The sequence below is a fragment of the Triturus cristatus genome, chromosome 1_1, assembly GCF_964204655.1.
Source record: "Triturus cristatus chromosome 1_1, aTriCri1.1, whole genome shotgun sequence".
Classification (NCBI taxonomy): Eukaryota; Metazoa; Chordata; class Amphibia; order Caudata; family Salamandridae; genus Triturus; species Triturus cristatus.
Window position 1 is genome coordinate 1,133,718,021 of NC_140579.1, and position 72,089 is coordinate 1,133,790,109.

A 72,089-nucleotide genomic window follows, 5' to 3' on the forward strand; every position below is an offset into this window, starting at 1 on the left:
CCATGCCATTCCAATTTGGATCCAGCCATATGCAAATCAGTCTGGACCCTGTGCCCAATAGGAACAGTCCAGCCCGAACTTGCAGGCCAGGTCCTCCCTGGACTGGAAACAAGCATCCAAGGACCGGTTATGGAGTTTTACCTCTCTTCAGCCAGAATAGCTTGATTCCAGTGGCATGGAGAGCACGGAACTCACATCTGAGCATACCCGTCCCACTCGGGGTGACAAATGCAAAAAGAACTATTGATGGAAAGAATGCAGAACAATGTCATACATTCACCCCAGTACAGAGATCTGGGCCTAAATCCATCGTTTGTTTGCTCACCATGCCATTCCAGTTTGGACCCAGCCATATGCAAATCAGTCTTGACCCTGTGCCCAATGGGAACAGCCCAGCCTCAACTGACAGGCCAGGTCCTCCCTGGACTGGAAACAAGCATTCTAGGACCGGTTTCGGGGTTTCACCCCTCTTCAGCCAGGATAGCTTGATTCCAGTGGCATGGAGAGCACGGGACTCACGTCTGAGCATACCCGACCCACTCGGTGTGACAAATGGAAAAAGAACTGTTTATGGACAGAAGGCAGAACAATGTCATACATTCACCCCAGTACAGAGATCTGGGCCTAAATCCATAATTTGTTTTCTTACCATGCCATTCCAGTTTGAACACAGCCATATGCAAATCAGTCTTGACCCTGTGCCCAATGGGAACAGTCCAGCCCAAACTGCCAGACCCGGTCCTCCCTGGACTGGAAACAAGCATCCAAGGACGGGTTTCGGGGTTTCACCCCTCTTCAGCCAGAATAGCTTGATTCCAGTGGCATGGAGAGCACGGGACTCACGTCTGAGCATACCGTCCCACTCGGGGTGACAAATGCAAAAATAACTATTGATGGACAGAATGCAGAACAATGTCATACATTCACCCCAGTACAGAGATCTGGACCAAAATCCATCATTTGTTTGCTCACCATGCCATTTCAGTTTGGATCCAGCCATATGCAAATCAGTCTGGACCCTGTGCCCAATGGAAACAGTCCAGCCCGAATTTCTAGGCCAGGTCCTCCCTGGACTGGAAACAAGCATCCAAGGACCGGTTTCGCGGTTTCACCCCTGTTCAGCCAGAATAGCTTGATTCCAGTGGCATGGAGAGCACTGGACTCACATCTGAGTATAACCGTCCCACTCGGTGTGACGAATGGAAAAAGAACTGTTGATGGACAGAAGGCAGAACAATATCATACATTCACCCCAGTTCAGAGATCTGGGCCTAAATTCATTGTTTGTTTGCTCACCATGCGATTCCAGTTTGGAACCAGCCATATGCAAATCAGTCTTGAACCTGTGCCCAATGGGAACGGTCCAGCCCGAACTGCCAGACCTGGTCCTCCCTGGACTGGAAACAAGCATCCTAGGACCGGATTTGGGGTTTCAACCCTCTTCAGCCAGGATAGCTTGATTCCAGAGGCAAGGAGAACACGGGACTCACGTCTGAGCATACCCGTCCCACTCGGGGTGACAAATGCAAAAATAACTATTGATGGACAGAATGCAGAACAATGTCATAAATTCACCCCAGTAGAGAGATCTGGGCCTAAATCCATAGTTTGTTTGCTCACCATGCCAATCCAGTTTGGACCCAGCCATATGCAATTCAGTCTTGACCCTGTGTCCAATAGTAACAGTCCTGCCCTAACTGCCAAGCCAGGTCCTCCCTGGACTGGAAAGAAGCATCCAAGGACCGGTTTCAGGGTTGCACCCCTCTTCAGCCAGGATAGCTTGATTCCAGTGGCATGGAGAGCACGGGACTAACGTCTGAGCATAACTGTCCCACTCGGGATGACAAATGCAAAAAGAACTATTGATGGACAGAATGCAGAACAATGTCATACATTCACCCCAGTACAGAGATCTGGGCCTAAATCCATCGTTTTTTTCCTCACCATGCCATTCCAGTTTGGACCCAGCCATATGCTAATCAGTCTTGACCCTGTGCCCAATGGGAACAGTTCAGCCCGTACTGCCAGGCCAGGTCCTCCCAGGACTAGAAACAAGCATCCTAGGACCGGTTTCAGGGTTTCACCCCTGTTCAAACAGGATAGCTTGATTCCAGTGGCATGGAGAGCAGGGGACTCACGTCTGAGCATACCCGACCCACTCGATGTGACAAATGGAAAAAGAACTGTTGATGGACAGAAGGCAGAACAATGTCATACATTCACCCCAGTACAGAGATCTGGGCCTAAATTTATCGTTTGTTAGCTCACCATGCCATTCCAGTTTGGACCCAGCCATATGCAAATCAGTCTTGACCCTGTACCCAATGGGAACAGTCCAGCCCGAACTCCCAGGCCAGGTGCTCCCTGGACTGGAAACAAACATCCTAGGACCGGTTTTGGGGTTTCACCCCTCTTCAGCCAGATAACTTGATTCCAGTGGCATGGAGAGCACTGGACTCAAGTCTGAGCATACCCGTCCCACTCGGGGAGAGAAATGCAAAAAGAACTATTGATGGACAGAATGCAGAACAATGTCATGCATTCACCCCAGTACAGAGATCTGGGCCTAAATCCATTGTTTGTTTGCTTACCATGCCATTTCAGTTTGAACACAGCCATATGCAAATCAGTCTTGACCCTGTGCCCAATGGGAACAGCCCAGCCTCAACTGACAGGCCAGGTCCTCCCTGGACTGGAAACAAGCATTCTAGGACCGGTTTCGGGGTTTCACCCCTCTTCAGCCAGGATAGGTTGATTCCAGTGGCATGGAGAGCACGGGACTCACGTCTGAGCATACCCGACCCACTCGGTGTGACAAATGGAAAAAGAACTGTTTATGGACAGAAGGCAGAACAATGTCATACATTCACCCCAGTACAGAGATCTGGGCCTAAATCCATCGTTTGTTTTTCTTACCATGCCATTCCAGTTTGAACACAGCCATATGCAAATCAGTCTTGACCCTGTGCCCAATGGGAACAGTCCAGCCCAAACTGCCAGACCCGGTCCTCCCTGGACTGGAAACAAGCATCAAAGGACGGGTTTCGGGGTTTCACCCCTCTTAAGCCAGAATAGCTTGATTCCAGTGGCATGGAGAGCACGGGACTCACGTCTGAGCATACACGACCCACTCGGTGTGACAAATGGAAAAAGAACTGTTGATGGACAGAAGGCAGAACAAGGTCATACATTCACCCCAGTACAGAGATCTGGGCCTAAATTCATCGTTTGTTAGCTCACCATGCCATTCCAGTTTGGACCCAGCCATATGCAAATCAGTCTTGACCCTGTACCCAATGGGAACAGTCCAGCCCGAACTCCCAGGCCAGGTGCTCCCTGGACTGGAAACAAACATCCTAGGACCGGTTTTGGGGTTTCACCCCTCTTCAGCCAGATAACTTGATTCCAGTGGCATGGAGAGCACTGGACTCACGTCTGAGCATACCCGTCCCACTGGGGGTGACAAATGCAAAAATAACTATTGATGGACAGAATGCAGAACAATGTCATACATTCACCCCAGTACAGAGATCTGGAACTAAATCCATCATTTTTTTGCTCACCATGCCATTCCAATTTGGATCCAGCCATATGCAAATCAGTCTGGACCCTGTGCCCAATGGGAACAGTCCAGCCCGAACTTGCAGGCCAGGTCCTCCCTGGACTGGAAACAAGCATCCAAGGACCGATTATGGAGTTTTACCCCTCTTCAGCCAGAATAGCTTGATTCCAGTGGCATGGAGAGCACGGAACTCACATCTGATCATACCCGTCCCACTCGGGGTGACAAAGGCAAAAAGAACTATTGATGGAAAGAATGCAGAACAATGTCATACATTCACCCCAGTACAGAGATCTGGACCAAAATCCATCATTTGTTTGCTCACCATGCCATTCCAGTTTGGATCCAGCCATATGCAAATCAGTCTGGACCCTGTGCCCAATGGAAACAGTCCAGCCCGAATTTCTAGGCCAGGTCCTCCCTGGACTGGAAACAAGCATCCAAGGACCGGTTTCGCGGTTTCACCCCTCTTCAGCCAGAATAGCTTGATTCCAGTGGCATGGAGAGCACGGGCCTCACGTCTGAGCATACCCGTCCCACTCGGGGTGACAAATGCAAAAAGAACTATTGATGGAAAGAATGCAGAACAATGTCATACATTCACCCCAGTACAGAGATCTGGGCCTAAATCCATCGTTTCTTTGCTCACCATGCCATTCCAGTTTGGACACAGCCATATGCAAATCAGTCTTGACGCTGTGCCCAATGGGAACAGTTCAGCCCGTACTGCCAGGCCAGGTCCTCCCAGGACTAGAAACAAGCATCCTAGGACCGGTTTCAGGGTTTCACCCCTCTTCAAACAGGATAGCTTGATTCCAGTGGCATGGAGAGCACGGGACTCAAGTCGGAGCATACACGTCCCACTCGGGTTGACAAATGCAAAAAGAACTATTGATGGACAGAATGCAGAACAATGTGATACATTCACCCCAGTACAGAGATCTGGGCCTAATTCCATTGTTTGTTTGCTAACCATGCCATTCCAGTTTGGACCCAGCCATATGCAAATCAGTCTTGACCCTGTGCCCAATGGGAACAGTCCAGCCCCAACTGCCAGGCCAGGTCCTCCATGGACTGCAAACAAGCATCCTAGGACCGGACTTGGGTTTCACCCCCCTTCAGCCAGGATAGCTTGATTCCAGTGGCAAGGAGAGCACGGGACTCACGTCTGAGCATACCCGTCCCACTCGGGGTGACAAATGCAAAAAGAACTATTGATGGACAGAATGCAGAACAATGTGATACATTCACCCCAGTACAGAGATCTGGGCCTAATTCCATTGTTTGTTTGCTCACCATGCCATTCCAGTTTAGACCCAGCCATATGCAAATCAGTCTTGACCCTGTGCCCAATGGGAACAGTCCACCCCGAACTGCCAGGCCAGGTCCTCCCTGGACTGGAAACAAGCATTATAGGACCGGTTTCGGGGTTTAACCCCTCTTCAGCCAGGACAGCTTGATTCCAGTGGCATGGAGAGCACGGGACTCACGTCTGAGCACACCCGTCCAACTCGGGGTGACAAATGGAAAAAGAACTATTGATGGACAGAATGCAGAACAATGTCATACATTCACCCCAGTACAGAGATCTGGGCCTAAATCCATTCTTTGTTTGCTCACCATGCCATTCCAGTTTGGACCCAGCCATATGCAAATCAGTCTTGACCCTGTGCCCAATGGGAACAGTCCAGCCCGAACTTCCAGGCCAGGTCCTCCATGGACTGCAAACAAGCATCCTAGGACCGGACTTGGGGTTTCACCCCTCTTCAGCCAGGATAGCTTGATTCCAGTGGCAAGGAGAGCACGGGACTCACGTCTGAGCATACCCGTCCCACTCGGGATGACAAATGCAAAAATAACTATTGATGGACAGAATGCTGAACAATGTCATACATTCACCCCAGTACAGAGATCTGGGCCTAAATCCATAATTTGTTTGCCCACCATGCCAATCCAGTTTGGACCCAGCCATATGCAATTCAGTCTTGACCCTGTGTCCAATAGTAACAGTCCTGCCCTAACTGCCGAGCCAGGTCCTCCCTGGACTGGAAAGAAGCATCCAAGGACCGGTTTCAGGGTTTCACCCCTCTTCAGCCAGGATAGCTTGATTCCAGTGGCATGGAGAGCACGGGACTAACGTCTGAGCATACCTGTCCCACTCGGGATGACAAATGCAAAAAGAACTATTGATGGACAGAATGCAGAACAATGTCATACATTCACCCCAGTACAGAGATCTGGGCCTAAATCCATTGTTTTTTTCCTCACCATGCCATTCCAGTTTGGACCCAGCCATATGCAAATCAGTCTTGACCCTGTACCCAATGGGAACAGTCCAGCCCGAACTCCCAGGCCAGGTGCTCCCTGGACTGGAAACAAACATCCTAGGACCGGTTTTGGGGTTTCACCCCTCTTCAGCCAGATAACTTGATTCCAGTGGCATGGAGAGCACTGGACTCACGTCTAAGCATATCCGTCCCACTCGGGGAGAGAAATGCAAAAAGAACTATTGATGGACAGAATGCAGAACAAAGTCATGCATTCACCCCAGTACAGAGATCTGGGCCTAAATCCATCGTTTGTTTGCTTACCATGCCATTTCAGTTTGAACACAGCCATATGCAAATCAGTCTTGACCCTGTGCCCAATGGGAACATTCCAGCCCGAACTGCCAGACCCGGTCCTCCCTGGACTGGAAACAAGCATCCTAGGACCGGATTTGGGGTTTCAGCCCTCTTCAGCCAGGATAGCTTGATTCCAGAGGCAACAAGAACACGGGACTCACGCCTGAGCATACCCGTCCCACTCGGGGTGACAAATGCAAAAATAACTATTGATGGACAAAATGCAGAACAATGTCATACATTCACCCCAGTACAGAGATCTGGAACTAAATCCATCATTTTTTTGCTCACCATGCCATTCCAGTTTGGACCCAGCCATATCCAAATCAGTCTTGACCCTGTGCCCAATGGGAACAGCCCAGCCTCAACTGACAGGCCAGGTCCTCCCTGGACTGGAAACAAGCATTCTAGGACCGGTTTCGGGGTTTCACCCCTCTTCAGCCAGGATAGCTTGATTCTAGTGGCATGGAGAGCACGGGACTCACGTCTGAGCATACCCGTCCCACTCGGTGTGACAAATGGAAAAAGAACTGTTGATGGACAGAAGGCAGAACAATATCATACATTCACCCCAGTTCAGAGATCTGGGCCTAAATTCATTGTTTGTTTGCTCACCATGCCATTCCAGTTTGGACCCAGCCATATGCAAATCAGTCTTGACCCTGTGTCCAATAGTAACAGTCCTGCCCTAACTGCCAAGCCAGGTCCTCCCTGGACTGGAAAGAAGCATCCAAGGACCGGTTTCAGGGTTGCACTCCTCTTCAGCCAGGATAGCTTGATTCCAGTGGCATGGAGAGCACGGGACGAACGTCTGAGCATACCTGTCCCACTCGGGATGACAAATGCAAAAAGAACTATTGATGGACAGAATGCAGAACAATGTCATACATTCACCCCAGTACAGAGATCTGGGCCTAAATCCATCGTTTTTTTCCTCACCATGCCATTCCAGTTTGGACCCAGCCATATGCACATCAGTCTTGACGCTGTGCCCAATGGGAACAGTCCAGCCTGAACTGCCAGGCCAGGTCCTCCCTGGACTGGAAACAAGCATTCTAGGACCGGTTTCGGGGTTTCACACCTCTTCAGCCAGGATAGCTTGATTCCAGTGGCATGGAGAGCAGGGGACTCACGTCTGAGCATACCCGACCCATTCGATGTGACAAATGGAAAAAGAACTGTTGATGGACAGAAGGCAGAACAATGTCATACATTCACCCCAGTACAGAGATCTGGGCCTAAATTTATCGTTTGTTAGCTCACCATGCCATTCCAGTTTGGACCCAGCCATATGCAAATCAGTCTGGACCCTGTGCCCAATGGGAACAGTCCAGCCCGAACTTGCAGGCCAGGTCCTCCCTGGACTGGAAACAAGCATCCAAGGACCGATTATGGGGTTTTACCCCTCTTCAGCCAGAATAGCTTGATTCCAGTGGCATGGAGAGCACGGAACTCACATCTGATCATACCCGTCCCACTCGGGGTGACAAAGGCAAAAAGAACTATTGATGGAAAGAATGCAGAGCAATGTCATACATTCACCCCAGTACAGAGATCTGGACCAAAATCCATCATTTGTTTGCTCACCATGCCATTCCAGTTTGGATCCTGCCATATGCAAATCAGTCTGGACCCTGTGCCCAATGGAAACAGTCCAGCCCGAATTTCTAGGCCAGGTCCTCCCTGGACTGGAAACAAGCATCCAAGGACCGGTTTCGCGGTTTCACCCCTCTTCAGCCAGAATACCTTGATTCCAGTGGCATGGAGAGCACGGGCCTCACGTCTGAGCATACCCGTCCCACTCGGGGTGACAAATGCAAAAAGAACTATTGATGGAAAGAATGCAGAACAATGTCATACATTCACCCCAGTACAGAGATCTGGGCCTAAATCCATCGTTTGTTTGCTCACCATGCCATTCCAGTTTGGACACAGCCATATGCAAATCTGTCTTGACGCTGTGCCCAATGGGAACAGTTCAGCCCGTACTGCCAGGCCAGGTCCTCCCAGGACTAGAAACAAGCATCCTAGGACCGGTTTCAGGGTTTCACCCCTCTTCAAACAGGATAGCTTGATTCCAGTGGCATGGAGAGCACGGGACTCAAGTCGGAGCATACACGTCCCACTCGGGGTGACAAATGCAAAAAGAACTATTGATGGACAGAATGCAGAACAATGTCATACATTCACCCCAGTACAGAGATCTGGGCCTAAATCCATCGTTTTTTTCCTCACCATGCCATTCCAGTTTGGACCCAGCCATATGCAAATCAGTCTTGACCCTGTGCCCAATGGGAACATTCCAGCCCGAACTGCCAGACCCGGTCCTCCCTGGACTGGAAACAAGCATCCTAGGACCGGATTTGGGGTTTCAGCCCTCTTCAGCCAGGATAGCTTGATTCCAGAGGCAACGAGAACACGGGACTCACGCCTGAGCATACCCGTCCCACTCGGGGTGACAAATGCAAAAAGAACTATTGATGGACAGAATGCAGAACAATGTCATACATTCACCCCAGTACAGAGATCTGGAACTAAATCCATCATTTTTTTGCTCACCATGCCATTCCAGTTTGGACCCAGCCATATCCAAATCAGTCTTGACCCTGTGCCCAATGGGAACAGCCCAGCCTCAACTGACAGGCCAGGTCCTCCCTGGACTGGAAACAAGCATTCTAGGACCGGTTTCGGGGTTTCACCCCTCTTCAGCCAGGATAGCTTGATTCCAGTGGCATGGAGAGCACGGGACTCACGTCTGAGCATACCCGACCCACTCGGTGAGACAAATGGAAAAAGAACTGTTTATGGACAGAAGGCAGAACAATGTCATACATTCACCCCAGTACAGAGATCTGGGACTAAATCCATCGTTTGTTTTCTTACCATGCCATTCCAGTTTGAACACAGCCATATGCAAATCAGTCTTGACCCTGTGCCCAATGGGAACAGTCCAGCCCAAACTGCCAGACCCGGTTCTCCCTGGACTGGAAACAAGCATCCAAGGACGGGTTTCGGGGTTTCACCCCTCTTCAGCCAGAATAGCTTGATTCCAGTGGCATGGAGAGCACGGGACTCACGTCTGAGCATACCCAACCCACTCGGTGTGACAAATGGAAAAAGAACTGTTGATGGACAGAAGGCAGAACAATGTCATACATTCACCCCAGTACAGAGATCTGGGCCTAAATTCATTGTTTGTTTGTTCACCATGCCATTCCAGTTTGGACCCAGCCATATGCAAATCAGTCTTGACCCTGTACCCAATGGGAACAGTCCAGCCCGAACTCCCAGGCCAGGTGCTCCCTGGACTGGAAACAAACATCCTAGGACCGGTTTTGGGGTTTCACCCCTCTTCTGCCAGATAACTTGATTCCAGTGGCATGGAGAGCACTGGACTCACGTCTGAGCATACCCGTCCCACTCGGTGTGACAAATGGAAAAAGAACTGTTGATGGACAGAAGGCAGAACAATGTCATACATTCACCCCAGTTCAGAGATCTGGGCCTAAATTCATTGTTTGTTTGCTCACCATGCCATTCCAGTTTGGACCCAGCCATATGCAAATCAGTCTTGACCCTGTGCCCAATGGGAACAGTCCAGCCCGAACTGCCAGACCCGGTCCTCCCTGGACTGAAAACAAGCATCCTAGGACCGGATTTGGGGTTTTAACCCTCTTCAGCCAGGATAGCTTGATTCCAGAGGCAAGGAGAACACGGGACTCACGTCTGAGCATACCTGTCCCACTCGGGATGAGAAATGCAAAAAGAACTATTGATGGACAGAATGCAGAACAATGTCATACATTCACCCCAGTACAGAGATCTGGGCCTAAAACCATCGTTTTTTTCCTCACCATGCCATTCCAGTTTGGACCCAGCCATATGCAAATCAGTCTTGACCCTGTGCCCAATGGGAACAGTTCAGCCCGTACTGCCAGGCCAGGTCCTCCCAGGACTAGAAACAACCATCCTAGGACCGGTTTCAGGGTTTCACCCCTCTTCAAACAGGATAGCTTGATTCCAGTGGCATGGAGAGCACGGGACTCAAGTCGGAGCATACACGTCCCACTCGGGGTGACAAATGCAAAAATAACTATTGATGGACAGAATGCAGAACAATGTGATACATTCACCCCAGTACAGAGATCTGGGCCTAATTCCATTGTTTGTTTGCTAACCATGCCATTCCAGTTTGGACCCAGCTATATGCAAATCAGTCTTGACCCTGTGCCCAATGGGAACAGTCCAGCGCCAACTGCCAGGCCAGGTCCTCCATGGACTGCAAACAAGCATCCTAGGACCGGACTTGGGGTTTCACCCCTCTTCAGCCAGGATAGCTTGATTCCAGTGGCAAGGAGAGCACGGGACTCACGTCTGAGCATACCCGTCCCACTCGGGGTGACAAATGCAAAAATAACTATCGATGGACAGAATGCTGAACAATGTCATACATTCACCCCAGTACAGAGATCTGGGCCTAAATCCATAATTTGTTTGCTCACCATGCCATTCCAGTTTGGACCAAGCCATATGCACATCAGTCTTGACCCTGTGCCCAATGGGAACAATCCAGCCCGAACTTCCAGGCCAGATCCTCCCTGGACAGGAAACAAGCATCCAAGGACCGGTTTCGGGTTTTCACCCCTCTTCAGCCAGGATAGCTTGATTCCAGTGGCATGGAGAGCACTGGACTCACGTCTGAGCATACCCGTCCCACTCGGGGTGACAAATGCAAAAAGAACTATTGATGGACAGAATGCAGAACAATGTCATACATTCACCCCAGTCCAGAGATCTGGGCCTAAATCCATAGTTTGTTTGCTCACCATGCCATTCCAGTTTGGACCCAGCCATATGCAATTCAGTCTTGACCCTGTGTCCAATAGGAACAGTCCTGCCCTAACTGCCAGTCCAGGTCCTCCCTGGACTGGAAAGAAGCATCCAAGGACCGGTTTTGGGGTTTCACCCCTCTTCAGCCAGATAACTTGATTCCAGTGGCATGGAGAGCACTGGACTCACGTCTGAGCATACCCGTCCCACTGGGGGTGACAAATGCAAAAATAACTATTGATGGACAGAATGCAGAACAATGTCATACATTCACCCCAGTACAGAGATCTGGAACTAAATCCATCATTTTTTTGCTCACCATGCCATTCCAATTTGGATCCAGCCATATGCAAATCAGTCTGGACCCTGTGCCCAATGGGAACAGTCCAGCCCGAACTTGCAGGCCAGGTCCTCCCTGGACTGGAAACAAGCATCCAAGGACCGATTATGGAGTTTTACCCCTCTTCAGCCAGAATAGCTTGATTCCAGTGGCATGGAGAGCACGGAACTCACATCTGATCATACCCGTCCCACTCGGGGTGACAAAGGCAAAAAGAACTATTGATGGAAAGAATGCAGAACAATGTCATACATTCACCCCAGTACAGAGATCTGGACCAAAATCCATCATTTGTTTGCTCACCATGCCATTCCAGTTTGGATCCAGCCATATGCAAATCAGTCTGGACCCTGTGCCCAATGGAAACAGTCCAGCCCGAATTTCTAGGCCAGGTCCTCCCTGGACTGGAAACAAGCATCCAAGGACCGGTTTCGCGGTTTCACCCCTCTTCAGCCAGAATAGCTTGATTCCAGTGGCATGGAGAGCACGGGCCTCACGTCTGAGCATACCCGTCCCACTCGGGGTGACAAATGCAAAAAGAACTATTGATGGAAAGAATGCAGAACAATGTCATACATTCACCCCAGTACAGAGATCTGGGCCTAAATCCATCGTTTCTTTGCTCACCATGCCATTCCAGTTTGGACACAGCCATATGCAAATCAGTCTTGACGCTGTGCCCAATGGGAACAGTTCAGCCCGTACTGCCAGGCCAGGTCCTCCCAGGACTAGAAACAAGCATCCTAGGACCGGTTTCAGGGTTTCACCCCTCTTCAAACAGGATAGCTTGATTCCAGTGGCATGGAGAGCACGGGACTCAAGTCGGAGCATACACGTCCCACTCGGGGTGACAAATGCAAAAAGAACTATTGATGGACAGAATGCAGAACAATGTGATACATTCACCCCAGTACAGAGATCTGGGCCTAATTCCATTGTTTGTTTGCTAACCATGCCATTCCAGTTTGGACCCAGCCATATGCAAATCAGTCTTGACCCTGTGCCCAATGGGAACAGTCCAGCCCCAACTGCCAGGCCAGGTCCTCCATGGACTGCAAACAAGCATCCTAGGACCGGACTTGGGTTTCACCCCCCTTCAGCCAGGATAGCTTGATTCCAGTGGCAAGGAGAGCACGGGACTCACGTCTGAGCATACCCGTCCCACTCGGGGTGACAAATGCAAAAAGAACTATTGATGGACAGAATGCAGAACAATGTCATACATTCACCCCAGTACAGAGATCTGGGCCTAAATCCATCGTTTGTTTGCTCACCATGCCATTCCAGTTTAGACCCAGCCATATGCAAATCAGTCTTGACCCTGTGCCCAATGGGAACAGTCCACCCCGAACTGCCAGGCCAGGTCCTCCCTGGACTGGAAACAAGCATTATAGGACCGGTTTCGGGGTTTAACCCCTCTTCAGCCAGGACAGCTTGATTCCAGTGGCATGGAGAGCACGGGACTCACGTCTGAGCACACCCGTCCAACTCGGGGTGACAAATGGAAAAAGAACTATTGATGGACAGAATGCAGAACAATGTCATACATTCACCCCAGTACAGAGATCTGGGCCTAAATCCATTCTTTGTTTGCTCACCATGCCATTCCAGTTTGGACCCAGCCATATGCAAATCAGTCTTGACCCTGTGCCCAATGGGAACAGTCCAGCCCGAACTTCCAGGCCAGGTCCTCCATGGACTGCAAACAAGCATCCTAGGACCGGACTTGGGGTTTCACCCCTCTTCAGCCAGGATAGCTTGATTCCAGTGGCAAGGAGAGCACGGGACTCACGTCTGAGCATACCCGTCCCACTCGGGATGACAAATGCAAAAATAACTATTGATGGACAGAATGCTGAACAATGTCATACATTCACCCCAGTACAGAGATCTGGGCCTAAATCCATAATTTGTTTGCCCACCATGCCAATCCAGTTTGGACCCAGCCATATGCAATTCAGTCTTGACCCTGTGTCCAATAGTAACAGTCCTGCCCTAACTGCCGAGCCAGGTCCTTCCTGGACTGGAAAGAAGCATCCAAGGACCGGTTTCAGGGTTTCACCCCTCTTCAGCCAGGATAGCTTGATTCCAGTGGCATGGAGAGCACGGGACTAACGTCTGAGCATACCTGTCCCACTCGGGATGACAAATGCAAAAAGAACTATTGATGGACAGAATGCAGAACAATGTCATACATTCACCCCAGTACAGAGATCTGGGCCTAAATCCATTGTTTTTTTCCTCACCATGCCATTCCAGTTTGGACCCAGCCATATGCAAATCAGTCTTGACCCTGTACCCAATGGGAACAGTCCAGCCCGAACTCCCAGGCCAGGTGCTCCCTGGACTGGAAACAAACATCCTAGGACCGGTTTTGGGGTTTCACCCCTCTTCAGCCAGATAACTTGATTCCAGTGGCATGGAGAGCACTGGACTCACGTCTGAGCATATCCGTCCCACTCGGGGAGAGAAATGCAAAAAGAACTATTGATGGACAGAATGCAGAACAAAGTCATGCATTCACCCCAGTACAGAGATCTGGGCCTAAATCCATCGTTTGTTTGCTTACCATGCCATTTCAGTTTGAACACAGCCATATGCAAATCAGTCTTGACCCTGTGCCCAATGGGAACATTCCAGCCCGAACTGCCAGACCCGGTCCTCCCTGGACTGGAAACAAGCATCCTAGGACCGGATTTGGGGTTTCAGCCCTCTTCAGCCAGGATAGCTTGATTCCAGAGGCAACGAGAACACGGGACTCACGCCTGAGCATACCCGTCCCACTCGGGGTGACAAATGCAAAAATAACTATTGATGGACAAAATGCAGAACAATGTCATACATTCACCCCAGTACAGAGATCTGGAACTAAATCCATCATTTTTTTGCTCACCATGCCATTCCAGTTTAGACCCAGCCATATCCAAATCAGTCTTGACCCTGTGCCCAATGGGAACAGCCCAGCCTCAACTGACAGGCCAGGTCCTCCCTGGACTGGAAACAAGCATTCTAGGACCGGTTTCGGGGTTTCACCCCTCTTCAGCCAGGATAGCTTGATTCTAGTGGCATGGAGAGCACGGGACTCACGTCTGAGCATACCCGTCCCACTCGGTGTGACAAATGGAAAAAGAACTGTTGATGGACAGAAGGCAGAACAATATCATACATTCACCCCAGTTCAGAGATCTGGGCCTAAATTCATTGTTTGTTTGCTCACCATGCCATTCCAGTTTGGACCCAGCCATATGCAAATCAGTCTTGACCCTGTGTCCAATAGTAACAGTCCTGCCCTAACTGCCAAGCCAGGTCCTCCCTGGACTGGAAAGAAGCATCCAAGGACCGGTTTCAGGGTTGCACCCCTCTTCAGCCAGGATAGCTTGATTCCAGTGGCATGGAGAGCACGGGACGAACGTCTGAGCATACCTGTCCCACTCGGGATGACAAATGCAAAAAGAACTATTGATGGACAGAATGCAGAACAATGTCATACATTCACCCCAGTACAGAGATCTGGGCCTAAATCCATCGTTTTTTTCCTCACCATGCCATTCCAGTTTGGACCCAGCCATATGCACATCAGTCTTGACGCTGTGCCCAATGGGAACAGTCCAGCCTGAACTGCCAGGCCAGGTCCTCCCTGGACTGGAAACAAGCATTCTAGGACCGGTTTCGGGGTTTCACACCTCTTCAGCCAGGATAGCTTGATTCCAGTGGCATGGAGAGCAGGGGACTCACGTCTGAGCATACCCGACCCATTCGATGTGACAAATGGAAAAAGAACTGTTGATGGACAGAAGGCAGAACAATGTCATACATTCACCCCAGTACAGAGATCTGGGCCTAAATTTATCGTTTGTTAGCTCACCATGCCATTCCAGTTTGGACCCAGCCATATGCAAATCAGTCTTGACCCTGTACCCAATGGGAACAGTCCAGCCCGAACTCCCAGGCCAGGTGCTCCCTGGACTGGAAACAAACATCCTAAGACCGGTTTTGCGGTTTCACCCCTCTTCAGCCAGATAACTTGATTCCAGTGGCATGAAGAGCACTGGACTCAAGTCTGAGCATACCCGTCCCACTCGGGGAGAGAAATGCAAAAAGAACTATTGATGGACAGAATGCAGAACAATGTCATGCATTCACCCCAGTACAGAGATCTGGGCCTAAATCCATCGTTTGTTTGCTTACCATGCCATTTCAGTTTGAACACAGCCATATGCAAATCAGTCTTGACCCTGTGCCCAATGGGAACAGTCCAGCCCGAACTGCCGGACCCGGTCCTCCCTGGACTGGAAACAAGCATCCTAGGACCGGATTTGGGGTTTCAACCCTTTTCAGCCAGGATAGCTTGATTCCAGAGGCAACGAGAACACGGGACTCACGTCTGAGCATACCCGTCCCACTCGGGGTGACAAATGCAAAAATAACTATTGATGGACAGAATGCAGAACAATGTCATACATTCACCCCAGTACAGAGATCTGGAACTAAATCCATCATTTTTTTGCTTACCATGCCATTCCAGTTTGGACCCAGCCATATGCAAATCAGTCTTGACCCTGTGCCCAATGGGAACAGCCCAGCCTCAACTGACAGGCCAGGTCCTCCCTGGACTGGAAACAAGCATTCTAGGACCGGTTTCGGGGTTTCACCCCTCTTCAGCCAGGATAGGTTGATTCCAGTGGCATGGAGAGCACGGGACTCACGTCTGAGCATACCCGACCCACTCGGTGTGACAAATGGAAAAAGAACTGTTTATGGACAGAAGGCAGAACAATGTCATACATTCACCCCAGTACAGAGATCTGGGCCTAAATCCATCGTTTGTTTTTCTTACCATGCCATTCCAGTTTGAACACAGCCATATGCAAATCAGTCTTAACCCTGTGCCCAATGGGAACAGTCCAGCCCAAACTGCCAGACCCGGTCCTCCCTGGACTGGAAACAAGCATAAAAGGACGGGTTTCGGGGTTTCACCCCTCTTAAGCCAGAATAGCTTGATTCCAGTGGCATGGAGAGCACGGGACTCACGTCTGAGCATACCCGACCCACTCGGTGTGACAAATGGAAAAAGAACTGTTGATGGACAGAAGGCAGAACAATGTCATACATTCACCCCAGTACAGAGATCTGGAACTAAATCCATCATTTTTTTGCTCACCATGCCATTCCAATTTGGATCCAGCCATATGCAAATCAGTCTGGACCCTGTGCCCAATGGGAACAGTCCAGCCCGAACTTGCAGGCCAGGTCCTCCCTGGACTGGAAACAAGCATCCAAGGACCGATTATGGGGTTTTACCCCTCTTCAGCCAGAATAGCTTGATTCCAGTGGCATGGAGAGCACGGAACTCACATCTGATCATACCCGTCCCACTCGGGGTGACAAAGGCAAAAAGAACTATTGATGGAAAGAATGCAGAGCAATGTCATACATTCACCCCAGTACAGAGATCTGGACCAAAATCCATCATTTGTTTGCTCACCATGCCATTCCAGTTTGGATCCAGCCATATGCAAATCAGTCTGGACCCTGTGCCCAATGGAAACAGTCCAGCCCGAATTTCTAGGCCAGGTCCTCCCTGGACTGGAAACAAGCATCCAAGGACCGGTTTCGCGGTTTCACCCCTCTTCAGCCAGAATACCTTGATTCCAGTGGCATGGAGAGCACGGGCCTCACGTCTGAGCATACCCGTCCCACTCGGGGTGACAAATGCAAAAAGAACTATTGATGGAAAGAATGCAGAACAATGTCATACATTCACCCCAGTACAGAGATCTGGGCCTAAATCCATCGTTTGTTTGCTCACCATGCCATTCCAGTTTGGACACAGCCATATGCAAATCTGTCTTGACGCTGTGCCCAATGGGAACAGTTCAGCCCGTACTGCCAGGCCAGGTCCTCCCAGGACTAGAAACAAGCATCCTAGGACCGGTTTCAGGGTTTCACCCCTCTTCAAACAGGATAGCTTGATTCCAGTGGCATGGAGAGCACGGGACTCAAGTCGGAGCATACACGTCCCACTCGGGGTGACAAATGCAAAAAGAACTATTGATGGACAGAATGCAGAACAATGTCATACATTCACCCCAGTACAGAGATCTGGGCCTAAATCCATCGTTTTTTTCCTCACCATGCCATTCCAGTTTGGACCCAGCCATATGCAAATCAGTCTTGACCCTGTGCCCAATGGGAACATTCCAGCCCGAACTGCCAGACCCGGTCCTCCCTGGACTGGAAACAAGCATCCTAGGACCGGATTTGGGGTTTCAGCCCTCTTCAGCCAGGATAGCTTGATTCCAGAGGCAACGAGAACACGGGACTCACGCCTGAGCATACCCGTCCCACTCGGGGTGACAAATGCAAAAAAAACTATTGATGGACAGAATGCAGAACAATGTCATACATTCACCCCAGTACAGAGATCTGGAACTAAATCCATCATTTTTTTGCTCACCATGCCATTCCAGTTTGGACCCAGCCATATCCAAATCAGTCTTGACCCTGTGCCCAATGGGAACAGCCCAGCCTCAACTGACAGGCCAGGTACTCCCTGGACTGGAAACAAGCATTCTAGGACCGGTTTCGGGGTTTCACCCCTCTTCAGCCAGGATAGCTTGATTCCAGTGGCATGGAGAGCACGGGACTCACGTCTGAGCATACCCGACCCACTCGGTGAGACAAATGGAAAAAGAACTGTTTATGGACAGAAGGCAGAACAATGTCATACATTCACCCCAGTACAGAGATCTGGGACTAAATCCATCGTTTGTTTTCTTACCATGCCATTCCAGTTTGAACACAGCCATATGCAAATCAGTCTTGACCCTGTGCCCAATGGGAACAGTCCAGCCCAAACTGCCAGACCCGGTTCTCCCTGGACTGGAAACAAGCATCCAAGGACGGGTTTCGGGGTTTCACCCCTCTTCAGCCAGAATAGCTTGATTCCAGTGGCATGGAGAGCACGGGACTCACGTCTGAGCATACCCAACCCACTCGGTGTGACAAATGGAAAAAGAACTGTTGATGGACAGAAGGCAGAACAATGTCATACATTCACCCCAGTACAGAGATCTGGGCCTAAATTCATTGTTTGTTTGTTCACCATGCCATTCCAGTTTGGACCCAGCCATATGCAAATCAGTCTTGACCCTGTACCCAATGGGAACAGTCCAGCCCGAACTCCCAGGCCAGGTGCTCCCTGGACTGGAAACAAACATCCTAGGACCGGTTTTGGGGTTTCACCCCTCTTCTGCCAGATAACTTGATTCCAGTGGCATGGAGAGCACTGGACTCACGTCTGAGCATACCCGTCCCACTCAGTGTGACAAATGGAAAAAGAACTGTTGATGGACAGAAGGCAGAACAATGTCATACATTCACCCCAGTTCAGAGATCTGGGCCTAAATTCATTGTTTGTTTGCTCACCATGCCATTCCAGTTTGGACCCAGCCATATGCAAATCAGTCTTGACCCTGTTCCCAATGGGAACAGTCCAGCCCGAACTGCCAGACCCGGTCCTCCCTGGACTGAAAACAAGCATCCTAGGACCGGATTGGGGTTTTAACCCTCTTCAGCCAGGATAGCTTGATTCCAGAGGCAAGGAGAACACGGGACTCACGTCTGAGCATACCTGTCCCACTCGGGATGAGAAATGCAAAAAGAACTATTGATGGACAGAATGCAGAACAATGTCATACATTCACCCCAGTACAGAGATCTGGGCCTAAAACCATCGTTTTTTTCCTCACCATGCCATTCCAGTTTGGACCCAGCCATATGCAAATCAGTCTTGACCCTGTGCCCAATGGGAACAGTTCAGCCCGTACTGCCAGGCCAGGTCCTCCCAGGACTAGAAACAAGCATCCTAGGAACGGTTTCAGGGTTTCACCCCTCTTCAAACAGGATAGCTTGATTCCAGTGGCATGGAGAGCACGGGACTCAAGTCGGAGCATACACGTCCCACTCGGGGTGACAAATGCAAAAATAACTATTGATGGACAGAATGCAGAACAATGTGATACATTCACCCCAGTACAGAGATCTGGGCCTAATTCCATTGTTTGTTTGCTAACCATGCCATTCCAGTTTGGACCCAGCTATATGCAAATCAGTCTTGACCCTGTGCCCAATGGGAACAGTCCAGCCCCAACTGCCAGGCCAGGTCCTCCATGGACTGCAAACAAGCATCCTAGGACCGGACTTGGGGTTTCACCCCTCTTCAGCCAGGATAGCTTGATTCCAGTGGCAAGGAGAGCACGGGACTCACATCTGAGCATACCCGTCCCACTCGGGGTGACAAATGCAAAAATAACTATCGATGGACAGAATGCTGAACAATGTCATACATTCACCCCAGTACAGAGATCTGGGCCTAAATCCATAATTTGTTTGCTCACCATGCCATTCCAGTTTGGACCAAGCAATATGCACATCAGTCTTGACCCTGTGCCCAATGGGAACAATCCAGCCCGAACTTCCAGCCCAGATCCTCCCTGGACAGGAAACAAGCATCCAAGGACCGGTTTCGGGTTTTCACCCCTCTTCAGCCAGGATAGCTTGATTCCAGTGGCATGGAGAGCACTGGACTCACGTCTGAGCATACCCGTCCCACTCGGGGTGACAAATGCAAAAAGAACTATTGATGGACAGAATGCAGAACAATGTCATACATTCACCCCAGTCCAGAGATCTGGGCCTAAATCCATAGTTTGTTTGCTCACCATGCCATTCCAGTTTGGACCCAGCCATATGCAATTCAGTCTTGACCCTGTGTCCAATAGGAACAGTCCTGCCCTAACTGCCAGTCCAGGTCCTCCCTGGACTGGAAAGAAGCATCCAAGGACCGGTTTCGGGGTTTCACCCCTCTTCAGCCAGGATAGCTTGATTCCAGTGGCATGGAGAGCATGGGACTCACGTCTGAGGATACCTGTCCCACTCTGGGTGACAAATGCAAAAAGAACTATTGATGGACAGAATGCAGAACAATGTCATACATTCACCCCAGTACAGAGATCTGGGCCTAAATCCATCGTTTGTTTGCTCACCATGCCATTCCAGTTTAGATCCAGCCATATGCAAATCAGTCTTGACCCTGTGCCCAATGGGAACAGTCCACCCCGAACTGCCAGGCCAGGTCCTCCCTGGACTGGAAACAAGCATTATAGGACCAGTTTCGGGGTTCACCCCTCTTCAGCCAGGACAGCTTGATTCCAGTGGCATGGAGAGCACGGGACTCACGTCTGAGCACACCCGTCCAACTCGGGGTGACAAATGGAAAAAGAACTATTGATGGACAGAATGCAGAACAATGTCATACATTCACCCCAGTACAGAGATCTGGGCCTAAATCCATCGTTTGTTTGCTCACCATGCCATTCCAGTTTGGACCCAGCCATATGCAAATCAGTCTTGACCCTGTGCCCAATGGGAACAGTCCAGCCCGAACTTCCAGGCCAGGTCCTCCATGGACTGCAAACAAGCATCCTAGGACCGGACTTGGGGTTTCACCCCTGTTCAGCCAGGATAGCTTGATTCCAGTGGCAAGGAGAGCACGGGACTCACGTCTGAGCATACCCGTCCCACTCGGGGTGACAAATGCAAAAATAACTATTGATGGACAGAATGCTGAACAATGTTATACATTTACCCCAGTACAGAGATCTGGGCCTAAATCCATCATTTGTTTGCTCACCATGCCATTCCAGTTTGGACCCAGCCAAATGCACATCAGTCTTGACCCTGTGCCCAATGGGAACAATCCAGCCCGAACTTCCAGGCCAGGTCCTCCCTGGAAAGGAAACAAGCATCCAAGGACCGGTTTCAGGGTTTCACCCCTCTTCAGCCAGGATAGCTTGATTCCAGTGGCATGGAGAGCACGGGACTCACGTCTGAGCATACCCGACCCACTCGGGGTGACAAATGCAAAAAGAACTATTGATGGACAGAATGCAGAACAATGTCATACATTCACCCCAGTACAGAGATCTGGGCCTAAATCCATCGGTTGTTTGCTCACCATGCCATTCCAGTTTAGACCCAGCCATATGCAAATCAGTCTTGACCCTGTGCCCAATGGGAACAGTCCACCCCGAACTTCCAGGCCAGATCCTCCCTGCACTGGGAACAAGCATTCTAGGACCGGTTTCAGGGTTTCACCTCTCTTCAGCCATGATAGCTTGATTCCAGTGGCATGGAAAGCACGGGATTCACGTCTGACCATACCCGTCCCACTCGGGGTGATAAATGGAAATAGAACTATTGATGGAGAGAATAGAGAACAATGTCATACATTCACCCCAGTACAGAGATATGGGCCTAAATCCATCGTTTGTTTGTTCACCATGCCATTCCAGTTTGGACCCAGCCATATGCAAATCAGTCTTGACCCTGTGCCCAATGGGAACAGCCCACCCCGAACTGCCAGGCCAGGTCCTCCCTGGACTGGAAACAAGCATTATAGGACCGGTTTCGGGGTTTCACCCCTCTTTAGCCAGGACTGCTTGATTCCAGTGGCATGGAGAGCACGGGACTCAAGTCTGAGCATACCCGTCCCACTCGGGGTGACAAATGCAAAAAGAACTATTGATGGACAGAATGCAGAACAATGTCATACATTCACCCCAGTACAGAGATCTGGGCCTAAATCAATCGTTTTTTTGCTCACCATGCCATTCCAGTTTGGACCCAGCCATATGCAAATCAGTCTTGACTCTGTGCCCAATAGGAACATTCCAGCCCGAACTGCCAGGCCAGGTCCTCCCTGCACTGGAAACAAGCATTCTAGGACTGGTTTCGTGGTTTCACCCCTCTTCAGCCAGGATAGCTTGATTCCGGTGGCATGGAGAGCACGGGACTCGCGTCTGAGCATACCCGACCCACTCGGTGTGACAAATGGAAAAAAAACTGTTTAGGTACAGAAGGCAGAACAATGTCATACATTCTCCCCAATACAGAGATCTGGGCCTAAATCCATCCTTTTTTTGCTCACCATGCCTTTCCAGTTTGGACCCAGCCATACGCAAATCAGTCTTGACCCTGTGCCCAATAGGAACAGTACAGCTAGAACTGCCAGGCCAGGTCCTCGCTGGACTGGAAACAAACAGCCTAGGACCGGTTTCGGGGTTTCACCCCTCTTCAACCAGGATAGCTTGATTCCAGTGGCATGGAGAGCACGGGACTCAAGTCTGAGCATACACGTCCCACTCGGGGTGACAAATGCAAAAAGAACTATTGATGGACAGAATGCAGAACAATGTCATACATTCTCCCCAGTACAAAGATCTGGGCCTAAATCCATCATTTTTTTGCTCACCATGCCTTTCCAGTTTGGACCCAGCCATACGCAAATCAGTCTTGACCCTGTGCCCAATAGGAACAGTACAGCCCGAACTGCCAGGCCAGGTCCTCCCTGGAATGGAAACAAGCATCCTAGGACCGGTTTCGGGGTTTTACCCCTCTTCAACCAGGATAGCTTGATTCCAGTGGCTTGGAGAGCACGGGACTCACGTCTGAGCATACCCGTTCCACTCGGGGTGACAAATGCAAAAAGAACTATTGATGGACAGAATGCAGAACAATGTCATATATTCACCCCTGTACACAGATTTGGGCCTAAATCCATCGTTTGTTTGCTCACTATGCCATTCCAGTTTGGACCCAGCCATATGCAAATCAGTCTTGACCCTGTGCCCAATGGGAACAGCCCAGCCTCAACTGACAGGCCAGGTCCTCCCTGGACTGGAAACAAGCATTCTAGGACCGGTTTCGGGGTTTCACCCCTCTTCAGCCAGGATAGCTTGATTCCAGTGGCATGGAGAGCACGGGACTCACGTCTGAGCATACCCGACCCACTCGGTGTGACAAATGGAAAAATAACTGTTTATGGACAGAAGGCAGAACAATGTCATACATTCACCCCAGTACAGAGATTTGGGCCTAAATCCATTGTTTGTTTTCTTACCATGCATTCCAGTTTGAACACAGCCATATGCAAATCAGTCTTGACCCTGTACCCAATGGGAACAGTCCAGCCCGATCTCCAAGGCCAGGTGCTCCCTGGACTGGAAACAAGCATCCAAGGACGGGTTTCGGGGTTTCACCCCTCTTCAGCCAGAATAGCTTGATTCCAGTGGCATGGAGAGCACGGGCCTCACGTCTGAGCATACCCGTCCCACTCGGAGTGACAAATGCAAAAAGAACTATTGATGGACAGAATGCAGAACAATGTCATACATTCTCCCCAGTACAGAGATCTGGGCCTAAATCCATCGTTTTTTTGCTCACCATGCCTTTCCAGTTTGGACCCAGCCATACGCAAATCAGTCTTGACCCTGTGCCCAATAGGAACAGCCCACCCCGAACTGCCAGGCCAGGTCCTCCCTGGACTGGAAACAAGCATTATAGGACCGGTTTCGGGGTTTCACCCCTCTTCAGCCAGGACTGCTTGATTCCAGTGGCATGGAGAGCACGGGACTCACGTCTGAGCACACCCGTCCAACTCGGGGTGACAAATGGAAAAAGAACTATTGATGGACAGAATGCAGAACAAAGTCATACATTCACCCCAGTACAGAGATCTGGGCCTAAATCCATCGTTTGTTTGCTCACCATGCCATTCCAGTTTGGACCCAGCCATATGCAATTCAGTCTTGACCCTGTGTCCAACAGTAACAGTCCTGCCATAACTGCCAGGCCAGGTCCTCCCTGGACTGGAAACAAGCATTCTAGGACCGGCTTCGGGGTTTCACCCCTCTTCAGCCAGGATAGCTTGATTCCAGTGGCATGGAGAGCACGGGACTCACGTCTGAGCATACCCGACCCACTCGGTGTGACAAATGGAAAAAGAACTGTTTATGGACAGAATGCAGAACAATGTCATACATTCACCCCAATACAGAGATCTGGGCCTAAATCCATCGTTTGTTTGCTCACCATGCCATTCCATTTTGGACCCAGCCATATGCATATCAGTCTTGACGCTGTGCCCAATGGGAACAGTCCAGCCTGAACTGCCATGCCAGGTCCTCCCTGGACTGGAAACAAGCATTCTAGGACCGGTTTCGGGGTTTCACACCTCTTCAGCCAGGATAGCTTGATTCCAGTGGCATGGAGAGCACGGGACTCACGCCTGAGCATACCCGACCCACTCGGTGTGACAAAAGGAAAAAGAACTGTTGATGGATGGACAGAAGGCAGAACAATGTCATACATTCACCCCAGTACAGAGATCTGGGCCTAAATTCATCGTTTGTTTTCTCACCATGCCATTCCAGTTTGGACCCAGCCATATGCAAATCAGTCTTGACCCTGTACCCAATGGGAACAGTCCAGCCCGATCTCCCAGGCCAGGTGCTCCGTGGACTGGAAACAAGCATCGTAGGACCGGTTTTGGGGTTTCTCCCCTCTTCAGCCAGATAACTTGATTCTAGTGGCATGGAGAGCACTGGACTCACGTCTGAGCATACCCGTCCCACTCGGGGACAAATGCAAAAATAACTATTGATGGACAGAATCCAGAACAATGTCATCCATTCACCCCAGTACAGTGATCTGGGCCTAAATCCATAATTTGTTTGTTCACCATGCCATTCCAGTTTTGACCCAGCCATATGCACATCAGTCTTGACCCTGTGCCTAGTGGGAACAGTCCAGCCCAAACTGCGAGGCCAGGTCCTCCCTCGACTGGAAACAAGCATCCTAGGAATGGTTTCGGGGTTTCACCCCTCTTCAGCCAGAATAGCTTGATTCCAGTGGCATGGAGAGCACAGGACTCACGTCTGAGCATACCCGTCCCACTCGGGGTGACAAATGCAAAAAGAAATATTGATGGACAGAATGCAGAACAATGTCATACATTCACCCCAGTGCAGAGATCTGGGCCTAAATCCATCGTTTGTTTGCTCACCATGCCATTCCAGTTTGGACCCAGCCATATGCAAATCAGTCTTGACCCTGTGCCCAATAGTAACAGTCCTGCCCTAACTGCCAGGCCAGGTCCTCCCTGGACTGGAAAGAAGCATCCAAGGACCGGTTTCGGGGTTTCACCCCTCTTCAGCCAGGATAGCTTTATTCCAGTGGCATGGAGAGCACGGGATTCATGTTTGAGCATACCCGTCCCACTCGGGGTGACAAATGCAAGAAGAACTATTGATGGACAGAATGCAGAACAATGTCATACATTCTCCCCAGTACAGAGATCTGGGCCTAAATCCATCGTTTTTTTGCTCACCATGCCTTTCCAGTTTGGACCCAGCCATACGCAAATCAGTCTTGACCCTGTGCCCAATAGGAACAGTACAGCCCGAACTGCCAGGCCAGGTCCTCCCTGGACTGGAAACAAGCATCCTAGGACCGGATTTGGGATTTCAACCCTCTTCAGCGAGGATAGCTTGATTCCAGAGGCAACGAGAACACGGGACGCACGTCTGAGCATACCCGTCCCACTCGGGGTGACAAATGCAAAAAGAACTATTGATGGAAAGACTGCAGAACAATGTCATACATTCACCCCAGTACAGAGATCTGGGCCTAAATCCATCGTTTGTTTGCTCACTATGCCATTCAAGTTTGGACACAGCCATATGCAAATCAGTCTTGACCCTGTGCCCAGTAGGAACAGTCCAGCCCGAACTGCCAGGCCAGGTCCTCCCTCGACTGGAAACAAGCATCCTAGGACCGGTTTCGGGGTCTCACCGCTCTTCAGCCAGGATAGCTTGATTCCAGTGGCATGGAGAGCACGGGACTCACGTCTGAGCATACCCGTCCCACTCGGGGTGACAAATGCAAAAATAACTATTGATGGACAGAATGCAGAACAATGTCATATATTCACCCCAGTACAGAGATCTGGACCAAAATCCATCATTTGTTTGCTCACCATGCCATTCCAGTTTGGATCCAGCCATATGCAAATCAGTCTTGACCCTGTACCCAATGGGAAGACTCCAGCCCGAACTCCCAGGCCAGGTGCTCCCTGGACTGGAAACAAACATCCTAGGACCGGTTTTGGGGTTTCACCCCTCTTCAGCCAGATAACTTGATTCCAGTGGCATGGAGAGCACTGGACTCACGTCTGAGCATACCCGTCCCACTCGGGGAGAGAAATGCAAAAAGAACTATTGATGGACAGAATGCAGAACAATGTCATGCATTCACCCCAGTACAGAGATCTGGGCCTAAATCCATCGTTTGTTTGATTACCATGCCATTTCAGTTTGAACACAGCCATATGCAAATCAGTCTTGACCCTGTGCCCAATAGTAACAGTCCTGCCCTAACTGCCAGGCCAGGTCCTCCCTGGACTGGAAAGAAGCATCCAAGGACCGGTTTCGGGGTTTCACCCCTCTTCAGCTAGGATAGCTTTATTCCAGTGGCATGGAGAGCATGGGACTCATGTTTGAGCATACCCGTCCCACTCTGGGTGACAAATGCAAGAAGAACTGTTGATGGACAGAATGCAGAACAATGTCATACATTCTCCCCAATACAGAGATCTGGGCCTAAATCCAACGTTTTTTTGCTCACCATGCCTTTGCAGTTTGGACCCAGCCATACGCAAATCAGTCTTGACCCTGTGCCCAATAGGAACAGTACAGCTAGAACTGCCAGGCCAGGTCCTCCCTGGACTGGAAACAAGCATCCTAGGACCGGTTTCGGGGTTTTACCCCTCTTCAACCAGGATAGCTTGATACCAGTGGCATGGAGAGCACGGAACTCACATCTGAGCATACCCGTCCCACTCGGGGTGACAAAGGCAAAAAGAACTATTGATGGAAAGACTGCAGAACAATGTCATACATTCACCCCAGTACAGAGATCTGGGCCTAAATCCATCGTTTGTTTGCTCACCATGCCATTCCAGTTTGGGAACAGCCCAGCCTCAACTGACAGGCCAGGTCCTCCCTGGACTGGAAACAAGCATTCTATGACCGGCTTCGGGGTTTCACCCCTCTTCAGCCAGGATAGCTTGATTCCAGTGGCATGGAGAGCACGGGACTCACGTCTGAGCATACCCGACCCACTCGGTGTGACAAATGGAAAAAGAACTGTTTATGGACAGAATGCAGAACAATGTCATACATTCACCCCAATACAGAGATCTGGGCCTAAATCCATCGTTTGTTTGCTCACCATGCCATTCCATTTTGGACCCAGCCATATGCATATCAGTCTTGACGCTGTGCCCAATGGGAACAGTCCAGCCTGAACTGCCATGCCAGGTCCTCCCTGGACTGGAAACAAGCATTCTAGGACCGGTTTCGGGGTTTCACACATCTTCAGCCAGGATAGCTTGATTCCAGTGGCATGGAGAGCACGGGACTCACGCCTGAGCATACCCGACCCACTCGGTGTGACAAAAGGAAAAACAACTGTTGATGGATGGACAGAAGGCAGAACAATGTCATACATTCACCCCAGTACAGAGATCTGGGCCTAAATTCATCGTTTGTTTGCTCACCATGCCATTCCAGTTTGGACCCAGCCATATGCAAATCAGTCTTGACCCTGTACCCAATGGGAACAGTCCAGCCCGATCTCCCAGGCCAGGTGCTCCCTGGACTGGAAACAAACATCCTAGGACCGGTTTTGGGGTTTCACCCCTCTTCAGCCAGATAACTTGATTCTAGTGGCATGGAGAGCACTGGACTCACGTCTGAGCATACCCGTCCCACTCGGGGGACAAATGCAAAAATAACTATTGATGGACAGAATGCTGAACAATGTCATACATTCACCCCAGTACAGAGATCTGGGCCGAAATCCATCATTTGTTTGCTCACCATGCCGTTCCAGTTTTGACACAGCCATATGCACATCAGTCTTGACCCTGTGCCTAGTGGGAACAGTCCAGCCCAAACTGCGAGGCCAGGTCCTCCCTCGACTGGAAACAAGCATCCTAGGAATGGTTTCGGGGTTTCACCCCTCTTCAGCCAGGATAGCTTGATTCCAGTGTCATAGAGAGCACGGGACTCACGTCTGAGCATACCCGTCCCACTCGGGGAGACAAATGCAAAAAGAACTATTGATGGACAGCATGCAGAACAATGTCATACATTCACCCCAGTACAGAGATCTGTGCCTAAATCCATCGTTTGTTTGTTTACCATGCCATTCCAGTTTGAACACAGCCGTATGCAAATCAGTCTTGACCCTGTGCCCAATGGGAACAGTCCAGCCCGAACTGCCAGGCCCGGTCCTCCCTAGACTGGAAACAAGCATCCTAGGACCGGATTTGGGGTTTTAACACTCTTCAGCCAGGATAGCTTGATTACAGAGTCAAGGAGAACATGGGACTCACGTCTGAGCATACCCGTCCCACTCGGGGTGACAAATGCAAAAACTAACTATTGATGGACAGAATCCAGAACAATGTCATCCATTCACCCCAGTACAGTGATCTGGGCCTAAATCCATAATTTGTTTGTTCACCATGCCATTCCAGTTTTGACCCAGCCATATGCACATCAGTCTTGACCCTGTGCCTAGTGGGAACAGTCCAGCCCAAACTGCGAGGCCAGGTCCTCCCTCGACTGGAAACAAGCATCCTAGGAATGGTTTCGGGGTTTCACCCCTCTTCAGCCAGAATAGCTTGATTCCAGTGGCATGGAGAGCACAGGACTCGCGTCTGAGCATACCTGACCCCCTCGGTGTGACAAATGGAAAAAGAACTGTTTATGGACAGAAGGCAGAACAATGTCATACATTCACCCCAGTACAGAGATCTGGGCCTAAATTCATTGTTTGTTTGCTCACCATGCCATTCCAGTTTGAACCCAGCCATATGCAAATCAGTCTTGACCCTGTGCCCAATGGGAACAGTCCAGCCCGAACTTCCAGGCCAGGTCCTCCCTGGACTGGAAACAAGCATCCAAGGACCGGTTTCAGGGTTTCACCCCTCTTCAGCCAGAATAGCTTGATTCCAGAGGCAAGGAGAACACGTGACTCACGTCTGAGCATACCCGTCCCACTCGGGGTGACAAATGCAAAAAGAACTATTGATGGACAGAATGCAGAACAATGTCATACATTCACCCCAGTACAGAGATCTGGGCCTAAATTCATTGTTTTTTTGCTCACCATGCCATTCCAGTTTGGACCCAGCCATATGCAAATCAGTCTTGACCCTGTGCCCAATGGGAACATTCCAGCCTGAACTGCCAGGCCAGGTCCTCCCTGGACTGGAAACAAGCATTCTAGGACCGGTTTCGGGGTTTCACCTCTCTTCAGCCATGATAGCTTGATTCCAGTGGCACGGAAAGCACGGGTCTCACGTCTGAGCATACCCGTCCCACTTGGGGGGATAAATGCAAAAAGAACTATTGATGGAGAGAATGCAGAACAATGTCATAAAATCACCCCAGTACAGAGATCTGGGCCTAAATTCATCGTTTGTTTGCTCACTATGCCATTCAAGTTTGGACACAGCCATATGCAAATCAGTCTTGACCCTGTGCCCAGTGGGAACAGTCCAGCCCGAACTGCCAGGCCAGGTCCTCCCTCGACTGGAAACAAGCATCCTAGGACCGGTTTCGGGGTCTCACCGCTCTTCAGCCAGGATAGCTTGATTCCAGTGGCATGGAGAGCACGGGACTCACGTCTGAGCATACCCGTCCCACTCGGGGTGACAAATGCAAAAATAACTATTGATGGACAGAATGCAGAACAATGTCATATATTCACCCCAGTACAGAGATATGGACCAAAATCCATCATTTGTTTGCTCACCATGCCATTCCAGTTTGGATCCAGCCATATGCAAATCAGTCTGGACCCTGTGCCCAATGGGAACAGTCCAGCCCGAACTTCTAGGCCAGGTCCTCCCTGAACTGGAAACAAGCATCCAAGGACGGGTTTCGGGGTTTCACCCCTCTTCAGCCAGGATAGCTTGATTCCAGAGGGAAGGAGAACACGGGACTCACGTCTGAGCATACCCGTCCCACTCGGGGTGACAAATGCAAAAATAACTATTGATGGACAGAATGCAGAACAATGTCATATATTTACCCCAATACAGAGATCTGGGCCTAAATCCATTGTTTCTTTGCTCACCATGCCATTCCAGTTTGGACCCAGCCATATGCAAATCAGTCTTGACGCTGTGCCCAATGGGAACAGTCCAGCCTGAACTGCCAGGCCAGGCCCTCCCTGGACTGGAAACAAGCATTCTAGGACCGGTTTCGGGGTTTCACACCTCTTCAGCCAGGATAGCTTGATTCCAGTGGCATGGAGAGCATGGGACTCACGTCTGAGCATACCCGACCCATTCGATGTGACAAATGGAAAAAGAACTGTTGATGGACAGAAGGCAGAACAATGTCATACATTCACCCCAGTACAGAGATCTGGGCCTAAATTTATCGTTTGCTAGCTCACCATGCCATTCCAGTTTGGACCCAGCCATATGCAAATCAGTCTTGACCCTGTACCCAATGGGAAGAGTCCAGCCCGAACTCCCAGGCCAGGTGCTCCCTGGACTGGAAACAAACATCCTAGGACCGGTTTTGGGGTTTCACCCCTCTTCAGCCAGATAACTTGATTCCAGTGGCATGGAGAGCACTGGACTCACGTCTAAGCATACCCGTCCCACTCGGGGAGAGAAATGCAAAAAGAACTATTGATGGACAGAATGCAGAACAATGTCATGCATTCACCCCAGTACAGAGATCTGGGCCTAAATCCATCGTTTGATTGCTTACCATGCCATTTCAGTTTGAACACAGCCATATGCAAATCAGTCTTGACCCTGTGCCCAATGTGAACAGTCCAGCCCGAACTGCCAGACCCGGTCCTACCTGGACTGGAAACAAGCATCCTAGGACCGGATTTGGGGTTTCAACCCTCTTCAGCCAGGATAGCTTGATTCCAGAGGCAACGAGAACACGGGACTCACGTCTGAGCATACCCGTCCCACTCGGGGTGACAAATGCAAAAATAACTATTGATGGACAGAATGCAGAACAATGTCATACATTCACCCCAGTACGGAGATCTGGAACTACATCCATCATTTTTTTGCTCACCATGCCATTCCAATTTGGATCCAGCCATATGCAAATCAGTCTGGACCCTGTGCCCAATGGGAACAGTCCAGCCCGAACTTGCAGGCCAGGTCCCCCCTGGACTGGAAACAAGCATCCAAGGACCGGTTATGGGGTTTTACCTCTCTTCAGCCAGAATAGCTTGATTCCAGTGGCATGGAGAGCACGGAACTCACATCTGAGCATACCCTTCCCACTCGGGGTGACAATTGCAAAAAGAACTATTGATGGAAAGAATGCAGAACAATGTCATACATTCACCCCAGTACAGAGATCTGGGCCTAAATCCATCGTTTGTTTGCTCACCATGCCATTCCAGTTTGGACCCAGCCATATGCAAATCAGTCTTGACCCTGTGCCCAATGGGAACAGCCCAGCCTCAACTGACAGGCCAGGTCCTCCCTGGACTGGAAACAAGCATTCTAGGACCGGTTTCGGGGTTTCACCCCTCTTCAGCCAGGATAGCTTGATTCCAGTGGCATGGAGAGCACGGGACTCACGTCTGAGCATACCCGACCCACTTGGTGTGACAAATGGAAAAAGAACTGTTTATGGACAGAAGGCAGAACAATGTCATACATTCACCCCAGTACAGAGATCTGGGCCTAAATCCATAATTTGTTTTCTTACCATGCCATTCCAGTTTGAACACAGCCATATGCAAATCAGTCTTGACCCTGTGCCCAATGGGAACAGTCCAGCCCAAACTGCCAGACCCGGTCCTCCCTGGACTGGAAACAAGCATCCAAGGACGGGTTTCGGGGTTTCACCCCTCTTCAGCCAGAATAGCTTGATTCCAGTGGCATGGAGAGCACGGGACTCACGTCTGAGCATACCCGACCCACTCGGTGTGACAACTGAAAAAGAACTGTTGATGGACAGAAGGCAGAACAATGTCATACATTCACCCCAGTACAGTGATCTGGGCCTAAATTCATCGTTTGTTTGCTCACCATGCCATTCCAGTTTGGACCCAGCCATATGCAAATCAGTCTTGACCCTGTACCCAATAGGAACAGTCCAGCCCGAACTCCCAGTCCAGGTGCTCCCTGGACTGGAAACAAACATCCTAGGACCGGTTTTGGGGTTTCACCCCTCTTCTGCCAGATAACTTGATTCCAGTGGCATGGAGAGCACTGGACTCACGTCTGAGCATACCCGTCCCACTCGGTGTGACAAATGGAAAAAGAACTGTTGATGGACAGAAGGCAGAACAATGTCATACATTCACCCCAGTTCAGAGATCTGGGCCTAAATTCATTGTTTGTTTGCTCACCATGCCATTCCAGTTTGGACCCAGCCATATGCAAATCAGTCTTGACCCTGTGCCCAATGGGAACGGTCCAGCCCGAACTGCCAGACCCGGTCCTCCCTGGACTGGAAACAAGCGTCCTAGGACCGGATTTGGGGTTTCAACCCTCTTCAGCCAGGATAGCTTGATTCCAGAGGCAAGGAGAACACGGGACTCACGTCTGAGCATACCCGTCCCACTCGGGGTGACAAATGCAAAAATAACTATTGATGGACAGAATGCAGAACAATGTCATACATTCACCCCCGTACAGAGATCTGGACCAAAATCCATCATTTGTTTGCTCACCATGCCATTTCAGTTTGGATCCAGCCATATGCAAATCAGTCTGGACCCTGTGCCCAATGGAAACAGTCCAGCCCGAATTTCTAGGCCAGGTCCTCCCTGGACTGGAAACAAGCATCCAAGGACCGGTTTCGCGGTTTCACCCCTCTTCAGCCAGAATAGCTTGATTCCAGTGGCATGGAGAGCACGGGCCTCACGTCTGAGCATACCCGTCCCACTCGGGGTGACAAATGCAAAAAGAACTATTGATGGAAAGAATGCAGAACAATGTCATACATTCACCCCAGTACAGAGATCTGGGCCTAAATCCATCATTTGTTTGCTCACCATGCCATTCCAGTTTGGATCCAGCCATATGCAATTCAGTCTGGACCCTGTGCCCAATGGAAACAATCCAGCCCGAATTTCTAGGCCAGGTCCCCTGGACTGGAAACAAGCATCCAAGGACCGGTTTCGCGGTTTCACCCCTCCTCAGCCAGGATACCTTGATTCCAGTGGCATGGAGAGCACTGGACTTACGTCTGAGCATAACCGTCCCACTCGGGTGACAAATGCAAAAATAACTATTGATGGACAGAATGCAGAACAATGTCATAAGTTCACCCCAGTAAGAGATCTGGGCCTAAATCCATAGTTTGTTTGCTCACCATGCCAATCCAGTTTGGACCCAGCCATATGCAATTCAGTCTTGACCCTGTGTCCAATAGTAACAGTCCTGCCCTAACTGCCAAGCCAGGTCCTCCCTGGACTGGAAAGAAGCATCCAAGGACCGGTTTCAGGGTTTCACCCCTCTTCAGCCAGGATAGCTTGATTCCAGTGGCATGGAGAGCACGGGACTAACGTCTGAGCATACCTGTCCCACTCGGGATGACAAATGCAAAAAGAACTATTGATGGACAGAATGCAGAACAATGTCATACATTCACCCCAGTACAGAGATCTGGGCCTAAATCCATCGTTTTTTTCCTCACCATGCCATTCCAGTTTGGACCCATCCATATGCAAATCAGTCTTGACCCTGTGCCCAATGGGAACAGTTCAGCCCGTACTGCCAGGCCAGGTCCTCCCAGGACTAGAAACAAGCATCCTAGGACCGGTTTCGGGGTTTCACACCTCTTCAGCCAGGATAGCTTGATTCCAGTGGCATGGAGTGCACGGGACTCACGTCTGAGCACACCCGACCCACTCGATGTGACAAATGGAAAAAGAACTGTTGATGGACAGAAGGCAGAACAATGTCATACATTCACCCCAGTACAGAGATCTGGTCCTAAATTTATCGTTTGTTAGCTTACCATGCCATTCCAGTTTGGACCCAGCCATATGCATATCAGTCTTGACCCTGTACCCAATGGGAACAGTCCAGCCCGAACTCCCAGGCCAGGTGCTCCCTGGACTGGAAACAAACATCCTAGGACCGGTTTTGGGGTTTCACCCCTCTTCAGCCAGATAACTTGATTCCAGTGGCATGGAGAGCACTGGACTCACGTCTGAGCATACCCGTCCCACTCGGGGAGAGAAATGCAAAAAGAACTATTGATGGACAGAATGCAGAAAAATGTCATGCATTCACCCCAGTACAGTGATCTGGGCCTAAATCCATCGTTTGTTTGCTTACCATGCCATTTCAGTTTGAACACAGCCATATGCAAATCAGTCTTGACCCTGTGCCCAATGGGAACATTCCAGCCCGAACTGCCAGACCCGGTCCTCCCTGGACTGGAAACAAGCATCCTAGGACCGGATTTGGGGTTTCAGCCCTCTTCAGCCAGGATAGCTTGATTCCAGAGGCAACGAGAACACGGGATTCACGTCTGAGCATACCCGTCCCACTCGAGGTGACAAATGCAAAAATAACTATTGATGGACAGAATGCAGAACAATGTCATACATTCACCCCAGTACAGAGATCTGGAACTAAATCCATCATTTTTTTGCTCACCATGCCATTCCAGTTTGGACCCAGCCATATGCAAATCAGTGTTGACCCTGTGCCCAATGGGAACAGCCCAGCCTCAACTGACAGGTCAGGTCCTCCCTGGACTGGAAACAAGCATTCTAGGACCGGTTTCGGGGTTTCACCCCTCTTCAGCTAGGATAGCTTTATTCCAGAGGCATGGAGAGCATGGGATTCATGTTTGAGCATACCCGTCCCACTCGGGGTGACAAATGCAAGAAGAACTGTTGATGGACAGAATGCAGAACAATGTCATACATTCTCCCCAATACAGAGATCTGGGCCTAAATCCAACGTTTTTTTGCTCACCATGCCTTTGCAGTTTGGACCCAGCCATACGCAAATCAGTCTTGACCCTGTGCCCAATAGGAACAGTACAGCTAGAACTGCCAGGCCAGGTCCTCCCTGGACAGAAACAAGCATCCTAGGACCGGTTTCGGGGTTTCACCCCTCTTCAGCCAGGATAGCTTGATTCCAGTGGCAAGGAGAGCACGGGACTCACGTCTGAGCATACCCGTCCCACTCGGGGAGACAAATGCAAAAATAACTATTGATGGACAGAATGCAGAACAATGTCATACATTCACCCCAGTACAGAGATCTGGGCCTAAATCCATCGGTTTTTTCCTCACCATGCCATTCCAGTTTGGACCCAGCCATATGCAAATCAGTCTTGACCCTGTGCCCAATAGGAACAGTACAGCTAGAACTGCCAGGCCAGGTCCTCCCTGGACTGGAAACAAGCATCCAAGGACCGGTTTCCCGGTTTCACCCCTCTTCAGCCAGAATAGCTTGATTCCAGAGGCATCGAGAGCACGGAACTAACGTCTGAGCATACTTGTCCCACTCGGGATGAGAAATGCAAAAAGAACTATTGATGGACAGAATGCAGAGCAATGTCATACATTCACCCCAGTACAGAGATCTGGGCCTAAATCCATTGTTTGTTTGCTAACCATGCCATTCCAGTTTGGACCCAGCCATATGCAAATCAGTCTTGACCCTGTGCCCAATGGGAACAGTCCAGCCCCATCTGCCAGGCCAGGTCCTCCATGGACTGCAAACAAGCATCCTAGGACCGGACTTGGGGTTTCACCCCTCTTCAGCCAGGATAGCCTGATTCCAGTGGCATGGAGAGCACGGGACTCACGTCTGAGCATACCCGTCCCACTCGGGGTGACAAATGCAAAAATAACTATCGATGGACAGAATGCTGAACAATGTCATACATTCACCACAGTACAGAGATCTGGGCCTAAATCCATAATTTGTTTGCTCACCATGCCATTCCAGTTTGGACCCAGCCATATGCACATCAGTCTTGACCCTGTGCCCAATGGGAACAATCCAGCCCGAACTTCCAGGCCAGATCCTCCGTGGACAGGAAACGAGCATCCAAGGACCGGTTTCGGGTTTTCACCCCTCTTCAGCCAGGATAGCTTAATTCCAGTGGCATGGAGAGCACGGGATTCATGTTTGAGCATACCCGTCCCACTCGGGGTGACAAATGCAAGAAGAACTATTGATGGACAGAATGCAGAACAATGTCATACATTCTCCCCAGTACAGAGATCTGGGCCTAAATCCATCGTTTTTTTGCTCACCATGCCTTTCCAGTTTGGACCCAGCCATACGCAAATCAGTCTTGACCCTGTGCCCAATAGGAACAGTACAGCCCGAACTGCCAGGCCAGGTCCTCCCTGGACTGGAAACAAGCATCCTAGGACCGGTTTCGGGGTTTTACCCCTCTTCAACCAGGATAGCTTGATTCCAGTGGCATGGAGAGCACGGGACTCACGTCTGAGCATACCCGTCCCACTCGGGCTGACAAATGCAAAAACCAACTATTGATGGACAGAATTCAGAACAATGTAATACATTCACCCCAGTACAGTGATCTGGGCCTAAATCCATCATTTGTTTGTTCACCATGCCATTCCAGTTTGGATCCAGCCATATGCAAATCAGTCTTGACCCTGTGCCCAATGGGAACAGTCCAGCCCGAACTTCTAGGCCAGGTCCTCCCTGGACTGGAAACAAGCATCCAAGGACCGGTTTCGGGGTTTCACCACTCTTCAGCCAGAATAGCTTGATTCCAGTGGCATGGAGAGCACAGGACTCACGTCTGAGCATACCCGTCCCACTCGGGGTGACAAATGCAAAAAGAACTATTGATGGACAGAATGCAGAACAATGTCATACATTCTCCCCAATACAGAGATCTGGGCCTAAATCCAACGTTTTTTTGCTCACCATGCCTTTGCAGTTTGGACCCAGCCATACGCAAATCAGTCTTGACCCTGTGCCCAATAGGAACAGTACAGCTAGAACTGCCAGGCCAGGTCCTCCCTGGACTGGAAACAAGCATCCTAGGACCGGTTTCGGGGTTTTACCCCTCTTCAACCAGGATAGCTTGATACCAGTGGCATGGAGAGCACGGGACTCACGTCTGAGCATACCCGTCCTACTCGGGGAGACAAATGCAAAAAGAACTATTGATGGACAGAATGCAGAACAATGTCATACATTCACCCCTGTACACAGATCTGGGCCTAAATCCATAGTTTGTTTGCTCACCATGGCATTCCAGTTTCGACCGAGCCATATGCAAATCAGTCTTGACCCTGTGCCCAGTGGGAATAGTCCAGCCCGAACTGCCAGGCCAGGTCCTCCCTGGACTGGAAACAAGCATCCTAGGACCGGTTTCGAGGTTTCACCTCTCTTCAGCCAGGATAGCTTGATTCCAGTGGCATGGAGAGCACGGGACTCACGTCTGAGCATACCCGTCACACTCGGGGAGACAAATGCAAAAAGAACTATTGATGGACAGAATGCAGAACAATGTCATACATTCACCCCAGTACAGGGATCTGGGCCTAAATCCATTGTTTTTTTCCTCACCATGCCATTCCAGTTTGGACCCAGCCATATGCAAATCAGTCTTGACCCTGTGCCCAATAGGAACATTCCAGCCCGAAATGCCAGGCCAGGTCCTCCCTGGACTGGAAACAAGCATTCTAGGACCGGTTTCGGGGTTTCAACTCTCTTCAGCCAGGATAGCTTGATTCCAGTGGCATGGAAAGCACGGGACTCACGTCTGAGCATACCTTTCCCACTCGGGGAGACAAATGCAAAAAGAACTATTGATGGACAGAATGCAGAACAATGTCATGCATTCACCCCAGTACAGAGATCTGGGCCTAAATCCATCGTTTGTTTGCTTACCATGCCATTCCAGTTTGAACACAGCCATATGCAAATCAGTCTTGACCCTCTGCCCAATGGAAACAGTCCAGCCCGAACTGCCAGACCCAGTCCTCCCTGGACTGGGAACAAGCATCCTAGGACCGGATTTGGGATTTCAACCCTCTTCAGCGAGGATAGCTTGATTCCAGAGGCAACGAGAACACAGGACGCACGTCTGAGCATACCCGTCCCACTCGGGGTGACAAATGCAAAAATAACTATTGATGGACAGAATGCAGAACAATGTCATACATTCACCCCAGTACAGAGATCTGGAACTACATCCATCATTTTTTTGCTCACCATGCCATTCCAATTTGGATCCGGCCATATGCAAATCAGTCTGGACCCTGTGCCCAATGGGAACAGTCCAGCCCGAACTTGCAGGCCAGGTCCTCCCTGGACTGGAAACAAGCATCCAAGGACCGGTTACGGGGTTTTATCCCTCTTCAGCCAGAATAGCTTGATTCCAGTAGCATGGAGAGCACGGAACTCACATCTGAGCATACCCGTCCCACTCGGGGTGACAAATGCAAAAAGAACTATTGATAGAAACACTGCAGAACAATGTCATACATTCACCCCAGTACAGAGATCTGGGCCTAAATCCATCGTTTGCTTGCTCACCATGCCATTCAAGTTTGGACCCAGCCATATGGAAATCAGTCTTGACCCTGTGCCCAATGGGAACAGTCCAGCCTGAACTGCCAGGCCAGGTCCTCCCTGGACTGGAAACAAGCATTCTAGGACCGGTTTCGGGGTTTCACCCCTCTTCAGCCAGGATAGCTTGATTCCAGTGGCATGGAGAGCACGGGACTCGCGTCTGAGCATACCTGACCCACTCGGTGTGACAAATGGAAAAAGAACTGTTTATGGACAGAAGGCAGAACAATGTCATACATTCACCCCAGTACAGAGATCTGGGCCTAAATTCATCGTTTGTTTGCTCACCATGCCATTCCAGTTTGAACCCAGCCATATGCAAATCAGTCTTGACCTTGTGCCCAATGGGAACAGTCCAGCCCGAACTTCCAGGCCAGGTCCTCCCTGGACTGGAAACAAGCATCCAAGGACCGGTTTCAGGGTTTCACCCCTATTCAGCCAGAATAGCTTGATTCCAGATGCAAGGAGAACACGTGACTCACGTCTGAGCATACCCGTCCCACTCGGGGTGACAAATGCAAAAAGAACTATTGATGGACAGAATGCAGAACAATGTCATACATTCACCCCAGTACAGAGATCTGGGCCTAAATCCATTGTTTTTTTGCTCACCATGCCATTCCAGTTTGGACCCAGCCATATGCAAATCAGTCTTGACCCTGTGCCCAATGGGAACATTCCAGCCTGAACTGCCAGGCCAGGTCCTCCCTGGACTGGAAACAAGCATTCTAGGACCGGTTTCGGGGTTTCACCTCTCTTCAGCCATGATAGCTTGATTCCAGTGGCACGGAAAGCACGGGTCTCACGTCTGAGCATACCCGTCCCACTTGGGGGGATAAATGCAAAAAGAACTGTTGATGGAGAGAATGCAGAACAATGTCATACAATCACCCCAGTACAGAGATCTGGGCCTAAATCCATTTTGTTTTGTTACCATGCCATTCCCTTTTGAACTCAGCCATATGCAAATCAGTTTTGACCCTGTGCCCAATGGGAACAGTCCAGCCCGAACTTCTAGGCTAGGTCCTCCCTGAACTGGAAACAAGCATCCAAGGACGGGTTTCGGGGTTTCACCCCTCTTCAGCCAGAATAGCTTGATTCCAGTGGCATGGAGAGCACGGGCCTTACGTCTGAGCATACCCGTCCCACTCAGGGTGACAAATGGAAAAAGAACTGTTGATGGACAGAAGGCAGAACAATGTCATACATTCACCCCAGTACAGAGATCTGGGCCTAAATTTATCGTTTGTTAGCTCACCATGCCATTCCAGTTTGGACCCAGCCATATGCAAATCAGTCTTGACCCTGTACCCAATGGGAAGAGTCCAGCCCGAACTCCCAGGCCAGGTGCTCCCTGGACTGGAAACAAACATCCTAGGACCGGTTTTGGGGTTTCACCCCTCTTCAGCCAGATAGCTTGATTCCAGTGGCATGGAGAGCACGGGCCTCACGTCTGAGCATACCCGTCCCACTCAGGGTGACAAATGGAAAAAGAACTGTTGATGGACAGAAGGCAGAACAATGTCATACATTCACCCCAGTTCAGAGATCTGGGCCTAAATTCATTGTTTGTTTGCTCACCATGCCATTCCAGTTTGGACCCAGCCATATGCAAATCAGTCTTGACCCTGTGCCCAATGGGAACGGTCCAGCCCGAACTGCCAGACCCGGTCCTTCCTGGACTGGAAACAAGCATCCTAGGACCGGATTTGGGGTTTCAACCCTCTTCAGCCAGGATAGCTTGATTCCAGAGGCAACGAGAACACGGGACTCACGTCTGAGCATACCCGTCCCACTCGGGGTGACAAATGCAAAAATAACTATTGATGGACAGAATGCAGAACAATGTCATACATTCACCCCAGTACAGAGATCTGGAACTATATCCATCATGTTTTTGCTCACCATGCCATTCCAATTTGGATCCGGCCATATGCAAATCAGTCTGGACCCTGTGCCCAATGGGAACAGTCCAGCCCGAACTTGCAGGCCAGGTCCTCCCTGGACTGGAAACAAGCATCCAAGGACCGGTTATGGGGTTTTACCTCTCTTCAGCCAGAATAGCTTGATTCCTGTGGCATGGAGAGCACGGAACTCACATCTGAGCATACCCGTCCCACTCGGGGTGACAAATGCAAAAAGAACTATTGATGGAAAGAATGCAGAACAATGTCATACATTCACCCCAGTACAGAGATCTGGGCCTAAATCCATCGTTTGTTTGCTCACCATGCCATTCCAGTTTGGACCCAGCCATATGCAAATCAGTCTTGACCCTGTGCCCAATGGGAACAGCCCAGCCTCAACTGACAGGCCAGGTCCTCCCTCGACTGGAAACAAGCATTCTAGGACCGGTTTCGGGGTTTCACCCCTCTTCAGCCAGGATAGCTTGATTCCAGTGGCATGGAGAGCACGGGACTCACGTCTGAGCATACCCGACCCACTCGGTGTGACAAATGGAAAAAGAACTGTTTATGGACAGAAGGCAGAACAATGTCATACATTCACCCCAGTACAGAGATCTGGGCCTAAATCCATAATTTGTTTTCTTACCATGCCATTCCAGTTTGAACACAGCCATATGCAAATCAGTCTTGACCCTGTGCCCAATGGGAACAGTCCAGCCCAAACTGCCAGACCCGGTCCTCCCTGGACTGGAAACAAGCATCCAAGGACGGGTTTCGGGGTTTCACCCCTCTTCAGCCAGAATAGCTTGATTCCAGTGGCATGGAGAGCACGGGACTCACGTCTGAGCATACCCGACCCACTCGGTGTGACAACTGAAAAAGAACTGTTGATGGACAGAAGGCAGAACAATGTCATACATTCACCCCAGTACAGAGATCTGGGCCTAAATTCCTCGTTTGTTTGCTCACCATGCCATTCCAGTTTGGACCCAGCCATATGCAAATCAGTCTTGACCCTGTACCCAATGGGAACGGTCCAGCCCGAACTGCCAGACCCGGTCCTCCCTGGACTGGAAACAAGCATCCTAGGACCGGATTTGGGGTTTCAACCCTCTTCAGCCAGGATAGCTTGATTCCAGAGGCAACGAGAACACGGGACTCACGTCTGAGCATACCCGTCCCACTCGGGGTGACAAATGCAAAAATAACTATTGATGGACAGAATGCAGAACAATGTCATACATTCACCCCAGTACAGAGATCTGGAACTAAATCCATCATGTTTTTGCTCACCATGCCATTCCAATTTGGATCCAGCCATATGCAAATCAGTCTGGACCCTGTGCCCAATGGGAACAGTCCAGCCCGAACTTGCAGGCCAGGTCCTCCCTGGACTGGAAACAAGCATCCAAGGACCGGTTTCGGGGTTTCACCCCTCTTCAGCCAGGATAGCTTGATTCCAGTGGCATGGAGAGCACGGAACTCACATCTGAGCATACCCGTCCCACTCGGGGTGACAAATGCAAAAAGAACTATTGATGGAAAGAATGCAGAACAATGTCATACATTCACCCCAGTACAGAGATCTGGGCCTAAATCCATCGTTTGTTTGCTCACCATGCCATTCCAGTTTGGACCCAGCCATATGCAAATCAGTCTTGACCCTGTGCCCAATGGGAACAGCCCAGCCTCAACTGACAGGCCAGGTCCACCCTCGACTGGAAACAAGCATTCTAGGACCGGTTTCGGGGTTTCACCCCTCTTCAGCCAGGATAGCTTGATTCCAGTGGCATGGAGAGCACGGGGCTCACGTCTGAGCATACCCGACCCACTCGGTGTGACAAATGGAAAAAGAACTGTTTATGGACAGAAGGCAGAACAATGTCATACATTCACCCCAGTACAGAGATCTGGGCCTAAATCCATAATTTGTTTTCTTACCATGCCATTCCAGTTTGAACACAGCCATATGCAAATCAGTCTTGACCCTGTGCCCAATGGGAACAGTCCAGCCAGAACTGCCAGACCCGGTCCTCCCTGGACTGGAAACAAGCATCAAAGGACGGGTTTCGGGGTTTCACCCCTCTTCAGCCAGAATAGCTTGATTCCAGTGGCATGGAGAGCACGGGACTCACGTCTGAGCATACCCGACCCACTCGGTGTGACAACTGAAAAAGAACTGTTGATGGACAGAAGGCAGAACAATGTCATACATTCACCCCAGTACAGAGATCTGGGCCTAAATTCATCGTTTGTTTGCTCACCATGCCATTCCAGTTTGGACCCAGCCATATGCAAATCAGTCTTGACCCTGTACCCAATGGGAACGGTCCAGCCCGAACTGCCAGACCCGGTCTTCCCTGGACTGGAAACAAGCATCCTAGGACCGGATTTGGTGTTTCAACCCTCTTCAGCCAGGATAGCTTGATTCCAGGGGCAAGGAGAACACGGGACTCATGTCTGAGCATACCCGTCCCACTCGGGGTGACAAATGCAAAAATAACTATTGATGGACAGAATGCAGAACAATGTCATACATTCACCCCAGTACAGAGATCTGGACCAAAATCCATCTTTGTTTGCTCACCATGCCATTTCAGTTTGGATCCAGCCATATGCAAATCAGTCTGGACCCTGTGCCCAATGGAAACAGTCCAGCCCGAATTTCTAGGCCAGGTCCTCCCTGGACTGGAAACAAGCATCCAAGGACCGGTTTCGCGGTTTCACCCCTCTTCAGCCAGAATAGCTTGATTCCAGTGGCATGGAGAGCACGGGCCTCACGTCTGAGCATACCCGTCCCAATCAGGGTGACAAATGCAAAAAGAACTATTGATGGAAAGAATGCAGAACAATTTCATACATTCACCCCAGTACAGAGATCTAGGCCTAAATCCATCGTTTGTTTGCTCACCATGCCATTCCAGTTTGGACACAGCCATATGCAAATCAGTCTTGACGCTGTGCCCAATGGGAACAGTCCAGCCTGAACTGCCAGGCCAGATCCTCCATGGACTGGAAACAAGCATTCTAGGACCGGTTTCGGGGTTTCACCCCTCTTCAGCCAGGATACCTTGATTCCAGTGGCATGGAGAGCACTGGACTCACGTCTGAGCATAACCGTCCCACTCGGGTGACAAATGCAAAAATAACTATTGATGGACAGAATGCAGAACAATGTCATAAATTCACACCAGTACAGAGATCTGGGCCTAAATCCATAGTTTGTTTACTCACCAGTGGCATGGAGAGCAGGGGACTCACGTCTGAGCATACCCGACCCACTCGATGTGACAAATGGAAAAAGAAATGTTGATGGACAGAAGGCAGAACAATGTCATACATTCACCCCAGTACAGAGATCTGGGCCTAAATTTATCGTTTGATAGCTCACCATGCCATTCCAGTTTGGACCCAGCCATATGCAAATCAGTCTTGACCCTGTACCCAATGGGAACAGTCCAGCCCGAACTGCCAGACCCGGTCCTCCCTGGACTGGAAACAAGCATCCTAGGATCGGATTTGGGGTTTTAACCCTTTTCAGCCAGGATAGCTTGATTCCAGAGGCAACGAGAAAACGGGACTCACGTCTGAGCATACCCGTCCCACTCGGGGTGACAAATGCAAAAATAACTATTGATGGACAGAATGCAGAACAATGTCATACATTCACCCCAGTACAGAGATCTGGAACTAAATCCATCATTTTTTTGCTCACCATGCCATTTCAGTTTGGACCCAGCCATATGCAAATCAGTCTTGACCCTGTGCCCAATGGGAACAGCCCAGCCTCAACTGACAGGCCAGGTCCTCCCTGGACTGGAAACAAGCATTCTAGGACCGGTTTCGGGGTTTCACCCCTCTTCAGCCAGGATAGCTTGATTCCAGTGGCATGGAGAGCACGGGACTCACGTCTGAGCATACCCGACCCACTCGGTGTGACAAATGGAAAAAGAACTGTTTATGGACAGAAGGCAGAACAATGTCATACATTCACCCCAGTACGGATATCTGGGCCTAAATCCATCGTTTGTTTTCTTACCATGCCATTCCAGTTTGAACACAGCCATATGCAAATCAGTCTTGACCCTGTGCCAAATGGGAACAGTCCAGCCCAAACTGCCAGACCCGGTCCTCCCTGGACTGGAAACAAGCATCAAAGGACGGGTTTCGGGGTTTCACCCCTCTTCAGCCAGAATAGCTTGATTCCAGTGGCATGGAGAGCACGGGACTCACGTCTGAGCATACCCGACCCACTCGGTGTGACAAATGGAAAAAGAACTGTTGATGGACAGAAGGCAGAACAATGTCATACATTCACCCCAGTACAGAGATCTGGGCCTAAATTCATCGTTTGTTAGCTCACCATGCCATTCCAGTTTGGACCCAGCCATATGCAAATCAGTCTGGACCCTGTGCCCAATGGGAACAGTCCAGGCCGAACTTGCAGGCCAGGTCCTCCCTGGACTGGAAACAAGCATCCAAGGACCGGTTATGGGGTTTTACCCCTCTTCAGCCAGAATAGCTTGATTCCAGTGGCATGGAGAGCACGGGACTAACGTCTGAGCATACCTGTCCCACTCGGGATGACAAATGCAAAAAGAACTATTGATGGAGAGAATGCAGAACAATGTCATACATTCACCCCAGTACAGAGATCTGGGCCTAAATCCATTGTTTGTTTTGTTACCATGCCATTCCAGTTTGAACTCAGCCATATGCAAATCAGTTTTGACACTGTGCCCAATGGGAACAGTCCAGCCCAAACTGCCAGACCCGGTCCTCCCTGGACTGGAAACAAGCATCCTAGGACCGGAGTTGGGGTTTCAACCCTCTTCAGCCAGGATAGCTTGATTCCAGAGGCATGGAGAGCACGGGACTCACGTCTGAGCATACCCGACCCATTCGATGTGACAAATGGAAAAAGAACTGTTGATGGACAGAAGGCAGAACAATGTCATACATTCACCCCAGTACAGAGATCTGGGCCTAAATTTATCGTTTGTTAGCTCACCATGCCATTCCAGTTTGGACCCAGCCATATGCAAATCAGTCTTGACCCTGTACCCAATGGGAAGAGTCCAGCCCGAACTCCCAGGCCAGGTGCTCCCTGGACTGGAAACAAACATCCTAGGACCGGTTTTGGGGTTTCACCCCTCTTCAGCCAGATAACTTGATTCCAGTGGCATGGAGAGCACTGGACTCACGTCTGAGCATACCCGTCCCACTCGGGGAGAGAAATGCAAAAAGAACTATTGATGGACAGAATGCAGAACAATGTCATGCATTCACACCAGTACAGAGATCTGGGCCTAAATCCATTGTTTGTTTGCTTACCATGCCATTTCAGTTTGAACACAGCCATATGCAAATCAGTCTTGACCCTGTGCCCAATGTGAACAGTCCAGCCCGAACTGCCAGACCCGGTCCTCCCTGGACTGGAAACAAGCATCCTAGGACCGGATTTGGGGTTTCAACCCTCTTCAGCCAGGATAGCTTGATTCCAGAGGCAACGAGAACACGGGACTCACGTCTGAGCATACCCGTCCCACTCGGGGTGACAAATGCAAAAATAACTATTGATGGACAGAATGCAGAACAATGTCATACATTCACCCCAGTACAGAGATCTGGAACTAAATCCATCATTTTTTTGCTCACCATGCCATTCCAATTTAGATCCAGCCATATGCAAATCAGTCTGGACCCTGTGCCCAATGGGAACAGTCCAGCCCGAACTTGCTGGCCAGGTCCTCCCTGGACTGGAAACAAGCATCCAAGGACCGGTTATGGGGTTTTACCTCTCTTCAGCCAGAATAGCTTGATTCCAGTGGCATGGAGAGCACGGAACTCACATCTGAGCATACCCTTCCACCTCGGGGTGACAAATGCAAAAAGAACTATTGATGGAAAGAATGCAGAACAATGTCATACATTCACCCCAGTACAGAGATCTGGGCCTAAATCCATCGTTTGTTTTCTCACCATGCCATTCCAGTTTGGACCCAGCCATATGCAAATCGGTCTTGACCCTGTGCCCAATGGGAACAGGCCAGCCTCAACTGACAGGCCAGGTCCTCCCTGGACTGGAAACAAGCATTCTAGGACCGGTTTCGGGGTTTCACCCCTCTTCAGCCAGGATAGCTTGATTCCAGTGGCATGGAGAGCACGGGACTCACGTCTGAGCATACCCGACCCACTCGGTGTGACAAATGGAAAAAGAACTGTTTATGGACAGAAGGCAGAACAATGTCATACATTCACCCCAGTACAGAGATCTGGGGCTAAATCCATAATTTGTTTTCTTACCATGCCATTCCAGTTTGAACACAGCCATATGCAAATCAGTCTTGACCCTGTGCCCAATGGGAACAGTACAGCCCAAACTGCCAGACCCGGTCCTCCCTGGACTGGAAACAAGCATCAAAGGACGGGTTTCGGGGTTTCACCCCTCTTCAGCCAGAATAGCTTGATTCCAGTGGCATGGAGAGCACGGGACTCATGTCTGAGCATACCCGACCCACTCGGTGTGACAACTGAAAAAGAACTTTTGATGGACAGAAGGCAGAACAATGTCATACATTCACCCCAGTACAGAGATCTGGGCCTAAATTCATCGTTTGTTTGCTCACCATGCCATTTCAGTTTGGACCCAGCCATATGCAAATCATTCTTGACCCTGTACCCAATGGGAACAGTCCAGCCCGAACTCCCAGTCCAGGTAATCCCTGGACTGGAAACAAACATCCTAGGACCGGTTTTGGGGTTTCACCCCTCTTCTGCCAGATAACTTCATTCCAGTGGCATGGAGAGCACTGGACTCACGTCTGAGCATACCCGTCCCACTCGGTGTGACAAATGGAAAAAGAACTGTTGATGGACAGAAGGCAGAACAATGTCATAAATTCACCCCAGTTCAGAGATCTGGACCTAAATTCATTGTTTGTTTGCTCACCATGCCATTCCAGTTTGGACCCAGCCATATGCAAATCAGTCTTGACCCTGTGCCCAATGGGAACGGTCCAGCCCGAACTGCCAGACCCGGTCCTCCCTGGACTGGAAACAAGCATCCTAGGACCGGATTTGGGGTTTCAACCCTCTTCAGCCAGGATAGCTTGATTCCAGAGGCAACGAGAACACGGGACTCACGTCTGAGCATACCCGTCCCACTCGGGGTGACAAATGCAAAAATAACTATTGATGGACAGAATGCAGAACAATGTCATACATTCACCCCAGTACAGAGATCTGGAACTAAATCCATCATGTTTTTGCTCACCATGCCATTCCAATTTGGATCCAGCCATATGCAAATCAGTCTGGACCCTGTGCCCAATGGGAACAGTCCAGCCCGAACTTGCAGGCCAGGTCCTCCCTGGACTGGAAACAAGCATCCAAGGACCGGTTATGGGGGTTTACCTCTCTTCAGCCAGAATAGCTTGATTCCTGTGGCATGGAGAGCACGGAACTCACATCTGAGCATACCCGTCCCACTCGGGGTGACAAATGCAAAAAGAACTATTGATGGAAAGAATGCAGAACAATGTCATACATTCACCCCAGTACAGAGATCTGGGCCTAAATCCATCGTTTGTTTGCTCACCATGCCATTCCCGTTTGGACCCAGCCATATGCAAATCAGTCTTGACCCTGTGCCCAATGGGAACAGCCCAGCCTCAACTGACAGGCCAGGACCTCCCTCGACTGGAAACAAGCATTCTAGGACCGGTTTCGGGGTTTCACCCCTCTTCAGCCAGAATAGCTTGATTCCAGTGGCATGGAGAGCACGGGACTCACGTCTGAGCATACCCGACCCACTCGGTGTGACAAATGGAAAAAGAACTGTTTATGGACAGAAGGCAGAACAATGTCATACATTCACCCCAGTACAGAGATCTGGGCCTAAATTCATCGTTTGTTTGCTCACCATGCCATTCCAGTTTGGACCCAGCCATATGCAAATCACTCTTGACCCTGTACCCAATGGGAACGGTCCAGCCCGAACTGCCAGACCCGGTCCTCCCTGGACTGGAAACAAGCATCCTAGGACCGGATTTGGTGTTTCAACCCTCTTCAGCCAGGATAGCTTGATTCCAGAGGCAAGGAGAACACGGGACTCATGTCTGAGCATACCCGTCCCACTCGGGGGTGACAAATGCAAAAATAACTATTGATGGACAGAATGCAGAACAATGTCATACATTCACCCCAGTACAGAGATCTGGACCAAAATCCATCATTTGTTTGCTCACCATGCCATTTCAGTTTGGATCCAGCCATATGCAAATCAGTCTGGACCCTGTGCCCAATGGGAACAGTCCAGCCTGAACTGCCAGGCCAGGTCCTCCCTGGACTGGAAACAAGCATTCTAGGACCGGTTTCGGGGTTTCACCCCTCTTCAGCCAGGATACCTTGATTCCAGTGGCATGGAGAGCACTGGACTCACGTCTGAGCATAACCGTCCCCCTCGGGTGACAAATGCAAAAATAACTATTGATGGACAGAATGCAGAACAATGTCATAAATTCACACCAGTACAGAGATCTGGGCCTAAATTCATCGTTTGTTTGCTCACCATGCCATTCCAGTTTGGACCCAGCCATATGCAAATCACTCTTGACCCTGTACCCAATGGGAACGGTCCAGCCCGAACTGCCAGACCCGGTCCTCCCTGGACTGGAAACAAGCATCCTAGGACCGGATTTGGTGTTTCAACCCTCTTCAGCCAGGATAGCTTGATTCCAGAGGCAAGGAGAACACGGGACTCATGTCTGAGCATACCCGTCCCACTCGGGGGTGACAAATGCAAAAATAACTATTGATGGACAGAATGCAGAACAATGTCATACATTCACCCCAGTACAGAGATCTGGACCAAAATCCATCATTTGTTTGCTCACCATGCCATTTCAGTTTGGATCCAGCCATATGCAAATCAGTCTGGACCCTGTGCCCAATGGGAACAGTCCAGCCTGAACTGCCAGGCCAGGTCCTCCCTGGACTGAAAACAAGCATTCTAGGACCGGTTTCGGGGTTTCACCCCTCTTCAGCCAGGATACCTTGATTCCAGTGGCATGGAGAGCACTGGACTCACGTCTGAGCATAACCGTCCCCCTCGGGTGACAAATGCAAAAATAACTATTGATGGACAGAATGCAGAACAATGTCATAAATTCACACCAGTACAGAGATCTGGGCCTAAATCCATAGTTTGTTTGCTCACCATGCCAATCCAGTTTGGACCCAGCCATATGCAATTCAGTCTTGACCCTGTGTCCAATAGTAACAGTCCTGCCCTAACTGCCAAGCCAGGTCCTCCCTGGACTGGAAAGAAGCATCCAAGGACCGGTTTCAGGGTTTCACCCCTCTTCAGCCAGGATAGCTTGATTCCAGTGGCATGGAGAGCACGGGACTAACGTCTGAGCATACCTGTCCCACTCGGGATGACAAATGCAAAAAGAACTATTGATGGACAGAATGCAGAACAATGTCATACATTCACCCCAGTACAGAGATCTGGGCCTAAATCCATCGTTTTTTTCCTCACCATGCCATTCCAGTTTGGACCCAGCCATATGCTAATCAGTCTTGACCCTGTGCCCAATGGGAACAGTTCAGCCCGTACTGCCAGGCCAGGTCCTCCCAGGACTAGAAACAAGCATCCTAGGACCGGTTTCAGGGTTTCACCCCTCTTCAAACAGAATACCTTGATTCCAGTGGCATGGAGAGCACGGGACTCAAGTCGGAGCATACACGTCCCACTTGGGGTGACAAATGCAAAAAGAACTATTGATGGACAGAATGCAGAACAATGTGATACATTCACCCCAGTACAGAGATCTGGGCATAAATCCATTGTTTGTTTGCTCACCATGCCATTCCAGTTTGGACCCAGCCATATGCAAATCAGTCTTGACCATGTGCCCAATGGGAACAGTCCAGCCCCAACTGCCAGTCCAGACCCTCCATGGACTGCAAACAAGCATCCTAGGACCGGACTTGGGGTTTCACCCCTCTTCAGCCAGGATAGCTTGATTCCAGTGGCAAGGAGAGCACGGGACTCACGTCTGAGCATACCCGTCCCACTCGGGGTGACAAATGCAAAAATAACTATTGATGGACAGAATGCTGAACAATGTCATACATTCACCCCAGTACAGAGATCTGGAACTAAATCCATCATTTTTTTGCTCACCATGCCATTCCAGTTTGGACCCAGCCATATGCAAATCAGTCTTGACCCTGTGCCCAATGGGAACAGCCCAGCCTCAACTGACAGGCCAGGTCCTCCCTGGACTGGAAACAAGCATTCTAGGACCGGTTTCGGGGTTTCACCCCTCTTCAGCCAGGATAGCTTGATTCCAGTGGCATGGAGAGCACGGGACTCACGTCTGAGCATACCCGACCCACTCGGTGTGACAAATGGAAAAAGAACTGTTTATGGACAGAAGGCAGAACAATGTCATACATTCACCCCAGTACAGAGATCTGGGCCTAAATCCATCGTTTGTTTTCTTACCATGCCATTCCAGTTTGAACACAGCCATATGCAAATCAGTCTTGACCCTGCGCCAAATGGGAACAGTCCAGCCCAAACTGCCAGACCCGGTCCTCCCTGGACTGGAAACAAGCATCAAAGGACGGGTTTCGGGGTTTCACCCCTCTTCAGCCAGAATAGCTTGATTCCAGTGGCATGGAGAGCACGGGACTCACGTCTGAGCATACCCGACCCACTCGGTGTAACAAATGGAAAAAGAACTGTTGATGGACAGAAGGCAGAACAATGTCATACATTCACCCCAGTACAGTGATCTGGGCCTAAATTCATCGTTTGTTAGCTCACCATGCCATTCCAGTTTGGACCCAGCCATATGCTAATCAGTCTTGACCCTGTACCCAATGGGAACAGTCCAGCCTGAACTCCCAGGCCAGGTGCTCCCTGGACTGGAAACAAACATCCTAGGACCGGTTTTGGGGTTTCACCCCTCTTCAGCCAGATAACTTGATTCCAGTGGCATAGAGAGCACTGGACTCACGTCTGAGCATACCCGTCCCACTCGGGGACAGAAATGCAAAAAGAACTATTGATGGACAGAATGCAGAACAATGTCATGCATTCACCCCAGTACAGAGATCTGGGCCTAAATCCATCGTTTGTTTGCTTACCATGTCATTTCAGTTTGAACACAGCCATATGCAAATCAGTCTTGACCCTGTGCCCAATGGGAACAGTCCAGCCCGAACTGCCAGACCCGGTCCTCCCTGGACTGGAAACAAGCATCCTAGGACCGGATTTGAGGTTTCAACCCTTTTCAGCCAGGATAGCTTGATTCCAGAGGCAACGAGAACACGGGACTCATGTCTGAGCATACCCGTCCCACTGGGGGTGACAAAAGCAAAAATAACTATTGATGGACAGAATGCAGAACAATGTCATACATTCACCCCAGTACAGAGATCTGGAACTAAATCCATCATTTTTTTGCTCACCATGCCATTCCAATTTGGATCCAGCCATATGCAAATCAGTCTGGACCCTGTGCCCAATGGGAACAGTCCAGGCCGAACTTGCAGGCCAGGTCCTCCCTGGACTGGAAACAAGCATCCAAGGACCGGTTATGGGGTTTTACCCCTCTTCAGCCAGAATAGCTTGATTCCAGTGGAATGGAGAGCACGGAACTCACATCTGAGCATACCCGTCCCACTCGGGGTGACAAATGCAAAAAGAACTATTGATGGAAAGAATGCAGAACAATGTCATACATTCACCCCAGTACAGAGATCTGGACCAAAATCCATCATTTGTTTGCTCACCATGCCATTCCAGTTTGGATCCAGCCATATGCAAATCAGTCTGGACCCTGTGCCCAATGGAAACAGTCCAGCCCGAATTTCTAGGCCAGGTCCTCCCTGGACTGGAAACAAGCATCCAAGGACCGGTTTCGCAGTTTCACCCCTCTTCAGCCAGGATACCTTGATTCCAGTGGCATGGAGAGCACTGGACTCACGTCTGAGCATAACCGTCCCACTCGGGTGACAAATGCAAAAATAACTATTGATGGACAGAATGCAGAACAATGTCATAAGTTCACCCCAGTACAGAGATCTGGGCCTAAATCCATAGTTTGTTTGCTCACCATGCCAATCCAGTTTGGACCCAGCCATATGCAATTCAGTCTTGACTCTGTGTCCAATAGTAACAGTCCTGCCCTAACTGCCAAGCCAGGTCCTCCCTGGACTGGAAAGGAGCATCCAAGGACCGGTTTCAGGGTTTCACCCCTCTTCAGCCAGGATAGCTTGATTCCAGTGGCATGGAGAGCACGGGACTAACGTCTGAGCATACCTGTCCCACTCGGGATGACAAATGCAAAAAGAACTATTGATGGACAGAATGCAGAACAATGTCATACATTCACCCCAGTACAGAGATCTGGGCCTAAATCCATCGTTTTTTTCCTCACCATGCCATTCCAGTTTGGACCCATCCATATGCAAATCAGTCTTGACCCTGTGCCCAATGGGAACATTCCAGCCCGAACTGCCAGACCCGGTCCTCCCTGGACTGGAAACAAGCATCCTAGGACCGGATTTGGGGTTTCAGCCCTCTTCAGCCAGGATAGCTTGATTCCAGAGGCAACGAGAACACGGGACTCACGTCTGAGCATACCCGTCCCACTCGGGGTGACAAATGCAAAAATAACTATTGATGGACAGAATGCAAAACAATGTCATACATTCACCCCAGTACAGAGATCTGGAACTAAATCCATCATTTTTTTGCTCACCATGCCATTCCAGTTTGGACCCAGCCATATGCAAATCAGTCTTGACCCTGTGCCCAATGGGAACAGCCCAGCCTCAACTGACAGGCCAGGTCCTCCCTGGACTGGAAACAAGCATTCTAGGACCGGTTTCGGGGTTTCACCCCTCTTCAGCCAGGATAGCTTGATTCCAGTGGCATGGAGAGCACGGGACTCACGTCTGAGCATACCCGACCCACTCGGTGTGACAAATGGAAAAAGAACTGTTGATGGACAGAAGGCAGAACAATGTCATACATTCACCCCAGTACAGAGATCTGGGCCTAAATTCATCGTTTGTTTGTTCACCATGCCATTCCAGTTTGGACCCAGCCATATGCAAATCAGTCTTGACCCTGTACCCAATGGGAACAGTCCAGCCCGAACTCCCAGGCCAGGTGCTCCCTGGACTGGAAACAAACATCCTAGGACCGGTTTTGGGGTTTCACCCCTCTTCTGCCAGATAACTTGATTCCAGTGGCATGGAGAGCACTGGACTCACGTCTGAGCATACCCATCCCACTCGGTGTGACAAATGGAAAAAGAACTGTTGATGGACAGAAGGCAGAACAATGTCATACATTCACCCCAGTTCAGAGATCTGGGCCTAAATTCATTGTTTGTTTGCTCACCATGCCATTCCAGTTTGGACCCAGCCATATGCAAATCAGTCTTGACCCTGTGCCCAATGGGAACAGTCCAGCCCGAACTGCCAGACCCGGTCCTCCCTGGACTGGAAACAAGCATCCTAGGACCGGATTTGGGGTTTCAACCCTCTTCAGCCAGGATAGCTTGATTCCAGAGGCAAGGAGAACACGGGACTCACGTCTGAGCATTCCCGTCCCACTCGGGTGACAAATGCAAAAATAACTATTGATGGACAGAATGCAGAACAATGTCATACATTCACCCTAGTACTGAGATCTGGACCAAAATCCATCATTTGTTTGCTCACCATGCCATTCCAGTTTGGATCCAGCCATATGCAAATCAGTCTGGACCCTGTGCCCAATGGAAACAGTCCAGCCCGAATTTCTAGGCCAGGTCCTCCCTGGACTGGAAACAAGCATCCAAGGACCGGTTTGCCGGTTTCACCCCTCTTCAGCCAGAATAGCTTCATTCCAGTGGCATGGAGAGCACGGAACTAACGTCTGAGCGTACCTGTCCCACTCGGGATGAGAAATGCAAAAAGAACTATTGATGGACAGAATGCAGAACAATGTCATACATTCACCCCACTACAGAGATCTGGGCCTAAATCCATCGTTTTTTTCCTCACCATGCCATTCCAGTTTGGACCCAGCCATATGCAATTCAGTCTTGACCCTGTGTCCAATAGTAACAGTCCTGCCCTAACTGCCAGTCCAGGTCCTCCCTGGACTGGAAACAAGCATCCAAGGACCGGTTATGGGGTTTTACCTCTCTTCAGCCAGAATAGCTTGATTCCTGTGGCATGGAGAGCACGGAACTCACATCTGAGCATACCCGTCCCACTCGGGGTGACAAATGCAAAAAGAACTATTGATGGAAAGAATGCAGAACAATGTCATACATTCACCCCAGTACAGAGATCTGGGCCTAAATCCATCATGTTTTTGCTCACCATGCCATTCCAGTTTGGACCCAGCCATATGCAAATCAGTCTTGACCCTGTGCCCAATGGGAACAGCCCAGCCTCAACTGACAGGCCAGGTCCTCCCTCGACTGGAAACAAGCATTCTAGGACCGGTTTCGGGGTTTCACCCCTCTTCAGCCAGGATAGCCTGATTCCAGTGGCATGGAGAGCACGGGACTCACGTCTGAGCATACCCGACCCACTCGGTGTGACAAATGGAAAAAGAACTGTTTATGGACAGAAGGCAGAACAATGTCATACATTCACCCCAGTACAGAGATCTGGGCCTAAATCCATAATTTGTTTTCTTACCATGACATTCCAGTTTGAACACAGCCATATGCAAATCAGTCTTGACCCTGTGCCCAATGGGAACAGTCCAGCCCAAACTGCCAGACCCGGTCCTCCCTGGACTGGAAACAAGCATCCAAGGACGGGTTTCGGGGTTTCACCCCTCTTCAGCCAGAATAGCTTGATTCCAGTGGCATGGAGAGCACGGGACTCACGTCTGAGCATACCCGACCCACTCGGTGTGACAACTGAAAAAGAACTGTTGATGGACAGAAGGCAGAACAATGTCATACATTCACCCCAGTACAGAGATCTGGGCCTAAATTCATCGTTTGTTTGCTCACCATGCCATTCCAGTTTGGACCCAGCCATATGCAAATCAGTCTTGACCCTGTACCCAATGGGAACAGTCCAGCCCGAACTCCCAGTCCAGGTGCTCCCTGGACTGGAAACAAACATCCTAGGACCGGTTTTGGGGTTTCACCCCTCTTCTGCCAGATAACTTGATTCCAGTGGCATGGAGAGCACTGGACTCACGTCTGAGCATACCCGTCCCACTCGGTGTGACAAATGGAAAAAGAACTGTTGATGGACAGAAGGCAGAACAATGTCATACATTCACCCCAATTCAGAGATCTGGGCCTAAATTCATTGTTTGTTTGCTCACCATGCCATTCCAGTTTGGACCCAGCCATATGCAAATCAGTCTTGACCCTGTGCCCAATGGGAACGGTCCAGCCCGAACTGCCAGACCCGGTCCTCCCTGGACTGGAAACAAGCATCCTAGGACCGGATTTGGTGTTTCAACCCTCTTCAGCCAGGATAGCTTGATTCCAGAGGCAAGGAGAACACGGGACTCATGTCTGAGCATACCCGTCCCACTCGGGGTGACAAATGGAAAAAGAACTGTTTATGGACAGAAGGCAGAACAATGTCATACATTCACCCCAGTACAGAGATCTGGGGCTAAATCCATAATTTGTTTTCTTACCATGCCATTCCAGTTTGAACACAGCCATATGCAAATCAGTCTTGACCCTGTGCCCAATGGGAACAGTACAGCCCAAACTGCCAGACCCGGTCCTCCCTGGACTGGAAACAAGCATCCAAGGACGGGTTTCGGGGTTTCACCCCTCTTCAGCCAGAATAGCTTGATTCCAGTGGCATGGAGAGCACAGGACTCACGTCTGAGCATACCCGACCCACTCGGTGTGACAACTGAAAAAGAACTTTTGATGGACAGAAGGCAGAACAATGTCATACATTCACCCCAGTACAGAGATCTGGGCCTAAATTCATTGTTTGTTTGCTCACCATGCCATTCCAGTTTGGACCCAGCCATATGCAAATCAGTCTTGACCCTGTACCCAATGGGAACAGTCCAGCCCGAACTCCCAGTCCAGGTGATCCCTGGACTGGAAACAAACATCCTAGGACCGGTTTTGGGGTTTCACCCCTCTTCTGCCAGATAACTTGATTCCAGTGGCATGGAGAGCACTGGACTCACGTCTGAGCATACCCGTCCCACTCGGTGTGACAAATGGAAAAAGAACTGTTGATGGACAGAAGGCAGAACAATGTCATACATTCACCCCAGTTCAGAGATCTGGACCTAAATTCATTGTTTGTTTGCTCACCATGCCATTCCAGTTTGGACCCAGCCATATGCAAATCAGTCTTGACCCTGTGCCCAATGGGAACGGTCCAGCCCGAACTGCCAGACCCGGTCCTCCCTGGACTGGAAACAAGCATCCTAGGACCGGATTTGGGGTTTCAACCCTCTTCAGCCAGGATAGCTTGATTCCAGAGGCAACGAGAACACGGGACTCACGTCTGAGCATACCCGTCCCCCTCGGGGTGACAAATGCAAAAATAACTATTGATGGACAGAATGCAGAACAATGTCATACATTCACCCCAGTACAGAGATCTGGAACTAAATCCATCATGTTTTTGCTCACCATGCCATTCCAATTTGGATCCAGCCATATGCAAATCAGTCTGGACCCTGTGCCCAATGGGAACAGTCCAGCCCGAACTTGCAGGCCAGGTCCTCCCTGGACTGGAAACAAGCATCCAAGGACCGGTTATGGGGTTTTACCTCTCTTCAGCCAGAATAGCTTGATTCCTGTGGCATGGAGAGCACGGAACTCACATCTGAGCATACCCGTCCCACTCGGGGTGACAAATGCAAAAAGAACTATTGATGGAAAGAATGCAGAACAATGTCATACATTCACCCCAGTACAGAGATCTGGGCCTAAATCCATCATGTTTTTGCTCACCATGCCATTCCAGTTTGGACCCAGCCATATGCAAATCAGTCTTGACCCTGTGCCCAATGGGAGCAGCCCAGCCTCAACTGACAGGCCAGGTCCTCCCTCGACTGGAAACAAGCATTCTAGGACCGGTTTCGGGGTTTCACCCCTCTTCAGCCAGGATAGCTTGATTCCAGTGGCATGGAGAGCACGGGACTCACGTCTGAGCATACCCGACCCACTCGGTGTGACAAATGGAAAAAGAACTGTTTATGGACAGAAGGCAGAACAATGTCATACATTCACCCCAGTACAGAGATCTGGGCCTAAATCCATAATTTGTTTTCTTACCATGACATTCTAGTTTGAACACAGCCATATGCAAATCAGTCTTGACCCTGTGCCCAATGGGAACAGTCCAGCCCAAACTGCCAGACCCGGTCCTCCCTGGACTGGAAACAAGCATCCAAGGACGGGTTTCGGGGTTTCACCCCTCTTCAGCCAGAATAGCTTGATTCCAGTGGCATGGAGAGCACGGGACTCACGTCTGAGCATACCCGACCCACTCGGTGTGACAACTGAAAAAGAACTGTTGATGGACAGAAGGCAGAACAATGTCATACATTCACCCCAGTACAGAGATCTGGGCTTAAATTCATCGTTTGTTTGCTCACCATGCCATTCCAGTTTGGACCCAGCCATATGCAAATCAGTCTTGACCCTGTACCCAATGGGAACAGTCCAGCCCGAACTCCCAGTCCAGGTGCTCCCTGGACTGGAAACAAACATCCTAGGACCGGTTTTGGGGTTTCACCCCTCTTCTGCCAGATAACTTGATTCCAGTGGCATGGAGAGCACTGGACTCACGTCTGAGCATACCCGTCCCACTCGGTGTGACAAATGGAAAAAGAACTGTTGATGGACAGAAGGCAGAACAATGTCATACATTCACCCCAATTCAGAGATCTGGGCCTAAATTCATTGTTTGTTTGCTCACCATGCCATTCCAGTTTGGACCCAGCCATATGCAAATCAGTCTTGACCCTGTGCCCAATGGGAACGGTCCAGCCCGAACTGCCAGACCCGGTCCTCCCTGGACTGGAAACAAGCATCCTAGGACCGGATTTGGTGTTTCAACCCTCTTCAGCCAGGATAGCTTGATTCCAGAGGCAAGGAGAACACGGGACTCATGTCTGAGCATACCCGTCCCACTCGGGGTGACAAATGCAAAAATAACTATTGATGGACAGAATGCAGAACAATGTCATACATTCACCCCAGTACAGAGATCTGGACCAAAATCCATCATTTGTTTGCTCACCATGCCATTTCAGTTTGGATCCAGCCATATGCAAATCAGTCTGGACCCTGTGCCCAATGGAAACAGTCCAGCCCGAATTTCTAGGCCAGGTCCTCCCTGGACTGGAAACAAGCATCCAAGGACCGGTTTCGCGGTTTCACCCCTCTTCAGCCAGAATAGCTTGATTCCAGTGGCATGGAGAGCACGGGCCTCACGTCTGAGCATACCCGTCCCACTCAGGGTGACAAATGCAAAAAGAACTATTGATGGAAAGAATGCAGAACAATGTCATACATTCACCCCAGTACAGAGATCTAGGCCTAAATCCATCGTTTGTTTGCTCAACATGCCATTCCAGTTTGGACACAGCCATATGCAAATCAGTCTTGACGCTGTGCCCAATGGGAATAGTCCAGCCTGAACTGCCAGGCCAGGTCCTCCCTGGACAGGAAACAAGCATTCTAGGACCGGTTTCGGGGTTTCACCCCTCTTCAGCCAGGATACCTTGAGTCCAGTGGCATGGAGAGCACTGGACTCACGTCTGAGCATAACCGTCCCACTCGGGTGACAAATGCAAAAATAACTATTGATGGACAGAATGCAGAACAATGTCATAAATTCACACCAGTACAGAGATCTGGGCCTAAATCCATAGTTTGTTTGCTCACCATGCCAATCCAGTTTGGACCCAGCCATATGCAATTCAGTCTTGACCCTGTGTCCAATAGTAACAGTCCTGCCCTAACTGCCAAGCCAGGTCCTCCCTGGACTGGAAAGAAGCATCCAAGGACCGGTTTCAGGGTTTCACCCCTCTTCAGCCAGGATAGCTTGATTCCAGTGGCATGGAGAGCACGGGACTAACGTCTGAGCATACCTGTCCCACTCGGGATGACAAATGCAAAAAGAACTATTGATGGACAGAATGCAGAACAATGTCATACATTCACCCCAGTACAGAGATCTGGGCCTAAATCCATCGTTTTTTTCCTCACCATGCCATTCCAGTTTGGACCCAGCCATATGCTAATCAGTCTTGACCCTGTGCCCAATGGGAACAGTTCAGACCGTACTGCCAGGCCAGGTCCTCCCAGGACTAGAAACAAGCATCCTAGGACCGGTTTCAGGGTTTCACCCCTCTTCAAACAGGATAGCTTGATTCCAGTGGCATGGAGAGCACGGGACTCAAGTCGGAGCATACACGTCCCACTTGGGGTGACAAATGCAAAAAGAACTATTGATGGACAGAATGCAGAACAATGTGATACATTCACCCCAGTACAGAGATCTGGGCCTAAATCCATCATTTGTTTGCTCACCATGCCATTCCAGTTTGGACCCAGCCATATGCACATCAGTCTTGACACTGTGCCCAATGGGAACAGTCCAGCCTGAACTGCCAGGCCAGGTCCTCCCTGGACTGGAAACAAGCATTCTAGGACCGGTTTCGGGGTTTCACCCCTCTTCAGCCAGATAACTTGATTCCAGTGGCATGGAGAGCACTGGACTCACCTCTGAGCATAACCGTCCCACTCGGGTGACAAATGCAAAAATAACTATTGATGGACAGAATGCAGAACAATGTCATACATTCACCCCAGTACAGAGATCTGGAACTAAATCCATCATTTTTTTGCTCACCATGCCATTCCAATTTGGATCCAGCTATATGCAAATCAGTCTGGACCCTGTGCCCAATGGGAACAGTCCAGGCCGAACTTGCAGGCCAGGTCCTCCCTGGACTGGAAACAAGCATCCAAGGACCGGTTATGGGGTTTTACCCCTCTTCAGCCAGAATAGCTTGATTCCAGTGGCATGGAGAGCACGGAACTCACATCTGAGCATACCCGTCCCACTCGGGGTGACAAATGCAAAAAGAACTATTGATGGAAAGAATGCAGAACAATGTCATACATTCACCCCAGTACAGAGATCTGGACCAAAATCCATCATTTGTTTGCTCACCATGCCATTCCAGTTTGGATCCAGCCATATGCAAATCAGTCTGGACCCTGTGCCCAATGGAAACAGTCCAGCCCGAATTTCTAGGCCAGGTCCTCCCTGGACTGGAAACAAGCATCCAAGGACCGGTTTCGCGGTTTCACCCCTCTTCAGCCAGGATACCTTGATTCCAGTGGCATGGAGAGCACTGGACTCACCTCTGAGCATAACCGTCCCACTCGGGTGACAAATGCAAAAATAACTATTGATGGACAGAATGCAGAACAATGTCATAAGTTCACCCCAGTACAGAGATCTGGGCCTAAATCCATAGTTTGTTTGCTCACCATGCCAATCCAGTTTGGACCCAGCCATATGCAATTCAGTCTTGACCCTGTGTCCAATAGTAACAGTCCTGCCCTAACTGCCAAGCCAGGTCCTCCCTGGACTGGAAAGAAGCATCCAAGGACCGGTTTCGGGGTTTCACCCCTCTTCAGCCAGGATAGCTTGATTCCAGTGGCATGGAGAGCACGGGACTAACGTCTGAGCATACCTGTCCCACTCGGGATGACAAATGCAAAAAGAACTATTGATGGACAGAATGCAGAACAATGTCATACATTCACCCCAGTACAGAGATCTGGGCCTAAATCCATCGTTTTTTTCCTCACCATGCCATTCCAGTTTGGACCCATCCATATGCAAATCAGTCTTGACCCTGTGCCCAATGGGAACATTCCAGCCCGAACTGCCAGACCCGGTCCTCCCTGGACTGGAAACAAGCATCCTAGGACCGGATTTGGGGTTTCAGCCCTCTTCAGCCAGGATAGCTTGATTCCAGAGGCAACGAGAACACGGGACTCACGTCTGAGCATACCCGTCCAACTCGGGGTGACAAATGCAAAAATAACTATTGATGGACAGAATGCAAAACAATGTCATACATTCACCCCAGTACAGAGATCTGGAACTAAATCCATCATTTTTTTGCTCACCATGCCATTCCAGTTTGGACCCAGCCATATGCAAATCAGTCTTGACCCTGTACCCAATGGAAACAGTCCAGCCCGAACTCCCAGGCCAGGTGCTCCCTGGACTGGAAACAAACATCCTAGGACCGGTTTTGGGGTTTCACCCCTCTTCAGCCAGGATAGCTTGATTCCAGTGGCATGGAGAGCACTGGACTCACGTCTGAGCATACCCATCCCACTCGGTGTGACAAATGGAAAAAGAACTGTTGATGGACAGAAGGCAGAACAATGTCATACATTCACCCCAGTTCAGAGATCTGGGCCTAAATTCATTGTTTGTTTGCTCACCATGCCATTCCAGTTTGGACCCAGCCATATGCAAATCAGTCTTGACCCTGTGCCCAATGGGAACAGTCCAGCCCGAACTGCCAGACCCGGTCCCCCCTGGACTGGAAACAAGCATCCTAGGACCGGATTTGGGGTTTCAACCCTCTTCAGCCAGGATAGCTTAATTCCAGAGGCAAGGAGAACACGGGACTCACGTCTGAGCATACCCGTCCCACTCGGGTGACAAATGCAAAAATAACTATTGATGGACAGAATGCAGAACAATGTCATACATTCACCCTAGTACTGAGATCTGGACCAAAATCCATCATTTGTTTGCTCACCATGCCATTCCAGTTTGGATCCAGCCATATGCAAATCAGTCTGGACCCTGTGCCCAATGGAAACAGTCCAGCCCGAATTTCTAGGCCAGGTCCTCCCTGGACTGGAAACAAGCATCCAAGGACCGGTTTCCCGGTTTCACCCCTCTTCAGCCAGAATAGCTTGATTCCAGTGGCATGGAGAGCACGGAACTAACGTCTGAGCGTACCTGTCCCACTCGGGATGAGAAATGCAAAAAGAACTATTGATGGACAGAATGCAGAACAATGTCATACATTCACCCCAGTACAGAGATCTGGGCCTAAATCCATCGTTTTTTTCCTCACCATGCCATTCCAGTTTGGACCCAGCCATATGCAATTCAGTCTTGACCCTGTGTCCAATAGTAACAGTCCTGCCCTAACTGCCAGTCCAGGTCCTCCCTGGACTGGAAAGAAGCATCCAAGGACCGATTTCGGGGTTTCACCCCTCTTCAGCCAGGATAGCTTGATTCCAGTGGCATGGAGAGCATGGGACTCACGTCTGAGCATACCTGTCCCACTCTGGGTGACAAATGCAAAAAAGAACTATTGATGGACAGAATGCAGAACAATGTCATACATTCACCCCAGTACAGAGATCTGGGCCTAAATCCATCGTTTGTTTGCTCACCATGCCATTCCAGTTTAGACCCAGCCATATGCAAATCAGTCTTGACCCTGTGCCCAATGGGAACAGTCCACCCCGAACTGCCAGGCCAGGTCCTCCCTGGACTGGAAACAAGCATTATAGGACCGGTTTCGGGGTTTCACCCCTCTTCAGCCAGGACAGCTTGATTCCAGTGGCATGGAGAGCACGAGACTCACGTCTGAGCACAACCGTCCAACTCGGGTTGACAAATGGAAAAAGAACTATTGATGGAGAGAATGCAGAACAATGTCATACATTCACCCCAGTACAGAGATCTGGGCCTAAATCCATCGTTTGTTTGCTCACCATGCCATTCCAGTTTGGACCCAGCCATATGCAAATCAGTCTTGACCCTGTGCCCAATGGGAACAGTCCAGCCCGAACTTCCAGGCCAGGTCCTCCATGGACTGCAAACAAGCATCCTAGGACCGGACTTGGGGTTTCACCCCTCTTCAGCCAGGATAGCTTGATTCCAGTGGCATGGAGAGCACGGGACTCACGTCTGAGCATACCCGTTCCACTCGGGGTGACAAATGCAAAAATAACTATTGATGGACAGAATGCTGAACAATGTCATACATTCACCCCAGTACAGAGATCTGGGCCTAAATCCATGATTTGTTTGCTCACCATGCCATTCCAGTTTGGACCCAGCAATATGCACATCAGTCTTGACCCTGTGCCCAATGGGAACAAACCACCCCGAACTTCCAGGCCTGGTCCTCCCTGGAAAGGAAACAAGCACCCAAGGACCGGTTTCGGGTTTTCACCCCTGTTCAGCCAGGATAGCTTGATTCCAGTGGCACGGAGAGCACTGGACTCACGTCTGAGCATACCCGTTCCACTCGGGTGACAAATGCAAAAATAACTATTGATGGACAGAATGCAAAACAATGTCAAGAATTCACCCCAGTACAGAGATCTGGGCCTAAATCCATAGTTTGTTTGCTCACCATGCCATTCCAGTTTGGACCCAGCCATATGCAATTCAGTCTTGACCCTGTGTCCAATAGTGACAGTCCTGCCCTAACTGCCAAGCCAGGTCCTCCCTGGACTGGAAAGAAGCATCCAAGGACCGGTTTCGGGGTTTCACCCCTCTTCAGCCAGGATAGCTTGATTCCAGTGGCATGGAGAGCACGGGACTAACGTCTGAGCATACCTGTCCCACTCGGGATGACAAATGCAAAAAGAACTATTGATGGACAGAATGCAGAACAATGTCATAAATTCACCCCAGTACAGAGATCTGGGCCTAAATCCATCGTTTTTTTCCTCACCATGCCATTCCAGTTTGGACCCATCCATATGCAAATCAGTCTTGACCCTGTGCCCAATGGGAACATTCCAGCCCGAACTGCCAGACCCGGTCCTCCCTGGACTGGAAACAAGCATCCTAGGACCGGATTTGGGGTTTCAGCCCTCTTCAGCCAGGATAGCTTGATTCCAGAGGCAACGAGAACACGGGACTCACGTCTGAGCATACCCGTCCAACTCGGGGTGACAAATGCAAAAATAACTATTGATGGACAGAATGCAAAACAATGTCATACATTCACCCCAGTACAGAGATCTGGAACTAAATCCATCATTTTTTTGCTCACCATGCCATTTCAGTTTGGACCCAGCCATATGCAAATCAGTCTTGACCCTGTGCCCAATGGGAACAGTCCAGCCCGAACTCCCAGGCCAGGTGCTCCCTGGACTGGAAAGAAGCATCCAAGGACCGGCTTCAGGGTTTCACCCCTCTTCAGCCAGGATAGCTTGATTCCAGTGGCATGGAGAGCACGGGACTAACGTCTGAGCATACCTGTCCCACTCGGGATGACAAATGCAAAAAGAACTATTGATGGACAGAATGCACAACAATGTCATACATTCACCCCAGTACAGAGATCTAGGCCTAAATCCATCGTTTTTTTAATTACCATGCCATTACAGTTTGGACCCAGCCATATGCACATCAGTCTTGACCCTGTGCCCAATGGGAACAATCCAGCCCGAACTTCCAGGCCAGGTCCTCCCTGGACAGGAAACAAGCATCCATGGACCGGTTTCGGGTTTTCACCCCTCTTCAGCCAGGATATCTTGATTCCAGTGGCATGGAGAGCACGGGACTCACGTCTGAGCATACCCGACCCACTCGGGGTGACAAAAGCAAAAAGAACTATTGATGGACAGAATGTAGAACAATGTCATACATTCACCCCAGTACAGAGATCTGGGCCTAATCCATCGGTTGTTTGCTCACCATGCCATTCCAGTTTAGACCCAGCCATATGCAAATCAGTCTTGACCCTGTGCCCAATGGGAACAGTCCACCCCGAACTGCCAGGCCAGGTCCTCCCTGGACTGGAAACAAGCATTATAGGACCGGTTTCGGGGTTTCACCCCTCTATAGCCAGGATAGCTTGATTCCAGTGGCATGGAGAGCACGGGACTCACGTCTGAGCACACCCGTCCAACTCGGGGTGACAAATGGAAAAAGAACTATTGATGGACAGAATGAAGAACAATGTCATACATTCACCCCAGTACAGAGATCTGGGCCAAAATCCATTGTTTGTTTGCTCACCATGCCATTTCAGTTTGGACCCAGCCATATGCAAATCAGTCTTGACCCTGTGCCCAATGGGAACAGTCCAGCCCGAACTTCCAGGCCAGGTCCTCCCTGGAAAGGAAACAAGCATCCAAGGACCGGTTTCGGGTTTTCACCCCTCTTCAGCCAGGATAGCTTGATTCCAGTGGCACGGAGAGCACTGGACTCACGTCTGAGCATACCTGTCCCACTCGGGTGACAAATGCAAAAATAACTATTGATGGACAGAATGCAGAACAATGTCATACATTCACCCCAGTACAGAGATCTGGACCAAAATCCATCATTTGTTTACTCACCATGCCATTAAAAGTTTGGATCCAGCCATATGCAAATCAGTCTGGACCCTGTGCCCAATGGGAACAGTCCAGCCCGAATTTCTAGGCCAGGTCCTCCCTGGACTGGAAACAAGCATCCAAGGACCGGTTTCGGGGTTTCACCCCTCTTCAGCCAGAATAGCTTGATTCCAGTGGCATGGAGAGCACGAGACTCACGTCTGAGCATACCCGTCCCACTCGGGGTGACAAATGCAAAAAGAACTATTGATGGAAAGAATGCAGAACAATGTCATACATTCAAGCCAGTACAGAGATCTGGGCCTAAATCCATCGGTTGTTTTCTCACCATGCCATTCCAGTTTGGACCCAGCCATATGCAAATCAGTCTTGATCCTGAGCCCAATGGGAACAGTCCAGCCCGAACTCCCAGGCCAGGTGCTCCCTGGACTGGAAACAAACATCCTAGGACCGGTTTCGGGGTTTCACCCCTCTTCAACCAGGATAGCTTGATTCCAGTGGCATGGAGAGCACGGGACTCAAGTCTGAGCATACATGTGCCACTCTGGGTGACAAATGCAAAAAGAACTATTGATGGACAGAATGCAGAACAATGTCATACATTCACCCCAGTACAGAGATCTGGGCCTAAATCCATCGTTTGTTTGCTCACCATGCCATTCCAGTTTGGACCCCGCCATATGCAAATCAGTCTTGACCCTGTGCCCAATAGGAACAGTCCAGCCCGAACTGCCAGGCTAGGTCCTCCCTGGACTGGAAACAAGCATTATAGGACCGGTTTCTGGGTTTCACCCCTCTTCAGCCAGGATAGCTTGATTCCAGTGGCATGGAGAGCACGGGACTCACATCTGAGCATACCCGTCGCACTCGGTGTGACAAATGCAAAAAGAACTGTTGATGGACAGAAGGCAGAACAATGTCATACATTCACCCCAGTACACAGATCTGGGCCTAAATTCATCGTTTGTTTGCTCACCATGCCATTGCAGTTTGGACCCAGCCATATGCAAATCAGTCTTGACCCTGTACCCAATGGGAACAGTCCAGCCCGAACTCCCAGGCCAGGTGCTCCCTGGACTGGAAACAAACATTCTAGGACCGGTTTTGGGGTTTTACCCCTCTTCTGCCAGATAACTTGATTCCAGTGACATGGAGAGCACTGGACTCACGTCTGAGCATACCCGTCCCACTCGGGGTGACAAATGCAAAAATAACTATTGATGGACAGAATGCAGAACAATGTCATACATTCACCCCAGTACAGAGATCTGGACCAAAATCCATCATTTGTTTGCTCACCATGCCATTCCAGTTTGGACCCAGCCATATGCAAATCAGTCTTGACCCTGTGCCCAATGGGAACAGTCCAGCCCGAACTTGCTGGCCAGGTCCTCCCTGGACTGGAAACAAGCATCCAAGGACCGGTTATGGGGTTTTACCTCTCTTCAGCCAGAATAGCTTGATTCCAGTGGCATGGAGAGCACGGAACTCACATCTGAGCATACCCTTCCACCTCGGGGTGACAAATGCAAAAAGAACTATTGATGGAAAGAATGCAGAACAATGTCATACATTCACCCCAGTACAGAGATCTGGGCCTAAATCCATCGTTTGTTTGCTCACCATGCCATTCCAGTTTGGACCCAGCCATATGCAAATCGGTCTTGACCCTGTGCCCAATGGGAACAGCCCAGCCTCAACTGACAGGCCAGGTCCTCCCTGGACTGGAAACAAGCATTCTAGGACCGGTTTCGGGGTTTCACCCCTCTTCAGCCAGGATAGCTTGATTCCAGTGGCATGGAGAGCACGGGACTCACGTCTGAGCATACCCAACCCACTCGGTGTGACAACTGAAAAAGAACTTTTGATGGACAGAAGGCAGAACAATGTCATACATTCACCCCAGTACAGAGATCTGGGCCTAAATTCATCGTTTGTTTGCTCACCATGCCATTCCAGTTTGAACACAGCCATATGCAAATCAGTCTTGACCCTGTACCCAATGGGAACAGTCAAGCCCGAACTCCCAGTCCAGGTGATCCCTGGACTGGAAACAAACATCCTAGGACCGGTTTTGGGGTTTCAGCCCTCTTCTGCCAGATAACTTGATTCCAGTGGCATGGAGAGCACTGGACTCACGTCTGAGCATACCCGTCCCACTCGGTGTGACAAATGGAAAAAGAACTGTTGATGGACAGAAGGCAGAACAATGTCATACATTCACCCCAGTTCAGAGATCTGGACCTAAATTCATTGTTTGTTTGCTCACCATGCCATTCCAGTTTGGACCCAGCCATATGCAAATCAGTGTTGACCCTGTGCCCAATGGGAACGGTCCAGCCCGAACTGCCAGACCCGGTCCTCCCTGGACTGGAAACAAGCATCCTAGGACCGGATTTGGGGTTTCAACCCTCTTCAGCCAGGATAGCTTGATTCCAGAGGCAACGAGAACACGGTACTCACGTCTGAGCATACCCGTCCCACTCGGGGTGACAAATGCAAAAATAACTATTGATGGACAGAATGCAGAACAATGTCATACATTCACCCCAGTACAGAGATCTGGAACTAAATCCATCATGTTTTTGCTCACCATGCCATTCCAATTTGGATCCAGCCATATGCAAATCAGTCTGGACCCTGTGCCCAATGGGAACAGTCCAGCCCGAACTTGCAGGCCAGGTCCTCCCTGGACTGGAAACAAGCATCCAAGGACCGGTTATGGGGTTTTACCTCTCTTCAGCCAGAATAGCTTGATTCCTGTGGCATGGAGAGCACGGAACTCACATCTGAGCATACCCGTCCCACTCGGGGTGACAAATGCAAAAAGAACTATTGATGGAAAGAATGCAGAACAATGTCATACATTCACCCCAGTACAGAGATCTGGGCCTAAATCCATCATGTTTTTGCTCACCATGCCATTCCAGTTTGGACCCAGCCATATGCAAATCAGTCTTGACCCTGTGCCCAATGGGAACAGCCCAGCCTCAACTGACAGGCCAGGTCCTCCCTCGACTGGAAACAAGCATTCTAGGACCGGTTTCGGGGTTTCACCCCTCTTCAGCCAGGATAGCTTGATTCCAGTGGCATGGAGAGCACGGGACTCACGTCTGAGCATACCCGACCCACTCGGTGTGACAAATGGAAAAAGAACTGTTTATGGACAGAAGGCAGAACAATGTCATACATTCACCCCAGTACAGAGATCTGGGCCTAAATCCATAATTTGTTTTCTTACCATGCCATTCCAGTTTGAACACAGCCATATGCAAATCAGTCTTGACCCTGTGCCCAATGGGAACAGTCCAGCCCAAACTGCCAGACCCGGTCCTCCCTGGACTGGAAACAAGCATCCAAGGACGGGTTTCGGGGTTTCACCCCTCTTCAGCCAGAATAGCTTGATTCCAGTGGCATGGAGAGCACGGGACTCACGTCTGAGCATACCCGACCCACTCGGTGTGACAACTGAAAAAGAACTGTTGATGGACAGAAGGCAGAACAATGTCATACATTCACCCCAGTACAGAGATCTGGGCCTAAATTCATCGTTTGTTTGCTCACCATGCTATTCCAGTTTGGACCCAGCCATATGCAAATCAGTCTTGACCCTGTACCCAATGGGAACAGTCCAGCCCGAACTCCCAGTCCAGGTGCTCCCTGGACTGGAAACAAACATCCTAGGACCGGTTTTGGGGTTTCACCCCTCTTCTGCCAGATAACTTGATTCCAGTGGCATGGAGAGCACTGGACTCACATCTGAGCATACCCGTCCCACTCGGTGTGACAAATGGAAAAAGAACTGTTGATGGACAGAAGGCAGAACAATGTCATACATTCACCCCAGTTCAGAGATCTGGGCCTAAATTCATTGTTTGTTTGCTCACCATGCCATTCCAGTTTGGACCCAGCCATATGCAAATCAGTCTTGACCCTGTGCCCAATGGGAACGGTCCAGCCCGAACTGCCAGACCCGGTCCTCCCTGGACTGGAAACAAGCATCCTAGGACCGGATTTGGTGTTTCAACCCTCTTCAGCCAGGATAGCTTGATTCCAGAGGCAAGGAGAACACGGGACTCATGTCTGAGCATAACCGTCCCACTCGGGGTGACAAATGCAAAAATAACTATTGATGGACAGAATGCAGAACAATGTCATACATTCACCCCAGTACAGAGATCTGGACCAAAATCCATCATTTGTTTGCTCACCATGCCATTTCAGTTTGGATCCAGCCATATGCAAATCAGTCTGGACCCTGTGCCCAATGGAAACAGTCCAGCCCGAATTTCTAGGCCAGGTCCTCCCTGGACTGGAAACAAGCATCCAAGGACCGGTTTCGCGGTTTCACCCCTCTTCAGCCAGAATAGCTTGATTCCAGTGGCATGGAGAGCACGGGCCTCACGTCTGAGCATACCCGTCCCACTCAGGGTGACAAATGCAAAAAGAACTATTGATGGAAAGAATGCAGAACAATGTCATACATTCACCCCAGTACAGAGATCTAGGCCTAAATCCATCGTTTGTTTGCTCACCATGCCATTCCAGTTTGGACACAGCCATATGCAAATCAGTCTTGACGCTGTGCCCAATGGGAACAGTCCAGCCTGAACTGCCAGGCCAGGTCCTCCCTGGACTGGAAACAAGCATTCTAGGACCGGTTTCGGGGTTTCACCCCTCTTCAGCCAGGATACCTTGATTCCAGTGGCATGGAGAGCACTGGACTCACGTCTGTGCATAACCGTCCCACTCGGGTGACAAATGCAAAAATAACTATTGATGGACAGAATGCAGAACAATGTCATAAATTCACACCAGTACAGAGATCTGGGCCTAAATCCATAGTTTGTTTGCTCACCATGCCAATCCAGTTTGGACCCAGCCATATGCAATTCAGTCTTGACCCTGTGTCCAATAGTAACAGTCCTGCCCTAACTGCCAAGCCAGGTCCTCCCTGGACTGGAAAGAAGCATCCAAGGACCGGTTTCAGGGTTTCACCCCTCTTCAGCCAGGATAGCTTGATTCCAGTGGCATGGAGAGCACGGGTCTAACGTCTGAGCATACCTGTCCCACTCGGGATGACAAATGCAAAAAGAACTATTGATGGACAGAATGCAGAACAATGTCATACATTCACCCCAGTACAGAGATCTGGGCCTAAATCCATCGTTTTTTTCCTCACCATGCCATTCCAGATTGGACCCAGCCATATGCTAATCAGTCTTGACCCTGTGCCCAATGGGAACAGTTCAGCCCGTACTGCCAGGCCAGGTCCTCCCAGGACTAGAAACAAGCATCCTAGGACCGGTTTCAGGGTTTCACCCCTCTTCAAACAGGATAGCTTGATTCCAGAGGCATGGAGAGCACGGGACTCAAGTCGGAGCATACACGTCCCACTTGGGGTGACAAATGCAAAAAGAACTATTGATGGACAGAATGCAGAACAATGTGATACATTCACCCCAGTACAGAGATCTGGGCATAAATCCATTGTTTGTTTGCTCACCATGCCATTCCAGTTTGGACCCAGCCATATGCAAATCAGTCTTGACCCTGTGCCCAATGGGAACAGTCCAGCCCCAACTGCCAGTCCAGGCCCTCCATGGACTGCAAACAAGCATCCTAGGACCGGACTTGGGGTTTCACCCCTCTTCAGCCAGGATAGCTTGATTCCAGTGGCAAGGAGAGCACGGGACTCACGTCTGAGCATACCCGTCCCACTCGGGGTGACAAATGCAAAAATAACTATTGATGGACAGAATGCTGAACAATGTCATACATTCACCCCAGTACAGAGATCTGGGCCTAAATCCATCATTTGTTTGCTCACCATGCCATTCCAGTTTGGACCCAGCCATATGCACATCAGTCTTGACGCTGTGCCCAATGAGAACAGTCCAGCCTGAACTGCCAGGCCAGGTCCT